This window comes from Podarcis raffonei, chromosome 13 (genome assembly GCF_027172205.1).
Source record: "Podarcis raffonei isolate rPodRaf1 chromosome 13, rPodRaf1.pri, whole genome shotgun sequence".
NCBI classification, from domain to species: Eukaryota; Metazoa; Chordata; class Lepidosauria; order Squamata; family Lacertidae; genus Podarcis; species Podarcis raffonei.
In genome coordinates, this window is record NC_070614.1 from 17,255,004 (window position 1) to 17,326,230 (window position 71,227).

Sequence of the window (71,227 nt, forward strand, 5' to 3'; positions counted from 1 at the left end):
AAAAAATAATGAGCAAGGTTTCGGGTTCTTCTTCATGCTGGGTGCTAAGCAGGGCAAGAAGAAAGAAAAATATGGTGATGTTGAAGTCACAGGCAGGCATGGGCAAACACAGCCCTCCAGATGTTTTGGGACTACAACTCCCATGATCCCTAGCTAACAGGATCGCTGGTCAGGGATGACGGGAATTGTAGTCCCAAAAACATCCAGAGGGCAGAGTTTGCCTATGCCTGCCACAGAGTTGTCACAGTCTTAATAAAGGTAAAGGTAAAGGGACCCCTGACAATTAGGTCCAGTCGTGGCCGACTCTGGGGTTGCGGTGCTCATCTCACTTTATTGGCCGAGGGAGCCGGCGTACAGCTTCTGGGTCATGTGGCCAGCATGACTAAACCACTTCTGGCAAACCAGAGCAGCACACGGAAACGGCGTTTACCTTCCCGCCGGAGCGGTACCTATTTATCTACTTGCACTTTGACGTGCTTTCGAACTGCTAGGTTGGCAGGAGCAGGGACCAAGCAATGGGAGCTCACCCCGTTGTGAGGATTCGAACTGCCAACCTTCTGATCGGCAAGTCCTAGGCTCTGTGGTTTAACCCACAGCGCCACCCGTGTCCCTTCTGCACAGTCTTAATAATGGAGACTAAATATGCAGACTTCATGGCTGACGTCAACCAGATGTCTCTGCCCTTCTCTGCCCTTTAAACATCTAGTCCAAAGAGTTCTGAAGATCTCTACCGCTAGCAAACCCTCCAAGTGTCCTTGTTTTCCAGGGGGCAGTCCCAGATGCACAGAAGCCTTCCCAGTTTCTGATTTGATCCCAGAATGTCCTGCTTTCCCTTAGGATGTCCCTGTTTTCATCGGAGAAATGTCGGAGGGTATGAGGCATACCTGTTTCCCTTACTTGCTTGCAGGAGAAGGCAGCTTTACTGCTTCATCGGTGAAAGGTTTTGTTTTTTGTGTTTTTGTGTTTTGTTTTACCGGCTGCAGGCGACCCTGACAAGTGTGGCTGTGCATGCAAAGTCCCTCCTTCCCCCGATACCCCATGGCCCACATTTGCCGATACCCAAGGCCCACTTTTCGTGAGGCGCAGAGCAAGCCAAACTGGCAACACAGGTCTCCGGAGAAGACCAAAGAGCCTTGAGGACTGAAAGAAACTCCAGTTTGTTTGGTCCTTCTTGTTACCAGCCTGGGGCCCCGGTTCTGCGAAGAGGTTAAGACGCTAACAGCATTATTCTCCTTTCTTTTGACCCGATAAGAAACTCTGAATGTGTGCACTTGCTGCCCACCCCCTGCTGACCCCACCAGCATCACCACACCAATCAAAACACCCAGGTACTCCAAGTAACCCTTTCATAAATAGGGGGAAGTTTCTGTTTCTTGATACTTGTAGCTGGAAAAATCCCTCTCAGTTTTGTTCATTTTGCCTTCTGGGGAAGACACCTTTTTCATTCAAGTTAGTCAAGAATCCAATCTCCTCTGTTCTCAAAAAGTTAAGCTGCTGATGGGAGAGGGCAGACACACCTTGGCCTCCTAACATTCGCCACATGTAAATTGGTACATACGGACACAAATCGGCTCCCCCTCCACCATGATAGAGGAACATGTAAATTTGGGGGTTCTCTGTTTCCCATTTTTTCAATCTTAAATTCAAGCAGTTTCATACGAATTTCTCTTTATACCACTGCATGCAATTTTGACTAATATTCAATTTTTTTATTATTTGCAGAGCAGCTTGGGGCAATAATGCTTTTTAGATGTTACTTTCATGAACAGATGCGTTTTCATGTGCACCTGATTCTGTGCATTTGTGTGCACATTCCTTGGCTGGGGAACCGCATTGGAAACTTTGGCAAACCGCACGTGAAGGACGGTCATGTTTCAAATTACATCTTGTTTTGAAAACGGCGAATGAGGTGGGTTCACCTTTAAACGAGAACGGAATGAAATTACCCTGCCCCCTCGCCAGCCATAGCCATCTGTCCCCAATTCTAACATATTGCTGGATGTTAGAGCTGTAGCATTTTGCAAATTACGTGTATCAACAGATTCTGCAAGAGATTAAAGTGTTCCTATATTAGGATGCAGTTATGGTCACCTTGCTCCTACACAACACAGGAGGAAGGGCAGAAGAGGCTACCACAGAATCATGGAATCGTGGAGCTGGAAAGGGACTCTGAGGGTCATCTAGTCCAACCCCCGGCAATGCAGGAATCCTGCCCACAGCCGTCCCTGGGTGAGCTCAAACCACTAACCTTCTGGTTAACAACCAGATCCACTGACCCACTGCACCACAACAGAGTTGGAAGCATCCTCATAGGGCCTTAAGTGGCCTGATGGGAACATACAGTCATATGTGGTGGGATTGTCCGTTAGTTAATGAATTTTGGAAGCAGATTGGTATAGAAATATCAGGAATTGTGGGTAGGAAGGTGGGAATATTTAAATTAATGGTTCTTATTAGTCTGAGTAGCCCTGAGTTAAAAACAAAAGAGGAATGTAAATCGGTAAAATTGATGGTAACTGCAGCCAGACAGGTTATGGCGAGTAATTGGAAAAATGCAGAAGAGTTAGGGGTGAACCAGTGGACAAAAAAACTGAATAATATTATAATTTTAGAATATCTAACTGCGAAGATACACAGAATGAAAGGGTTTAAAGTCAGTGAGAAAGAGGAGGATTGGTTTGAGAAGATATTGAATTATTTGCGTAGGTTTGAACAATTTGGGGCAATTAAAATGTTAAAAGTTAAATAAACCTTGTGGATGGAGGAGTGTTAACATATATAAAATTGTACATATGGTTGATTTGAAGATATTATTGATTATGTATACCCAATGTACCAGCCGCCTGGAGGGTTTCACTGTTTGTGTTTTGGTTGTTGGTAAAAAATAAAAAATTTAAACATTAAAAATAAAAGTGGGGAAACTCTGGCCCCTCATGCCAAATTTGGCCAGTGAGGCTGTCCCAGGCAAGGCAGGCCCACTCACCAGGCATCCAAACATCAAGCATGGAACTCTCACAAACCGAAACCCGGGTCTAAGCAAAATGGAAACCCCTGCTAGAGCAAAGTTCCCTCCCTGGCGCCTTTCCATTTCAGAAGCAGTTTCAGCACAAAAGCCCTTCCTCCACCAGCAAGGGGCTTGCACTAAATCCTACCAAAACCGAGGGATTAAAGTGAGTTTGGACTTCAAAGCGGCTCAGAGGCAGCAAAATAAAAGGGTCTTCGCTTTCGCAGCTGTTTCAAGGCAAAACCTCTTTGGGACTTCAAAGCACCAAATCCCCTGATGCCACCAGGCGATTAATAGGCAGTGGAAGGGGGGAGCCTCATAAATATCTGGCCTGTGACCCCAAAAAGGTCCCCATCCTTATTGCGGGCCATCCAGTTGAACCTCCTCCTGGACATATAGCTGCCCAGACTTTGCCAAAACACCTCCACCTACCCCCTCTCGTTTCACTGTAAAACTGCTCTTACCAGTTAAGAGCATTTCTCCCAATGGTCATTCAAAATCTGCACTCCTGTAACTTAAGCCCATAAGATCTGGGCCACATTCATGCCAGGATACCCTCCAAGCGTCCCAATTTTCCAGGGACAATCTCGGAATTACACAGCCTCTCCTGCCAGCCTCCTCCCTTGGGAAGGTTGTAACAGCTGCTGGAGAGCAGGCAAGGAGAAGACTGAGAAATGTCCCTATTTTCACCTGAGGAATGTTGGAAGATATGGCCCTACAGTTGTGAGATGTAGTTTGTTCAAGGTGCTTAAGAGTTGTTGGGTGGCGCTGTGGTCTAAACCACAGAGGCTAGGGCTTGCCGGTCGGAAGGTCGGCGGTTCGAATCCCTGCAACAGGGTGAGCTCCCGTTGCTTGGTCCCTGCTCCTGCCAACCTAGCAGTTTGAAAGCACAAAGTGCAAGGAGATAAATAGGTACCGCTCTGGTGGGAAGGTAAACGGCGTTTCCGTGCACTGCTCTGGTTCGCCAGAAGTGGCTTCGTCATGCTGGCCACATGACCTGGAAGCTGTACACCGGCTCCCTCGGCCAGTAAAGCGAGATGAGCGCTGCAACCCCAGAGTCGGCCACGACTGGACCTAATGGTCAGGGATCCCTTTACCTTTGGTCTTTTAAAATGGGGGTGGGGGTTGCTTTTTATATTTAAGCATTTTTGTGTTTTTGTATTGAAAACTAGCCTGACGTCCTTAGAGGAAGAGTGATATAGATATTTTAATAAATATACATAGCGTTGCCATATGTCTGGATTTTGGCAGCCCATGTCTGCAGTGCCGATCTTGCCATTTATCCATAAAAATAGCTCAAAAATAGCTCAAAAAAGGCATTTTATAAAGTGGTTTTGCGCCCCCCAAAAAGAAAAAGCTCAACAACTTTTCTGTCCGGATTTTCACTGTTGGCACTATGGCAACCCTAAACGTACATGACTAAATAAATATGCTTTGATGAAAAAAGATGGCTAGCACCAGCAGACGGAAAGAGTGTTTCTGTTTTCATCTGTGAAGCGGTGGGGACACACAAACACTCGCTCACTGATATAATTAGCAACACAGAACTGGTTTCTTACCTGCAATAGACAACCTTTCCAAACACTCCACTCATGCATTCCCCAACACAGTCACAGTGACTCTTCCAAAACAACAGGCTGACTCTCCCTATGCAAGAAGGTGTGACTCCCTCCGCCCATTCCACGGAAGAAGAAAAATACATTCCACGCGGAACAATCACAAACTCCAGCACACGTTTTATTGGTTTTGCATCATTTAGTTTTTCCTTCTTTTTCGGTTCTCCGAGAACTTTAAAAGGTTCTTGTGTTTTGGAAGAGGAGGGATATTTTCCTTGTCAGGAAAAGGACAGCACACATTGCTAAACAAAGCATAAAGACTGGAAGGATTATTACAGGGGGGGGGGAGCGAGAGAGAGAGCTGGGCAAGGTACTAGCCTCACTTCCTGACTGCGACGGAAAAGCTGTGCAGCCCCCACTCATTTCTGACCTACTGCAAGGAACGCCATGTACCCCTTTGCAATTTTCCTCCCGGAGGATGAGAAGCACACCTTTTCCTTTAAGAAGACTCCCTCCACCCCCAAAAATAAAAACAAAAACCTACCTCTTCCCCTTACCCCAATCCAACCTGTGCTTTGGAACAGGTAGAAATCCAACAGACAGATCACCTAACATTGTTGGGAGAAGCTTCCTGGTTTAATTTATGTTAGCCAGCAATTACAGGCCCAGGAGTTAAGTGCTTGCAGCCTTGCATCTCTGTGCAAGCCAATCTGCAACTCCAGCCCAATAATTCCTCTAGCCAACTGGATCCCCGGACGTGCTAACAAAATTGCCCTTTCACACTCCTTTTCTCCCTCTTTCCCAACTTCACTCATCAAGACAGCCACTCGATAGTTCTTAACCCCATATATCATTCCTACGGCCTTCTGCAGGAAAAAAAGAAAACGAGACGTCCTGCAAATTGCCCCTCCCAATATCCTCCCTTTGGAGGCACCCAGCACCTCGCCCCAAAATGAAGAGGCAGCAAATTTAAGGCAAAAGGCAAAGGAAGTCCTCGGTTAGCCCAAGGAACTCGCTGTGATGCACTAGCAGAAATGGCTTTTCACGAAAGGGATCACGTATAAGCAGAGAAGAGAGGTCTGCTATGCCACAGTGGCTGGAAGCAGAACCGGGTAGTCAGACACATTTATATCACCGACTGCCACATGCCAGGAAACGCACAAGGGTTGGACAGAACCATCATAGCCTGCCTGTAAAGCTAGACACATATACACACACACCCTTCAAAGATCTGGTTGGTCGCTGTTGGAAGACATAGCATGACTCATCTCAAAGGTCTTAACTGGTCGCGCCAGGAGACCTGCCACCATTTGGGCATTGCATCCTTTATTCCACACTGTCCCAGGACAGGCCAAGTCTTTAAAAAGCAAGGGGGAAGCTGGGGACTCCTATTTCCTGGAGAGGGGAGGAGGACGGATCTCGTACTGTCACTCCCAGACTGGCAGTGTAGAAACGGGAGGACGTGCAGTTTCTTCCTCCCCCACAACGCATGCAGCAGCCAGCACAACAGGGTGGGGCAGAGTGCTTCAGGGCAGGCCCCAACGTGGATCCATAGGCGCCAGGGGTCACCTGACTGTGCTCAGCCAGTTCCCAGCTTCGCTCGACTCATGGGGCACGACCAGCAGCAGCTCGCAAGGGCCCTGGGATAGTATTTCCTGCAGGAACACCCTGTGGTGAAGAAGAGGGAAGGAAGAAGAGGTCATGGACAGGAATGTAGAAAACTCTTTGGTCCATCTAGCTCAGTATTGTCTAAACCTGAAGGAGCGTCTCCACCCTCATCACTCAGCCACTGAGGTCCAGCTCCAAGGGCCTTCTGGTGGTTCCCTCACTGTGAGAAGTGAGGTTACAGGGAACCAGGCAGAGGGCCTTCTAGGTGGTGGCACCTGCACTGTGGAACGCCCTCCTATCAGATGTCAAGGAAACAAACAACTGTGATGGAACCTCTACTCACAACCACAGTCCGTTCTGGAGGCCCGTCTGGAAGTCGAAACAGGTTGCTGGGAGAGGCGCTGTTGTGCGCAGGCGACGATTGCCCGCTTCTGCGCATGTGCAAACAGTGATCGATGCTCCTGCGCATGTGCGAACAGCAATTGCCGCTTCTGTGCATGTGTGAACGGCGATCAACACTCCAGCGCATGTGCGAACGGCAGCAAACCCGCCGGTTACTTCCGGGTTTGCCGCGGATGTTGGGCGAAATGGACGCAAGCGGAGGCGGACGTAAGAAGAGGCTTGACTGTACAGTCATACCTCGGGTTGAATGTGCTTTGAGATGAGCGCGTTCGAGTTGCGCTCCACAGCAACCCGGAAGTAACAGAGCGCGTTACTTTCAGGTTTCGCCGCTTACGCAGACGCTCAAAATGATGTCACGCGCATGCGTAGAAGTGCCGAAACGTGACCCGCAGATGCACGGACACGGGTTACGTTTGCTTCTAGATGCGAACGGGGCTCCAGAACGGATCCCGTTCACATCTAGAGGTACCACTGTATTTGATTTCTAAAAGGCACACAACTTAGAAGACCTCTGGAGGCAGCCCTGTTTAGGAAAGTTTTTAATGTTTCTTTTATTGTGTTTTTAATATTCTGTTGGGTGCCACCCAGAGTAGCTGAAGAAAGCCAGCCAGATGGGTGGGGTATAAATAATAAATTATTATTATTATTATTATTATTACTACTACTACTACTACTACTACTACTCTTGACTAGCAGTAGCAATTTGGGGGTTTTGTGCAGGGGGCGATTGCTGTAGACACCAGCAATTGAACCTGGGATATTCTGCACAGAAGGCATGTGGTCAAAGGTCCTTCCCCAAACAGGATCTCGCAGGGTCTCCCAAAGCGAGCTCCAAACACCCATTGACAGAATTCCGGTTGCAGAACCGTCGCAGAACAAAATAGCCGTGGCTGTTTACCAGACTTCACCCTTGCCCTGCTGCCAGCTCACACCAGAAGGTGCTCATTTTGCCTGGCACTAGTAAGACTTCCAAGTGGGGTGTAGCGTTTCAAAAGGAGGAACAAAATTCCAGGAGAATTACTGGGCTGGTCTTTATCAAAGGCAAAAAGGCACTGCAGCGTCTCTGGGGAGTAGCTGGCTTACCGTGGCTTTTGAGGGCAAGAGGTTATATGCTTTGATGCTGTAGCAGCTGTTTAGATTATGGATGACATTCATGTCTCACGCCCCCAGATGACCAGGCCGTGTTCTCCACGTTCCTACCATCTTGTGCCTCTTCACGTGGTTAGCTTGGTTGATCCTGCAATGACCCTTTTGCTCAGTGCACACCCCAATTTTAACACTCTGTTTCATGAATCCGATGAAAGAATGAAAAAAAACATTGCCTGCACGATCTCTGGCTACAAGAAGTCGGTCTGGTTTTCTCAATTTAGTTCCACTTTAATGACTTGCCTTTGCACCATCAGGTTTTCCACGCAACTTACAACCCAAAGTCAGTCACATACATTCTGAAAGTGGAACACACAGCCACAGAGCCAGCAGCGCCACAGCCTAGTGACAGAACACATGCGCTGCTTGCAGAAGGGCCTTTAGGTTCAATTCCCAGAATATCTAGGTAAGTACAGTGGTACCTCGGGTTACATACGCTTCAGGTTACAGACTCTGCTAACCTAGAAATAGTATCTCGGGTTAAGAACTTTGCTTCAGGATGAGAACAGAAATTGTGCTCCAGCGGCGCAGCAGCAGCAGGAGGCCCCATTAGCTAAAGTGGTGCTTCAGGTTAAGAACTGTTTCAGGTTAAGAATGGACCTCTGGAACGAATTAAGTACTTAACCCAGGGTACCACTGTACTGGAAGATATCTCTCTCTGAAATCCTGGAGAGCTGCTGGTGATCAGTGGAGACCAGGAAGGGGGAACCTGTGGCCCTCCAGATTGTTGCTGTACTACAACTCCCATGATCCCAGACAACTGGGTTGATGGGAGTTGAAGTCCCACATTCTGGAGGGTCACGGTGTCCCCATTCCTGGTGTAGACAATACAGTGGTACCTCTGGATAAGCACACCTCTGGTTGCGTATTCTTTGGGTTATGCATGCGGCAAACCCGGAAGTAATTTTCTGGGTTTCACCAGGTGCAGAAGTGCTCTACTGCGCATGTGCATGCTCAGAACAGGCACCTCCGGTTGTGAATTCCTCGGGATCCGACCGGAGATCTGGAACAGATCCCGTGCACAACTGTACTTGGTACATGGACCAAAGCTCTTACTTGGTACAAGGCAACTGCCTGTGATTGTAACAGGCAGGAAACAAACGACCTATCACATTATTATTACCTGTCAAAAGTTCAGCAGAACTAAATTGTTTTTAAGTCGCTGCTGGACTGACATCTTATCCTCTTGAAAAGCCAACGGCTCCCACTACCACTTTTAATATGTATAAAAATCGTGGGTGGCAAATGCCACCTTTAAAGCAATTACCTGCTGCCCGAGAAGAGTAAATGCCTGCTCTGTGACACATCCATGCATCACCTTGTGAAACGAAGCGCTCCAGGGCTACTGCTATTTCCTCATGAGCAACTGGAATCCATATGCTAGCCTGCCCCTTACTCAGAAGCAAGTAACACTGTACTCAGCTGGTGCTCCTCACAAGTAAGGACACAAAAGGACTGCACCCTCAGAACTCTTTAGCAGCCTGAGTTTTAACACAGTGTCTGCAAACTGGGAGGATAGTTGCCAAAAGACTCACTGGAAAGAATATCCCCTAAGCTGGGGCACTACCATGAAGACAATTTATCTCCAGTGACCACCCGTCTATCCTCCCCAAAGGAAGAGGAACCTGGAAAACAGCCTCAGTGAGGACCTCAGGGAAAGGACAAGTTCCTACAGGAGAAGGTGGTTCATCATCATCATGATCACCATCATCATCATATGCTGCCCATCTGACAGAGTTGCTCCAGCCACTCTAGGTGGCACCCAACAAAAAACTTCATTAAAACTTCCAAAAAGCCATTATAAACTTCCCTGAACAGGACTAGATCTGCCTTCAGATGTCTTCTAAAGGTCAGTCAGTTGGGCGTTCCACAGGGTGGGTGCCACTACCAAGAAGGCCCTCTGCCAGGTTCCCTGTAGTTTCACATCTCGCAATGAAAGAACCACCAGAAGGTTCTCAGAGCTGGACCTCAGTGTCCTGGCTGAACGATGGGGGTGGAGCATTCTTCAGATACTCTGGCCATAGGCTATTCTGAGCTGGTTTCAGGCATTGCCTCTCATCAGCGGCAGAAACAGAAGGACCTCTTCTGCAGCATCAGTAGTTGCAAGCAGAAAAATGGGACAACATTCTTTCTTGGATTATGGTCCATCAGGTCCATTTCCCCAGTGTAACTCTGGCTTAACCCATCATGCAAAGGCTATCATCACACAGATACACAAATGGGGACGGGAAGAGACCTGACTGCTTTTCCAGAGCAAGACTTTGCAAAATACCTTGGGGCTGGCTTTAAAATGGCTTTTTGCTCAGGATTCCGGGCACAGTCTTCACCGAGGAAGACGCTTCATTAAATCAGTTCATCTTGCCACCTGCGTGTCTGATGCAAGACTGCATCAAGGTCACAGTGACTGTGCAGAAATCCACTGAGCACATAACCCTCCAGAGTTGGGGGAATATGTTCCCGGGACCCAACCAGCTGACAGAAAATCTACCCTTCTGTATCCAGGCAGTTTTGATTTATTTATTTTTAAAAACTGGTTTTTGACCTGGGTCTAACAGCTCCAATTTGGCTGAAGCACCGTGAACTGCAAAAAGCACGCATGCCTGGAGGAAATCTGCTAGTGAGGTGTGTGACTCTAATGGTTGGTATTAGCGTGAGGCGAGCTGGCTTTGCCATTTTCTATTCTGTACTCCCAGTTCCCAAATACACCATATACTGTTAAGCCTGTATTTTATCGGCAAAGCGTTCTTACGCTTATGTTATACACTCCACTTGCATGAAACCATGCTTACATGGGTCACCGCGTAATTAATAAATTAATTGGTCCTCTCTTGCTCAGGGCTGCTGCTCAGAAATGAGCGGGGAAAGGTGTGCCGGGCAGTGGCCCTCAATATGGGAAGACTCTGGACAGGCTGGGCAGCGACCCCGAGCAACTTCCAGGCAACAGCTGCAGCGGCGTATATGAGTCTCCTTCTCTCTCTCCTCCCCTTTTGAAGTGGGGTGGTTCCCCACTTTATGCAATTTCACTTAAATCCCGAACATAAATCCCGCATAAGCCCAGAACATAAATCCCACATAAGTGTGTGTGGGAGGGAGAACACCTGCAACCTTCTGAATAAAGCACTGCATTTATCCTGGCACAGCTGCTTGAAGTGAACTTGGTTCTGAATCCTGTACCGGCCTGCTTTGTCACACGCTGCCGAGTTCCCTTGTGTAACTCAAAAGGCAGTGAGTGGGCTGTTTGGCTTGTGTCTTTGTGAATCCCAAAGATGTCCAGAGAACAACGTCAGTTTCCTCTGAGCTCAGGAATGGGGGGCTACAGAGGTGGTGGCAGTAACATCTCCCTAATAAATCTCTCTCAAATATATCTCTCATGCTGGCATCTCAGAGTAACAAAACCATAATAGTAATGATAAATTTATTATATAATGTATTATTTATACCTCGTCCATCTGGCTGGGTTTCCCCAGCTACTCTGGGCGGCTCCCAACAGAATATTAAAAGCACGATAAAACATCAAACATTAAAAACTTCCCTAAACAGGGCTGCCTTCAGATGTCTTCTAAAAGTCAGATATAGTCATACCTCGGGTTACAGCCGCTTCAGGTTGTGTTTTTTCGGGTTGTGGACCGCCGAAACCCGGAAGTACTGAAATGGGTTACTTTCGGGTTTTAGCAGTTGTGCATGCACAGAAGCGCAAAATCGCAAGCTGCACATGCACAGATGCGGGTTGCGAACGCTGTGGGTTGTGAGCGTGCATCCCGCACAGATCACGTTCGCAACCCAAGCGTCCACTGTAGTTGTTTATTTCCTTGACATCTGATGGGAGGACATTCCACAGAGCAGACACCACTACCAAGAAACCCTCTGCCTGGTTCCCTGTAACCTCACTTCTCGCAGTGAGGGAACCGCCAGAAGGCCCTTGGAGCTGGACTTCAGTGTCCAGGCAGAACAATGGGGGTGGAGACGCTCCTTTACATGGTGGCAGTGGCGAGATTTTAAAACTACAAAACTTCTTGGAACCCGTGTATCTTCAGGCTCCTCTTCCTGTATATTCCTTCTCCATCTCCACCTTTGCTCTCTCCCACTGCCAAATGACATACCATGAACAGCTACTAGAAGCCAGGCTTTTTTGATAACAGCACCTACCTATGAAGGGATGCAGGTGGCGCTCTGGGTAAAACCTCAGTGCCTAGGACTTGCCGATCAAATGGTCGGCGGTTCGAATCCCCGCGGCGGGGTGAGCTCCCGTCTTTTGGTCCCAGCTCCTGCCCACCTAGCAGTTCGAAAGCACCCCTAAGTGCAAGTAGATAAATAGGTACCGCTTTATAGCGGGAAGGTAAACGGCGTTTCCGTGTGCTGCGCTGGTGCTGGCTCGCCAGAGCAACTTCGTCACGCTGGCCACGTGACCCGGAAGTGTCTGCGGACAGCGCTGGCCCCCAGCCTCTTAAGTGAGATGGGCGCACAACCCTAGAATCGGACACGACTGGCCCGTACGGGCAGGGGTACCTTTACCTTTACCTTTACCTACCTATGGACTCTCCTTCATTGGTGGTTTTTAAGCATAGGTTGGTTGGGCATCTGCCATGGAGGCTTTAGCCAAGTTCCCTGCATTGCAGGGGGTTCGACTACATGACCCTTGGGGTCCCTTTTCAACTCTACATTCTGTGATTCTATGAATAACCTTCCAAGGGAAGCTTGTCAGGACCCAACACTTCATACTCTTCTAGAGGCCTGGCAAAGAGAAGACAAGATAAATAACAAGAGCATCAGAAAACTCAGTTAAAAGACTTCTGGGATAAAGTCTTTTAACTGAGTTTTCTGATGCTCTTGTTATTTAAGCAACGTTTACCTCCAAAACTGATGGTGTTTGGTTTTCCAGTAAGGTTCTAATGTATTTCTTATTTATTGCCGAATAGCCATCTAGCAGGAATGCTATCACAGTGGATTCCTTTAAATCAGCAAAATGAGCTTGGAGGTCTTCTTTCTCCCACTATAAATTCTATTCCACTGCACGATCTGCTTTGGTGTAAGCCAACTCTGATTCGCTTTGGGGCGCGAGGAGGATAAAGGAGGCAGGATATAAAGTATTTAAAAATAAATCACTGGGACTACACAGTAAAGGTAAAGGTAAAGGGACCCCTGACCATTACGTCCAGTCATGACCGACTCTGGGGTTGCGGCGCTCATCTCGCTTTATTGGCCGAGGGAGCCGGCGTACAGCTTCCGGGTCATGTGGCCAGCAGGAGTAAGCCGCTTCTGGCGAACCAGAGCAGCGCACGGAAACGCCGTTTACCTTCCCGCCGGAGCGGTACCTATTTATCTACTTGCACTTTGACGTGCTTTCGAACTGCTAGGTTGGCAGGAACAGGGACCGAGCAACGGGAACTCACCCCGTCGCGGGGATTCGAACCACCGACCTTCTGATCGGCAAGTCCTAGGCTCTGTGGTTTAACCCACAGCGCCACCCGCGTCCCTGGGACTACACAGTAGTCGTCCCCAAACCAGCCACAGGAGAAGTACCTGAGGTCAGATTCACCACCGATTGGAGCCGGACCCTTCAGCTTGGAGTCAAGGTTGTAGTAGGTGCCGTCAAGCTGGCGCACGGCGATCCAGTGGCGACGCCTCACTGGGAGGGACAGGAAGCCCAGACACACGTTGGACGGGACGTTGATGATGAAGCCAAGAACCCCCTCCAGGGAGAGCTGCTCTAGGGGCCTAAGGCACAAAGGGAGATGAGACTTGTCAAAGAGGACAGGATTCTAAAGAGAGACACATATTTCTCAAGTGACTCGTAGAAACTCAACGGTGTTGAGCTGTTAAGAAGCTAAAGCAGGTCTCAACCAGGGTGGATTTGATTTAAATCACTAGTCAGTAAGACTTGATTTAAATCTTTTTTTATTTTATTCTATTTATTATTATTATTCTAGCTCATTCTTGCTATTATAATCTTAATATTTACAACCAAATGGAGGTTTCGTTTTTGGAAAAATAATTTTTCAGAGTAGTTTTTACAGTTATATCAAAAATTACTGATTAGAAATACATAGACCGATAATTACAAAATTATTGTGAGGTTTAATAAGTTAACTGTTTATATTTGGACAACTTTTCTGCCGTACTTTATCAGAAGAAGAAAAATAATCATTTCCTTAATAACAATGTAAACGATTTATTTCACTAAAACAATAACATTATAGCACATGTATCCATGTTTGTTAACTGATGTGGTTAAACAATTTTTTTAAAAAACTTAGACTGAGTTTTAGCACATATGAAAAACTTAAAACATATCCTTATTTCCTGATGAATAGCCTTTGGACTATAATGTAACTTACATAGAAAACTATCTTTAGAAAGATTTTTCCTCCAAAAGCATGTTATTTTAAAAATCAGATTTAAATTTTAAAAATCTGATTTTTTATTTTTTTTAAATCCACCCTGGTCTCAACACAGTCAGTCCTTGGGAAAGGAGGACAGTATCTGGGAGCAAAATAAAAGTCACTTCCACTTTCTCCAAAATTCCAGGTCCAACTTTTTAAAGGGGAGCAATTCACGGTAGGGGGCAACAACAAAAACACCCTATGGCAGGCATGTCCAACTCCCAAGAGACTGCGATCTACTCCCACTATAATAAAACTGGCAGTGATCTACTCATTGGATTGACCAAAGTCGCTGAGATTTTTTGCGGGGAAGACGACTAGGGACACCCCGCGATCGACCGGTAGATTGCGGTTGACCTGTTGGACATGCCTACCCTACGGGGACTGCAATCATATCAAAAGGACAAATGGTGGGAGATTTCAAAGGCTGCCTCTAGTTCCATGAGACTTTGGCCTGCCTTACTCAACATTGCAGTGCAGACCAACTCACCTCGGATGCTCGCAATTCATCTCCATGTGCACAGCGTAACATGGAGAGGTGAAACGGGGACACTTCCTGCCGCCTTGAGCCAGCAAGAGCCCCTCCATGAACTCAGCTGGGACCAGACGCCAGTTGGCTGCCCTCTTTCTCTCCAGACGCTCTCACTGCAGTGGCCACTCCATCCGGTTATTAGAACTGAAGATGCTATGCAACTCTGCTTAGTTCCCTTCCCCCCGCCTCTCCCTTCTCATTCTGTTTTCCTTTCGTATAATAGAATTGCACCTTAGATTGTCAGCCGTGGCCCCCAGCAATTCGGCAGAAAGGCATCCCATAAACATAATAAAGAAAGAAGCTAAAAGAGGAAGGTAGAAGAGGATCTGCCGTAGCAATGGCAAGCCGAGAGATGATGTAAAGGTAAAGGTAAAGGTACCCCTGCCCACACGGGCCAGTCTTGACAGACTCTAGGGTTGTGCGCCCATCTCACTCAAGAGGCCGGGGGCCAGCGCTGTCCGTAGACACTTCCGGGTCATGTGGCCAGCGTGACATCGCTGCTCTGGCGAGCCAGAGCCGCACACGGAAATGCCGTTTACCTTCCCGCTAGTAAGCGGTCCCTATTTATCTACTTGCACCCGGGGGTGCTTTCGAACTGCTAGGTTGGCAGGCGCTGGGACCGAGCAGCGGGAGCGCACCCCGCCGCGGGGATTCGAACCGCCGACCTTTCAATCGGCAAGCCCTAGGCGCTGAGGCTTTTACCCACAGCGCCACCCGTGTCATGAGAGATGATGGGGAGCCTGCAAAGTCACCTGCGCCAGGGGAAGCAGATACACAACACCAGGCAAAGGTTGCTGCTCTCCTCACCTCCGTTTGTCCCACCAGATGGCTTCTAGACCCACACTCTGAAGAGCTGCCATGATGACGTTGACATCATAGTTACCGGTTCCCAGAAAGCTGCGGTGCGGGTTCCACCTGGCATCTGGGGCCAGCCTGTTGGAAGGAAGGAAGGAAGGACTCACTGTAAGAATCAGAGGGCTGGACACCAGTGAAAGAATAAGGCACAGGGAAATTCTTGGGATCAGTGTAGAACCAACCCCAATCCGAGAATTACTGTTTCGAATTATTATTAATGTGTACCCCACCCATCTGACTGGGTCGCCCCAGAGCTCTGGCCGGCTTCCATCAAATATAAAAACATAGTAAAACATTAAAAGCTTCCCTACACAGGGTTGCCTTCAGATGTTTCCTAAATGTTATATACAGTCATACCTCGGGATAAATACGCTTTGGGTTGAGCGCTTTTGGGTTGCACTCCACAGCGACCCGGAAGTAACGGAGCGCGTTACTTCCGGGTTTCACCGCTCTCGCATGCGCAGTCAGTCAAAATGATGTCATGTGCATGCGCAGAAGCGGCAAACGCGACCCGCACACACACGTCTTATTTTCCATTCAGGATGCGAACGGATCCCGTTCGCATCCTGAGGTACCACTGTACAGTGGTACCTCTGGTTAAGTACTTAATTCGTTCCAGAGGTCCGTGCTTAACCTGAAACTGTTCTTAACCTGAAGCACCACTTTAGCTAATGGGGCCTCCCACTGCTGCCGCTGCACGATTTCTGTTCTCATCCTGAAGCAAAGTTCTTAACCTGAAGCACTATTTCTGGGTTAGCGGAGTCTGTAACCTGAAGCGTATGTAACCCGAGGTACCACTGTAATTAAAGGTAAAGGTACCCCTGCCCGTACGGGCCAGTCTTGACAGACTCTAGGCTTGTGTGCCCATCTCACTTAAGAGGCCAGGGGCCAGCGCTGTCCGGAGACACTTCCAGGTCACGTGGCCAGCGTGACAAGCTGCATCTGGCGAGCCAGAGCCGCACACGAAAACACCGTTTACCTTCCCGCTAGTAAGCGGTCCCTATTTATCTACTTGCACCCGGGGGTGCTTTCGAACTGCTAGGTTGGCAGGCGCTGGGACCGAACAACGGGAGCGCACCCCGCCGCGGGGATTCGAACCGCCGACCTTTCAATTGGCAAGCCCTAGGCGCTGAGGCTTTTACCCACAGCGCCACCCGCGTCCCCAGTACCACTGTAATTACTCAACTCCTTAACGTCTGATGGCAGAACGGGACAGATGTCACTACCACAAAGGCCCTCTGCCTGGTTCCCTGTAACTTCACTTATCGCAGTGAGGGAACCGCCAGAAGGCCTTAGAAGCTGAACCTTAGTGTCTGGGTTGAGCGATGGGGGTGGAGATGCTCCTTCAGGTATACAGGGCTGAGGGTATTTAGGGCTTTAACCACATCATGTTGTCTCTCCTCAATACCCACCTTCTGTGGTCAGCACAACCCCTTAGTCCGTATGTATGATTTAACCTAAGTACAGTGGTACCTCGGGTTACATACGCTTCAGGTTACATACGCTTCAGGTTACAGACTCCACTAACCCAGAAATAGTGCTTCAGGTTAAGAACTTTGCTTCAGAATGAGAACAGAAATCGTGCTCTGGTGGTGCGGCGGCAGCAGGAGACCCCATTAGCTAAAGTGGTGTTTCAGGTTAAGAACAGTTTCAGGTTAAGTACGGACCTCCGGAACGAATTAAGTACTTAATCCGAGGTACCACTGTACATCATTACTGAATTGCATTGCAAACTCCCCCAGCCCCATTTCCATCTTCCTCTGTCAAATGCTATATTGTATTCTCCAAGAGATAGTCCTTTCTTTCTTCTATTCTGTAAAAGCACCAACCCAATGATGTTACTATGTAGCTGTTGTTGTTGTTTTTTATCATCCTGCAAATTTACTCATTTATTATCAACCTGCAGATTTTTGCTTCTCCTAAGTTTGTGCCGAATAAAATATGTGCTTTTCACACATCCTGTTCTCTTTCTGCCCGTTTCAAGTTTGTAGAAACTTGTCCCCAGAGACAGTCACCCTCAAAATATATCGAGAATAAAGGATGTGTACTTCTTTCTATTCAACTGCCTCCTCTGCTTTTCCGGAGAAATATTATACCCCAGGGAGGCGTGCTTGCCCCGAACAACGCTGTATAAAAATGAACAATCAATCAACAGATCTATACGGCAAAAGAAGCAGTATTTCAGATGCTGACTTCACACCTGTTCCATCCGCTGGAGTGGCTGCTGAGTGCAAGATATATATCTGCACTGTGCTAATTAAAGTACCACGATGACCAGTGGATTTAAGTGACTAAAGGAAACAGCATCTCCCGCAAAACACCTTGGGAGTTGCCCAGTCCATCCATCAACTGTCAAGGACACAGGTGGACCATCCCTTCAGTGACAGAAATGCAGAATTAGTGCCCTGCCCTAGTGCAGTGCTCCTGAATTTAAAGGCACACGAGAAGAGACTGGCAGGTCCACGCCAAGCGGAAGGGGTGATGCGCCACCATGTGCCAATGCAGAACTGTGTTTTAAAGATGATTCACTGAAAGCTAGTTAAGCACAAGTTATGCCAAACCTCACACGCAGTGTTCAAAATTAGCCAGGGCTTTCGACCGCTTTTGACTCGGAGAAGATGCCTGGGAGCCAGGATGATGCCTGACATTTCCACCATCTGGAGGCGCATGCCTGGGGATCATTGGAGCTGGACTGTTTCTTTCACCCACTAATGCCTCATCCCGTAGAATTCCATTAGTTGTATTTTATCCGCACAATCGGAATGAATTTCTGGAACCAAAATGCTTTTTCTGGGTAGCCTAGGCAGGAGCAGTTACCATCAAGAAAGAGGTTAGAATCAGCCTATATATATATGGACGCGGGTGGCGCTGTGGGTTAAACCACAGAGCCTAGGACTTGCTGATCAGAAGGTCAGCGGTTCGAATCCCCGCGATGGGGTGAGCTTCCATTGCTCGGTCCCTGCTCCTGCCAACCTAGCAGTCCGAAAGCACGTCAAAGTACAAGTAGATAAATAGGTACCGCTCCGGCGGGAAGGTAAACAGCGTTTCCGTGTGCTGCTCTGGTTCGCCAGAAGCGGCTTAGTCATGCTGGCCACATGACCTGGAAGCTGTATGCCGGCTCCCTCGGCCAATAAAGCGAGATGAGCGTCACAACCCCAGTCGGTCATGACTGGACCTAATGGTCAGGGGTCCCTTTACCTTATGTGTGTGTGTGTGTGTGTGTGTGTGTGGACTGTCCCTGCATCAAGGTACTTTTCTTCTTTAAGTTCTCAAAGCTCTTAACCTAGCTCAAGGTTGTCATCTGATCTAGCAGATCTATAACTGAGAATCAATCACAGTCAGTCCATCATTTGAAAAATAAGACTTTAGAGACGTCCTGCCCCAAAATGGCAATGAAACATTTCATTATGGCAACTGTAACTTTGGTTTAAAGAGCTGTTTGGCGCCTAGCTTATACAGTGGTTAAGAACTTAATTCGTTCCAGAGGTCTGTTCTTAACCTGAGGTCCCACTTTAGCTAATGGGGCCTCCCGCTGCCGCTGCACTGCTGCCGCATGATTTCTGTTCTCATCCTGAAGCAAAGTTCTTAACCTGAGGTACTATTTCTGGGTTTGTGGAGTCTGTAACCTGAAGCATCTGTAACCTGAAGCATCTGTAACTTGAAGCATCTGTAACTTGAAGCGTCTATAACCCGAGGTACCACTGTATATCTGAGTTTCCTACACTGCTCATATGCATATCATGGTACTGTGGGGGCTGTCTATGGGGGTTCTCCAGCAGTCAGCTTGGAGGTTTTAGTCCTCAAGGCTGCCAGATTTGGGGGGCACAGCAGGAAATATGAAGGAGATACAGCCTTCGCTTTTCTCTCCCTCCCCCCTCCTTGAAAAAACAATTGACTGCCGGGGAATTTTAAAAGGCGACTGTAATAAGCCATTTACAGAGCTGAAAGGCTGTTAGGGCATTGATAAAAGGATCCTGCATGCAGAGAAAAGTCTCCTCTGGGAATCTTGAAAGCAGATACAGAGGTATTAGCGAGAGGCGAAAGCACAAGACGTTCCAGCCACTCACTTCTTGCAGATCTCATCCGCCGCCTCTTGCGTGAATATTCGTTCCTGCAGGACGTTGTTGAGGGCATGGACGGCACACAGCTCCAGCCGCTGCCGCTCATGGTAAACCCCAGGAGCTTCGTTTCGTCCGGACCCGGACATCACATCTACGCAGGTCCAGGAGGTTCTTCCTGCAAGAGATCAGCCCTGGAAAGGAAGTCCAATGATGAAACCACAGAAGACAGAGAAGGCAGGCAAATCAATGCAATTGCATTAGTGAGCTACTGCCTGGCTGGTAGTTTCACATCAACTATGTGTTCCTTGGCCTTTCTCACATTGGCCCCTTTCCTCTTTGCCCATTCTGTCTCATCATTTCCCTTACCCTCTCAAGCGGCTTCCTTTAGTCTTCTCGGCTACCCCTTTGCTTACTCTTAACCTCTTTTAAGTTGCCCTAGGCCTAACACCTTCTCAAGTCACCTGCCTTCTCTTCTACTCATCTCCAAAGGCATTCCTACCTGCCACGTCCCCTCTCTTGCATCACAGCAGCTCAGCCAATGGCAGCCAGGGACTCTCCTGCCTGCTCCCACCCGACTCCAGCATCAGGGAAGTCCCAACCAATCACTGCTGAGACTTTGACCATCATCAACAACACCACAGAAGCCACAAGTGCATAACGACAAATGTAAACTTCCATGGCAGAAAGGCAGTATCTGAATGCAACAAATAACGTGGCCCCACAAAAATGAATACTCCTAAAGTCTAAGAGATGGAAGAGAAAGAATCAAAACGCATATTACTAAACCACACAGAAATCAAATATTTTAGCCACTAGAGTAGTAAAAAAAAAAGAGTGCTTAAAGAAATCACCACCAAGATATTTATTGGTGAAATTTATTATTGGTGTATTTTTATACCGCCTCTCAACGCAGCAGTCACAGGACAGCGTACAACTAAATAACATACAACAAAATATAATACTTGACACAATCGTTACGATCAAAATTCACATAAAATTCACACAACTAATGTAGCTGCAGCATTAAAACTGATTTCACTGAAAGCATTTTGAACCATTAGGTCTAAAAACAGTCATTCCTCCACAATATACTGTACAGCAGAACCCTGTCTACTCTGATGTAAGTCGTATTGAATTCAATAATCCTGGGTAAGTAGTGTTAGGATTGAAGACTAAAGGCACTTAACATTTAAAGATCAAAACCATTTTCCCCATTTCACCCTGCTTTACTTTGTTTTAACAGGAACAGAAGAGCTCTACTGCAATTTGCTAAAACTATAATTGTCCAAACCAGTCCTCACTAGCTAAGTTCCCCAGGCAAGCAAGGTAATGTCCTCAAAGCAGTGCCAATTCATGTCACAACTGTACTGGCTTTTTAAAAAGGTCCCCTAAAATATAGTAGCTACCAGTATACATACTAAGAAGAAAGACACAGCGCTGCTGCATTCAAACTGAGAAAGCAGATCCACAGAAACTAAGGAACCCCCAAGTTACTCCTGCCTTTTAATTCCAGTGATCCTACTCTGAGTGAAGACTAGCATGGGGCAGGGAGGTATACTGGTTCATTTTGTTGTGTATTTTGTGTTTCCACCCTGTATTTTTATGTTGTAAACCGCCCTGAAATCTACAAACGAAGGACGGCATCCAAATGTAGTAAATAAATAGGAAGCTGAGATAATCCGAACCTGTTTTAGCATTTTAACTTTCGTTACGTTTCAAAGCGCCTGGATTTTATCGCCTGATCTTCTTGCAAAGCACTTTGAGGGCTGCTGTTTTTCTTTGAAAGCAAGCAGTGTATAGATTTTTAGCTAACTAAACGAATAAAACAAACAAACAACATCGAACCGCCTGGACAGGAGAGTTACCGGTAATTCCCCATGCCCAGAGTGTGTTTCCAAAAGCAATTATAAACGTATTATTAAAAAGTCTAGAGGCCTACAGGCCAGCTGGCAGCTCATAGTCTTCTATTTCACCAGGAAATTTTTCCTAATCCCAATCATATATTATTTTTATATATATTTTTTAAAAAAAACCAGAGAGAGAGCTTACAGCTCACAGTCCTTTCCTTTTCGCTAGAAAACTTTCCCTAATCGCAATATAATAGGCTGCTGCACTGGGGGGAGCTGCTGATCCTTCCCTAGCAGGCTGGCAGCACTCTGTACATGCTCTAAAGCGCAGTTGTTTTAGTTAATGGTTAAGCCCCCAGTCTTAAAAGAAGCCCTCCCCTGTTGTTGTTGTGTTGTTGTTGTTGTTAAATCCCCTTCCCCAGCCAGCTTAATAGCCTGGCCAACAATACCCACACTTCCCAGGAGGAGAAAAATAACAATAATAATAACAATAAAAGCATCTTACCCTCGCGAAGCTGGGACTCCAGCAACTAAAACTCCGCGCCGTGCCCATCCCCGGGAGCCGCTTCCTTTCAAGGCCAGGCTGACAGTGCAAAGGGCGTGGGCGGAGAACTACCATTCCCAGCGAGCACCGGGCGAGGGCGGCGGGACTTCAGCTCCCGGCATGCCTCGCGGCGCCGGCCGGAAGGAACGCGGCGAAACCGCGCTCCCCCCCCTCCCAGATCTGCGCCGGTGACGTGGAGTCGTGTGGGCGGAGACGAATTGCAGGCGCGGTGCGCGCAGAAGCCACAAAGCGCGCTATGGCAACGGGGTGGCAATGCAGTTGAATGGCCAGTAAGGCCAAGCAAATGTGAAAATAAAAATAAAATTAATGATAATAATATAGTCTAGGAGAATGAAGAGAGTCAAAGCCCGGGCAGGGCGGTCAGGGGCAGAAGGGCAGGGCTCCTGCGTCGTCCGCTACGAGCAACTTTGAATTTACCTTGCAAATTCCTCATTTGGAAATAGCTTGCGCAGGTGCATGTCTGTAGAGACAGTGGTTAATGCAAACCGTCAGATGCGCTGTTGGATCATAGCTGTCAACTTTTCCCTTTTCTTGCAAGGAATCCTATTCGGAATAAGCGAATTTCCCTTTAAAAAAGGAAAACGTTGACAGCTATGTGCTGGATCAGTGCTTAATGGTTATTGTGTCTGTTTAAAAACCAATAAAACGGGGCGGGGGGGCGCGGCGCGGGTTGAAATAATTTTTATTTGATTTAATACGACCATATACATCCACATTTAAAGATTCCTCAGCCAGTGCCGGATTTACGTATAAGATAAACAAGCTATAGCTTAGGGCCCCACTCTCTTGGGGGCCCCCCAAAAAATTATGAGTCTTTGTAAATTGTGTTTCTAAAGGAACTTTTGTTATTGCCAAATGCCAGTGTGTTTGCATTATTAAGTTATGAATAAAATATTTTAAGTTAGAGCTTAATAATTATTTCACTACTAATATACTTCTTACAGTGGTACCTTGGGTTACAGACGCTTCAGGTTACAGACTCCGCTAACCCAGAAATAGTACCTCAGGTTAAGAACTTTGCTTCAGGATGAGAACAGAAATCGTGCTCTGGCAGCGCGGCGGCAGTGGGAAGCCCCATTAACTAAAGTGGTACCTCAGGTTAAGAACAGTTTCAGGTTAAGAACAGACCTCCAGAACGAATTAAGTTCTTAACCAGAGGTACCACTGTAGTTGTATTTCAGTTCAACAATTACTTTGATAAAATACATATTTTGTTATGTGCAAATGACTTTAGATACCTATAGCATATATTCAACACAAAAAACAGTGACAATTTGTTGTTGACAAAGGACAGCTGGACATATAAAGGGTCCATTACCTTCAGAAGCTTAGGGCCTCATCAAACCTAAATCCGGCCCTGCCTCTGACAGTAACAATTAGGAACAGAACAAGCCAAAAGTTCACTAAGGAATGGGAGTGCTATAAAAACTTATCTAGAAAAACATTGTTCTCAAATAAAACCTTTATTATGCTTTGATTAATTTCTGCAAAAGACAAAAACAGTTGTTATAACCAAACAAGCTAATACCAAGAAATGGAAAACATCTAAAGAAGGCAATTAAGGAAAAGGAAAAATTGACTCAAATTCATGTGGTGGAAGCGAACCCAAAAGATTAGAACAGGGATGTCAAACTCAAATTGATTGGGGGCCGCATCAGCAGTTTGGTCACCCTCAAAGGGCCGGTTGTATCTGTAGGACTATGTAAAGGACATGCAAAGTGGAGGTTTCCTGTGTAGAACGGCCGGCGCCGCTAGTTCTCTGGCTTGTAGGCTGCTGTGCATGCGCTGAAGAGGCGGCTTTCTTGTGTCAATAATAAAAAAAAGTGAGAATAAAAGGTGAAGGCTGGGGGCCGGCGGTGGCTACACGGGCCACATGACGAGGTCTGGCGGGCCGGATTCGGCCCGCGGGCCTTGTGTTTAACACCCGTGGATTAGAATATTTAAGGTTTGATAATTAAATATAATAAGTATGGGGAACGGGTGGTGGGAAAGATATTTAGTGGCTATGCAATTTTTTCTTTTATCTCTTTTCTTATGTAGCTGTTTATTCCTAGGTGTAGCTTGAATTAAGGATGGAAAATGTATATGGATGTATGCAAAACAGAACTTAATAAAAAATAAATAAAGATTACTCTGGACTTCCCACCTTCCCCACTGTGGGTCCTATTATTAACCTTTTCTACTGCATATTTTTTTCAATAGACCATATTTAATAGAACTCCATTATCTCCACAGTACTAGCTACATTACAAGTGTTCTTGCAATCCCACTAGTGTTTTCATCTGCTGACACTGGTCTCCAAGATAAAGGTGATTGTCAATAGCAGTTTTGGAGCATCTCCTGCTTAAATTCCCTTTTCTATGCAGCTGTTTGTATATTAAGAGCCCTTGTCCTTCTTCTGCCCATCTGCCCAGCCTAATAACACGTTCCTGGAACGGAATCTTCATTTGTGCAATTTCCAGCCCACTAGCAGAAATCTCAGGGGCGCGGGTGGTGCTGTGGGTTAAACCACAGAGCCTAGGACTTACCGATCAGGTTGGTGTTTCGAATCCCCGCGACGGGGTGAGCTCCCATTGTTCAGTCCCTGCTCCTGCCAACCTAGCAGTTCGAAAGCACGTCAAAGTGCAAGTAGATAAATAGGCACCGCTCTGGTGGGAAGCTAAACGGCGTTTCCGTGCACTGCTCTGGTTTGCCAGAAGCGGCTTAGTCATGCTGGCCACATGACCCGGAAGCTGTACGCTGGTTCCATCGGCCAATAAAGCAAGATGAGCGCCGCAACCCCAGAGTTGGTCACGACTGGACCTAATGGTCAGGGGTCCCTTTACCTTTAGCAGAAATCTCATGCTTTTCAAGAGCTCTGACAGAAGTTCCACAGGTACAGCTCATGTTACCGCTGCACCTTTGTTAGCAGAAGCTGACTGTTGGTGGGCACCTGTCTGGAAAGGCGGCAACACTTAAAACTTTCATAGAGCTCTGAAAGGCCAAAATTGAGGCACGTCTTCCTAACATCTGAGATTACTGCCAGCTATATGGTGTGGATTTAGCAAGAAGGAACTAGCAGGCACGCTTCTTACTTTCCTCAGTCATTGCTTCCTGGCTGTGCACTGCAGTGTCCGACATAAATTTGCAAACAGTCGCCAACAAAACATAAAGGGAGTTCCATAAATTCCCATGGACTTCTCTCCTTTGTGGGTCCTTACATTGATTTTTTTCCCTCCAGCATCTTCTCTGTTAATCAAATTCTTCATTCTAGGCAACTGCAATTTGTTTAATTTTTAACACATTAGCATAGCATGTAACATACATACGTATTATCAGAATAATAATATGTCTTACAGCAGGGGCAGCCAACACGGTGTCTCCGGATTTTTGGACTACAACTCCCATCATTCCTAACTATTCACCATGTTGTCTGTGGCTGATAAGAGCTGGAGTCCACAACATCTAAAATACCCCATTTTGGCTAACCCTGCCTTACAGATCCACTGTCGCAGAGCTAGTGTACCCCCCCAAACAATGTTTGAAGATCTCCAGTATCTCCACCACTCTGAGCAGGTTCATTCTCAAGATTCAGCTAGACGGGACAGAGCTCTCTAGCTTGGTACAAGGCAGATTCCTACATTCCTACAAAACCTATCCTCCTGTAATTTAAGTCTATTTGATCTAGTTCTGCTTTTGTCTTTGTGACAGTTCTCCAGGTGTGTGTTCTAATGACCACTCAAGATGACCATCCCATTTTTCCTCGGCCATTTGTAGACACAGAGCCCCACCACCCGCTGTGTATTCAGCCAAGCGCTCCTCAAAATGCACTCTTAACAATGGCATTCTAAAGGCCCATTCTGAAATTTAGTGTACCCCAATGTGGCCATTGAAATATATTGATTGCCCCTCACTTGGTGCTCTCCCAGCCCGGTGAGGGGCAGCCAATATATTTCAACGGCCATTCTCAGTCATTCATTTTAGTGTCTCATCCTTCAAATGTAGTACAGTGGTTACAGGTTCAGGTTACATACGCTTCAGGTTACAGACTCTGCTAACCCAGAAATAGTGCTTCAGGTTAAGAACTTTGCTTCAGGATGAGAACAGAAATCGTGCTCCGGCGGCGCGGCAGCAGCAGGAGGCCCCATTAGCTAAAGCGGTGCTTCAGGTTAAGAACAGTTTCAAGTTAAGAACAGACCTCCTGAACGAATTAAGTACTTAACCCGAGGTACCACTGTATTTCATCCTCCTACAAATGTGAGGCAGTCTTAACTGATGAATCAGGTTACATCCCATATTAATAGTTTTTATTAATAATTCTTTAAGTGGGATAAGAAGGGAGAAGCCAGTGTACTTTGTAGCTAGACTTGCTCAAAAGGAGGCTTCCGGTCAGCGCCAGCTATCTTCCCTTTCCCATCTGCCATAACACTCTCATGTACAGTCCAAGGTCAATCTCACGCCTGGTAGATTTGTTTTGAAGAGGAATTTTCCACAGCTTGGTTACTTAGTGGCTTAGTTGTTATTGCAACATAGTCTCCTCTAGGGGGACACACTTCCAACTTCACTTTGCAACTTTTAAAACAAATATAGTCCTTATATGTCCCCAATACCCTTAAAAGCCACAAATTCAGTGTCCTTAAAAGTTACTTTTTAGTCAAAAGCAGTTCCAGAAACACTGTATCTTTCACAGAGTTGTATCAGAAATCTTTACCTTTAACGTGCTGGCAATTCTTTCCAGTTAGGCTTTCCCTATCATAGGCAGTCCGTTCCCAGATTTCAGAGGCAGCAGATGTAACTTTACTTCCCTCCTTCCTTGCAGGTAAATACTTCTCAAATTTCTCCCCTCTGCTCCTGCAAGCAGGGGGGGGATCGCTTGTTTGGTGCTGGATTTTAAACCTTTAAAAAGACGTCTTTCAAAGTTACAGCTTTATAGTCTCTTTGCTTTGATCTGTTTACAAGCCGGAAAGGTAGACTTCCTGTTTTTACCTTTCCCGTTTTGGTGCCAATTTTTTTTTTAAAAAAAATTTCCTCCAATTAATTCAGTTAATCCTACTCACGAGTAGTTGCTTTAGAGTCCAATTGCCCAGGAAGAAATCAGCGCTCTCCGACTATGGCCATGCGGCTTCACTCCACGGAAGCGGTAGACGACTCTCAGCTCCGCGCCGCTCACCCCCGTTCCGTTCCGCAGCCTTTAAAAAGGCTCCTTCGCAGTCGGGGGGGCGCAAATGGAGCCCGCCGAGTCTCCAAGTTCACAGGCTTCACTGCCTGTGATTTCTTCGGGTCCCCGCTTCGCCGGAGCGGCAAGACCCTGTCCCGTGGAGCCGATTCCCTCCGGAGCTCAGAGGGAATCCGCCATTTGTCGCTGGCGCTGACCGGAAGCCTCCTTTTGAGCAAGTCTAGCTGCAAAGTACACTGGCTTCTCCCTTCTTATCCCACTTAAAGAATCAGGCAACAACTTGCAAAGCAAGTTTAAAAATAAAATTTACTTACCGTACTTTATAATAATGCATTGGTTCACAGCAAAGGCAGCGGTAAAAACTATGCAGACAAAATACTTATATTTATAGTATAACCAACTTCAGGCACCTGCCTGAGATGAAACGAGCAGAGGCATATATGTATCCAACACTGGTCAACGGAAGAGAGAGAAGAACAGGAAGTACTCTATGTTCCTTTCTCTCCAGGAGAGGAGTAAGAAATAACATCACACAGAGCCCTCTCTCCCAATTGTATTTCTGTGGGCTGAGTCTCTATCAGCAATACAGCTCTGTGGTGTTAGCCTCTTTTCATGCTAAGTAGCAAGAATATGCATTTGTAGGGTCTGGCTGTTAATCTCCCACAGAACTTTCATAGACATCTAGATGTTGTTGTTCTAGGTTAAATCATATCCTATGCTTTAGACATCTGACTTTGTAATCTTATGCTGTCTTTTCATTGTATATCTTGGGATTTCTGTTAAAAAGGGGTTGTTATTTTTTATAACCCCCCCAAAAAAAACTATTAAAAAGAACGAGGATCCTCAACAGTCCATGTTTTTTGTGACACTGAAGTAATAGTATTATTTATTTAACCGCAGTTCTATCCCACTATTTTTCAATCATGGAACCCAAGGCAGCATAAGATTCCATGATCCTGTAAGTGTGGTTACCTGCTAGTGACCCATCCAGCCACTGATCAAACCCAGACCCGTGTATCTTCAACAAGATGGTCTCATGTGCCTTCAGATGATACCCTGGACCCTGCCAATAAACTAACAGCGTGAGCCTAGTTAGTAAGTGCCATTGAATTCAGTGGGCCTTATTCCTCTGTAAGCCTGTTTAGAATTGTAATGCAAGTCTTCCTAAGTTCTGTGGTAGCCTCTAATCAATAATAAACAGTGCCAAGTAAAAAAAGAGAGAGAAATTGAAGTATTAATGAGTATTTTTTTTTTAAGGGAAGGGGAAAGAGGGGGGAAACGATCCAGGTTAAGAGGCTTCTTTACTCATATATTCTTATAATTAGATATTTAGTATAACGGTTGAGGAAGGCCAGTCAGATTATCTCCCCTGGTCTTTCCCCACATCTCTTCCATTTTCTCTAATTGACAATAATATGTGTTCCGTCTGCTCCTCAATCACCGGGGGATATTTTAACTCGCCAGTGTTGCAGCAATATTGCCGTGAGTGGCACTTGGAAGAGCCCTTCCCTGTTCCTCTAAAACACCCTTGAATCATATGAAAGACTCTTGAGGGCATCTCTCTAATAGGCCAAATGGGACTTGCTCCTAAGTAAGTGTACACAGGACTGCAGAATTCAGATTGCTTGTGGACGGCGGGTGCGAGACAAGAAGGCTGCTGGAAATGGAAGAAGGCAGAGACAGATGGATGTTTATAGATTTGATGGATTAAAGGCATGCAGCGGGGTTTGAAGCTGGTATTTCTCTTTTCTTTCCTGGCCTTCTCAGCTCCCTGCAACCGAACCTCTGGCACCCACGGAGCTCGTCTGTGAATCCTCTAGAGAACAGATGCAATAAAGCTCAGCAGAGATAGACTCGGCCTCCGTGGCCCTGGCACACTGTGGAAAGGAAAAGAAAAGTCAGAGCCCAAAGAACTGCCAAACCCCATCGCCCAACAGGGCCACTGAAGACATCACGATAGACAACACAAGATGAACCGGGCAATTCTATACACTTCTACCCTGAAGTAAGTCCTATTGTGTTCAATGGAGTTTGCTTCCAGGTGAGTGAATGGAGTTCGCTGTTCCCATGCTCAGTCTTCTATGGGCTGCTTTTGAGGGTGAATTCCCCCCCCCTTAGGGCTTTCCCCCACTAAAAATGATGATGATGGGTGCTGCAAATCCTGGGGTTCCCCCAAGCCTGCATATACCTCCCTTTTTTGTGCACAGAGGGTTCTGCTTTGGCTACATAAGCTTCACAACATGGAGAATGAGTTTGCTATTCGTATATAACAGGGGTGGGGAACGTTTTCCAGCCATGCAGAAGTCATCTGTTTCTAAACACAAAGCCCTCCAATCCAGGCAAGGAAGGGGTGTCATCACAGTTGAAGAAGACATTCTAGAGCAGCCTTTCTCAACCTGTGTGTCCCCAGATGTTGCTGAACTACAACTCCCATCACCCCTACCTAGCAAGGCCAGAGCTCAGGGATGATTGGATTTGTAGTTCAACAACATCTGGGGACCCACAGGTTGAGAACCGCTGTTCTAGAGGTTGTGGAGCAGGGACAATGCAAGCTGTGGCCAGGGGAGGAGGTGTGGGCTGGGACAGCACCAAGTGAGGTGTGCAGACAAGCATTTGGCCTCCAAGGTCCCAGGATCCCCACCCCGGGACATAGAATACCACCTGCATACTTTTCCTTAGATCTCTGCAACGGAAAGAGCCGGAAACTGGCTCTGTACGATGCTACAGCAATGGATTGAGGATGCAGTTGGCATTAAGAGCAGACGCTCCAAGTGTTATGTACTGAAGTTCTCACCCTGGGCCAGCAGGGGGATACTGTAGATAGTTTTCACTCAGGTCCACATCAGTTATTTTAGGCGGGAAACCCTGGGTTGTTCTTGCTACAATGTTGATAGCTGGCTGCCTATAAAAGCAGGCCGGCTGAGCTGTTTGCTGTTCACTTTTCTGTTCCAGCTTACAAAATACAGTGGTGCCTCGCAAGACGAAATTAATTTGTTCCGCAAGTTTTTTTCTTCTTGCAAGTTTTTCGTCTTGCGAAGCACGGTTTCCCATAGGAATGCATTGAAAATCAATTAATGCGTTCCTATGGAGACCACCTTCAGACCAGGTCCGGGGACAGTCTGTCCCCGGACCTCTTCTGAAGGCTGGCGGGGGGAGAAGGACTTTTCTCCCCACCGCCAGCCTTCAGAACAGCCTTCTGAAGGCTGGCGGTGGGAAGAAAAGCCCTTCTCCCGCCGCCAGCCTTCAGAAGAGTTCCCGCAGGGCTGCCTAGGCTGCGGATAGCAGCCTGCTGCCCGGCGGGAGGGGCGCTCTGAAGCAGAGCGCCCCTCGCGCAGGGCAGACATCTGCAGCTTGGAGAGCCCTGCAGGAATTCCCCGCAGGGCTCTCCAAGCTGCGGATAGTGGACCTCCCACCGCAAGCCTTCAGGACAGGTCTGGGAACAGAGGAGAAGGCGCGCTGCGCTTCCTGTCCCCGGAGATTTCCCTATGGGCTTTCGTCTTGCGAAGCAAGCCCATAGGGAAATTCATCTTGCGAAGCCGCTAAAAATCGGAAAACCCTTTCGTCTTGTGGGTTTTTCGTTTAGCGAGGCATTCGTCTTGCGGGGCACCACTGTAAAGAGCTGCTTTGGAGAAATCGCTGTGTCGTCTGCCATGTCTACCCACTATTCAACACCAAGTGTCCCTATTTTCCAGGGACAGTCCTGGATTTACAGATGCCATCCCGGTTTCTGATTTGATCCCACAATGTCCTGCTTTTCCTTAGGACTTTCCTATTTGCACCAGAGAAATGTTGGAGGGTATGGAGTTATGCAACGCCCGAGCCACCCAAAGAGAAGTTGTTTTAAATGTTTAGTGTTTTATTAGGTTTTTATGTATGTTGGAAACCACCCAGCATGGCTGGGGCAACACAGTCAGATGGGCGGGGTATTATTCTTATTCTTGAATATGACTTCCCTATTTTCATTGGAGAAATGTTGGGGGGTATGCAATAGTGTAAATAGTAAATAGTAAAATTAGTATTATTATTATTGATTAAAGTAAAGGTGAAGGGACCCCTGACCATTAAGTCCAATCGTGGCCGACTCTCAGGTTGCGGCGCTCATCTCACTTTATTGGCCGAGGGAGCCAGTGTACAGCTTCCGGGTCATGTGGCCAGCAGGACTAAGCCGCTTCTGGCGAACCAGAGCAGCGCACGGAAACACCGTTTACCTTCCCGCTGGAGCGGTACCTATTTATCTACTTGCACTTTGACGTGCTTTCGAACTGCTAGGTTTGCAGGAGCTGGGACCGAGCAACAGGAGCTCACCCCGTTGCGGGGATTCGAACCGCCGACCTTCTAATCGGTAAGTCCTAGGCTCTGTGGTTTAACCCACAGTGCCACCTGCGTCCCTTTTATTATTGATTAAGATATCCCTATTTTCATCGGAGAAGTGTTGGAGGGTAGAAGGATGCAGTTAGCATTAAGAGTCATGATCAGAGCAAAACGTTGCACCATCATATTGGAGAATTAGGAAGTGGGGAGGTTGCTGTCGCACTCAGATCTCGCTTGCAAGCTTCCCGTTGACGCTTGACTCCCCTCTCCGAAAAGAGGATGCTGGACTAGGGGGTTTCATCCTCACCTAACAGGCTGCTCCAGAAAGCGGCAAAAGTGGCTGCCCCTGTGACAGCCCCACGGGCAGCTGGGTTCTTGCGCTTTGTGCTGATGGAGAAGCCGCCTTGTCCAGTGGCCTCAATCTCCACCACGTGGTAATCAGGGAGGCTGTGGTGGGGAAGAGCAGTCAGTTAGACTGGAGCTTTAAAGTAGGATGGTGGCAGGCGCCATCAGTTTGCCAACATTCCCACCCACCCACCCGGCAGGCAGACACCAGGGACTCACTTGGGGTCAGCTATAAGACAGCCTTTCACGCCGTCAAAGCCCAGGCTGGGTGCGGCTATGCAGGCTGCTGCCATGGTGTTGACGTTGTTGGGAGCCAAGGGACACAATCTCCGCACAGGGCCCTCATAGAGGACCACGCGTTCCTGCTGGGCACCTTTCGCAAGCTCCCCCAGGTGCCCACTCAGTCGGAAGCTGCTGGGGTGTTTCACCATTGTAACAGTCAGTGCCTAGAAGATGGAAGGATAAGAGTCAGAGAATTTGCCTTCCAGCCACTTATAACAGAGGTTTTCAAGGGGTGTGGTGTGACAGAAGAGGATGGCAAGTGTGACAGGAAGATTTAAGGAACCTTCACAGAAACAGTTAAACATTTCAGTGTAGATAATAATAATAATAATACATTGGTACCTCGGGTTAAGTACTTAATTAGTTCCAGAGGTCCGTTCTTAACCTGAAGCACCACTTTAGCTAATGGGGCCTCCCGCTGCAGCTGTGCCACCGGAGCACAATTTCTGTTCTCATCCTAAAGCAAAGTTCTTAACCCGAGGTACTATTTCTGGGTTAGCGGAGTCTGTAACCTGAAGCGTATGTAACCTGAAGCGTATGTGTCGGAGCTGCCCTAGGTCCCAGCTCACAAAGGACCAACGCTGCTTCGTTGTTAAGTATAAAAGTCTTTATTGAAGTTCAGTTTCACTTCCACAGCCGCAGCGCGCAGCCCTACGTCTCAAACTCTAGACCGCCGAAGCTCCATCTGAATCTCCTCCCCCCTGACACCAGTTTAAGATTCTAGCCTTGCTCCACCTCTTCCTTTGTTCTTTCCTCCTCTGGGTCCACCTGTCCGTCGGGGTCTCGCCCTTCCTAGACTCTTCTGACGCTGAGTCCCCTGAATCTTCCCCCTCCCTCCGGCGGGCTTTAGGACCTGGTTCCCAATCCGGGTTTCCTGCTGTCCCACGCTCTTGTACATTTGAACTTGGCGCGCGCGCCCAGCCTGCCACCTTCCTTCTGACCGTTACACTTCTGTCATTGCTCCCCCCTTCGGGGAGGCTAGCTGGAACTGACCTCCCCTCCATTTCCCCACTTTCCGATGGAGGCGTGGTCAGCCCTGACTCATCTTCTCTCCCCGCTGGAGGAGACGCTGGTCCTGACACATGTGACTCTTCCCCCCCACTACGCTCTGGTGGGGAAGCTGGTCCTGATCCCCCGCTGCTGCTTTGGGAGTCCCCGCTGGCCCCTTGCTTCTGGTGCGTCCCCCCTGGGATCCCCCTTGCCCTCACCATCGGCGCCCCCTTCTGGGAATCTTCTGATTCGCTGGAGAAGCTCATGGAATCTCTCGGGTCACTGTCATACTCCCCTACGCTGCCCTCGGATTCCTCCCCTTCGCTCTCCATTTCCTCTCTCCCCTGTGCTTCTGCTCCTGAGCCCCTGACAGTATGTAACCCGAGGTACCACTGTGGTAGTAGTAGTAGTAGTAGTAGTAGTAATAATAATAATAATAATAATAATAATAATAATAATAATAATAATAATAATATGCAGCCCATCTGACTTGGTTGCCCAAGCCACTCTGGGCAGCTTCCAACAAAATATTAAAAGCACAATAAAACATCACCCATTAAATAAAAAAAAATCCTTCCAGTAACACCTTAGAGACCAACTAAGTTTGTTATTGGTATGAGCTTTCGTGTGCATGCACACTTCTTCAGATACCTGGAAGGATTTTTTTTATTTTGTTTCAACTACAGCAGACCAACACGGCTATCTACAGTATCACCCCTTAAAAACTTCCCTGAACAGGGCTGCCTTCAGAGGTCTTCTAAAAGTCAAATTGTTGCTTATTTATTTGCTAAATTCTGGATTAGCAATATTTCATAATAGGGCATGATTTAAGAGTATGTGATGCAGTTGGGCATCACCACCTAGTTCTGTCATGGAATAAAGCCAGGATTACAATGTAAACAAAAAACGTATGTTTTTACACTGCTTGAAGACCTTTTTTGATGAAGTGGTTTATAAATCTGCAATCAATCAAATCAATTCTGGTAGTCAATATACTGCCACACACTCCTTCCTCTTTCCAGTCTTCCCATTTACCTACCCGCACTGCCAATGCGATGCCCCCCTCTGGGATCTTACCTGAAGTAACCCTCTGTCATCCAACCTCTGGATGTCTTGTCCACCCCATAGAGCCCCACTGGGGATATAGAGGGTGTGCCCGGCCTCTCTTGAAGCTTTGCGTAATTTAAGCTCGGTGTCCAAATCTGCCAAGGCCGTTGGGGATCCTACCTAGGAGAATGTAGAAACATTTATTTTGCAGCTGCTGGTGTTGGGAAGCTAGAGGAAGAATGCTGATTTGGGTGGAGACTGGCTACTCCTCCCCATTTATTTAATGGCAAATAATTTATTTTGTTGGATACAGACAGGATGTGGGAGAGATTAGCATCTGACCAGAGCAGTGGGGTTGGAAGTTCATTTTCAGTGGGATAAGCAGGGGGGGGGTGGGCCTGTTAGGATTCTTTTCCCGTGTTGCAGTCATGGGATTGTTTATACCACATGACAGTGTATGTTTTCATTCCAACGTGGAAGTGACGGAGACAGGATGTTTGTATTACTGTGTTTCCGTGCTGTAGGACGTTTGTCCTTTGTCCTTTCTCTTTGCTGTCTGATGCTGAAGAGGAAGTAGTTGGGTTATGATGTTCCAAGTGTATATATGTAAATAAACATAGTTCAGCTAAATTGCTGCGCTACTGAATCTGAACGCTGACTAACTATACTCTGCTGATCCTAAAGTGTGCTGATGTCCCTTAGGTATCAGTCGCTGTGATGTTCGGGCTGGAGAAAGCTTTTGAATCTCCCGAACGAACGACCAGGAGGGAGAGAACATGCCAGTCGGGCATGTGTCTCTGCCTGACTCCTACTTGTGTGTAGGACCTCCTGACAGGGGCAAGGCTTTTAAGAAGGGGAGGTCTTAGGAGGAGAGAGGCGGGAACAGAGATATTTCTGTGGCATAACCAAAGTCTGGAAGACACCACATCAGCCACCCCCAGTGTAGTTAGTACTGAGCAAGGGGGAATCAGTGAGTGCCCTGATTAAACATCAGGCAGCTTCCTAGGTGTGGAAAGAAAATGTAAAGCAGGAAGGGGAGCCCTCAGGACCTCGGATCTGGTCCATTTGCCACCTGTTGAGATTCAGCACCCAAGCGATGGACAACCATGCAAAGCGTACTAGTCGAAATCACTCTCCACCCTCTCTTTTGAAGAGGCAAGGAAGCACCACCTGCGACAGTTGTGTGGTTCGATTCCTGCCTCCCATTTCACAGGCATCTCCCAAAGGCAACAGAACCATCAACACCATCTATTGAGCCAAAAGTTAATTTGGGGGGGGGTTGTTTATTTTTAAGTGATTTGGAGCAGCTGCAGAACTGTTTGGGGCTGTTGTTTTTTATTGTGCAGGCTTTAACCACAAGAGCATATAGGAAGACAAAAGAAAAATCTATTTGCACAACACGGTCAAGGCTGAGATGAGAAACTTTGCCGGCAGAAGCGGAGAAAGACAGATGCTAGATTTGTGAGGTTTGAATCATGGGCGAGGGGTGGAGGGAGGCTGAATGAAAAGGAACACGCATGTTTCCTTAATAGGACAAGCCCAAATTGTCTCTGTTTATTGCAGGCCTTCTGTCCGGACACCAGAAATCGTCTGGAGTGTTCGGAGCTTCTTGTGTTTTGTCTGGTCCCTATAAATAAAACTGTGTGGTGTTTAAATGCTCCTGTGGTTATTTTTGTAAATTTCTGAGCTCTAGACCAGAACTATGCTGTTAGCAGAACAAAACAAAGCTTTACAAAATAAATAGGTGAGAGAAATCTCTCTCTCTCTCTCTCTCTCTCTCTCTCTCTCTCACACACACACACACACACACACACACACACACACACACAATGCCAATGGCTGGTCACAGTAAAACTGGTTCACAACGACACTATTGCACAGTGCAGAACCATTGACAAATGTAAAGAAAGGGCAAAATCTGCAGGACAGTTTATGTTATACAAACAGCATCAGAACAGCCTCACTTACAATTTGCCAGCCCAGAACATTAAAAAATAAACGAAAATGAAGCCAGCTGCCAACACATGGCTAGGTTCATTTGCTTCCAGGTGACTTGGATATTGACAAGCTGGAAAGTGTGCAGGGGAAGGTGGCCGACATGATAAAGGGTCTGGAATCCTGATGAGGAATGGTTGAGGGAGTTGGGTATGTTCAGCCTGAAGAAGAGAAGATTGAGAAGTGACATGGTAGCCACCTTCCAATATCTGAAGGGCTGTCACATGGAAGATGGAGGAAGCTTGTTTTCTGCTACTCCGGAAGGGAGGACTCAAACCAATGCATGAAAATGAGAAGAAAGGAGAACCCGAGAAAACTTTAGGGAGAGCATTCTGAACAGGCCACCTCGGAAGATGGCGGACTCTCCTCCTTTGGAAGTTTTGAGACAGGTTAGATGGCATTTGTTATAGCAGGCTTCCTCAACCTCAGCCCTCCAGATGTTTTGAGACTACAATTCCCATCATCCCTGACCACTGGTCCTGCTAGCTAGGGATCATGGGAGTTGTAGGCCAAAAACATCGGGAGGGCCGAGTTTGAGGAAGCCTGCGTTAGAGATTCTTTAGCTGTGATTCCTCCATTGCAGAGGGTTGGACTAGATGGCCCTTAGAGGTCCCTTCCAGCTGTACAAGTCCGTGATTCTATGATTGAGGCAAGAAGCACTTCTCTGGATGCAGGTGGCCCCTGGGGCGGGGGAAAGTTATGGAACACTCCCCCCAGACTGACTCACCTGGCAACTGCAGTAACACCTTTTCTGTGTCAAGTGAAGACCCTTTTTTATTCTCCTAGCTCTTTCAATACTACCTGTATCATGCAATTTAGATCTTTTGATGCTGGGTTTTAGGCTATGTCATATGGATTTTATGCTGATTTTGTTGATGGAGGAGATATTTGTTTGATACTGGGTTTTGCTTTATTTGGATTCTATTTTCTATTCTACCTTTGGGGGGGACATGTTTTGTATATCACCTAGGGGATTCTGTTGATGGGAAGAATAAAAATGTGTTTGGGGCAGGGTAGAAGTGGGGGGGGGGAATGATTCTCATTGAACCAAGCCAAGGTCAGAAAGGCGATCTAACTAACCACACCTTGAAGAGGATGTCCTGGTGACAGATGCCTCTTTCTGAAGGCACCTGCAGCCCTTACCATGAAATCTGCAGCTTTCAGAAAGGACTCCCCGTGATCTTGGACAATGCAGGGATGGGCCACTTCAATGATGACGTCAGCCCGCCTTTGGAGAGAGGAGAGAGGCATGGTAAGATGGCTGGATTTGTAATTGTGCCAAGGACACTCTGGATGAGGGTCCAAGCCAAACCTTAGTGGCAAGTGTGGGGAATGGCAATCTGGTCCCCCACCATAGCTGTCAACTTACAGATTTGAAAATAAGGGACCAGCAGACTCGAAAATAAGGGATCAGCAGCCAAAATAAGGGATTTTCAGAACACAGGTATGTTCAACTTCTGAGCCCCTCCGAGCCAAAGGCAGAAAGCCCAGCCAGCAGCCAAACGAAGCCTCAAGCGGTGGTTCCCACAGCACAGCAACCCAGCAAAGGGGATGCAGCAAGGAAAACCACTTTCACCTCTCTGCTGGGAAGCGCTGAGCAAAGGCGAGTCCCCAGGCAATGCGGCCGATTTGATTGGCACAAAGCATGCAAGCTCCACCCCCCAGTCCTTCTTAGACTCCTTATTGGGTGAGCAACGCAGCCAAGCAACACATTTGGAGCCTCCCTCCTCCCTGACCAGCAGGGAGGGAGGGAGAGGAGCTGCTTCCTTTGAAACCCGCGAAATTTAAGGGACATCATCAATAAGAGACAGCAGCGGGACACGGCACTGGGATAAGGGACTTTCCCGCCAAATAAGGGACGGTTGACAGCTATGTCCCGCACCCTGAAGTCCCCCATCTTTGGACAACTCTGATTTGCAGCGGCTCTCCAGACTTTTCCTAGCCCTACCTGGAGAAGCTGGGGATTGAACCCAACTTGCCTGCGCACTGTCTTGCCAGGGTGGTGCATGCCCAGGTTATCTCCCGCTTGCACTACTGCAATGCGCTCTAACTTTGAAGGTGACTCGGAAACTATAACTAATCCAGAATGTGGCAGCGAGACTGGTGACTGGGAGCGGCTTCCGAGACCATATAACACTGGTCCTGAAAGACCTACATTGGCTTCCAGCACGTTTCCAAGCACAATTCAAAATGTTGGTGCTGACCTTTAAAGCCCTAAAAGGCCTCGGGCCTGTAAGCCTGAAAGAGTGTCTCCACCCCATCACTCAGCCCGCACACTGAGGTCCAGCTCCGAGGGCCTTCTGGCAGTTCCCTCACTGCAAAAAGTGAAGTTACAGGGAACCAGGCAGAGGGCCTTCTCGGTAGTGGCACCCACCCCGTGGAACACCCTCCAATCAGATATCAGGAGATAAGTAACTATACAACCTTTAGAAGATATCTGAAGGCAGCCCTGTATAAGGAAGTTTTTTTAATGTTAAATGTTTAATTTTTTATATATGTTGGAAACCACCCAGATTAGGTTGCTGGGGCAACCTAGTCAGATGGGTGGGGTACGAACAACAACAACAACAACAAAACCTTTGGCATGCAAAGTATCTGCTCTGTCAATGAGCTTTGGCAACATTGTGAATGGTCAGTGCAATCCTAGCACTGCTTACTTGGATGTAGGGATGGAGGAGAAATGAGACTCAGTTCACATTTTAGGGTAAACCTACATAATTCACACTTTCCAAAATGATATATGAACTGAAACACATCCTTTGAAATTCACATGCCTCTGAATTTTGCAACACAGTTCTCCAGGTAAGTAATGTGTATGAAAATATGAAAATAACATATAAAAATATATTAGGGGATGTTTCATTGCAAAAATGTATATATTATGCAAAAAATTATATTGTCTATTAGAAGAAATTGCACTAAAATGCTGGTGAATTTTCATGAGGACTTAAAACATATACAGTCATATCTTGGAAGTCAAATGGAATCCGATCCGGAAGTCTGTTGGACTTCCAAAGCATTTGACTTCCATATTGTGGCTTCTGATTGGCTGCAGGAAGTTCTTGCAGCCGATCAGAAGCCCGGCCAGATGTTCGGCTTTCAAAAGAAAGATTGAAAGCAGTCACTTCCGGGTTTCGATCATTTGGGAGCCAAAACGTCCGAGTTCCAAGGCGTTTGGCAACCAAGGTACGGCTGTATATATATCACAGGCTGATGCAGAAAGCTGGGGAAACCAAAATTTAAGACTGCAAAAAGTGAAATGGACAGATAAATTCCCCCTTACTTGGATGCGAGTGCCAGTGAGATCGATGAGACTTACTCCCAGGTAGGTGTACAGGGGATTGCAGGCTGAGTGTTTATCTCAAAGTATTGTGGCATGGGAGTAGCCAAGATTTGTGTATGGGGGGGCAGGCCTTTCGTTAGGGGGACAGAACCTCAGCTATGTATTTTTATCTAGGGAGGGGCAGCTGTCCCTCCCTTCCTCCTCCTTGGCTACACACATGGTTCATGGTGGTTCATTTTCTTTATCCTCGCCATTACACACACACGTGTGAAAGCAGCCAGGTCCTGGCTGGGCTTGCTTGCTCACCACTCCAAGAAGTCCGTCAGGTTCCCCAGCTGCAGCTCCTCTGGCACTGTCCCCACCAGCTTCCTGGCGTCCCGGTTCCAAACAAAGGCCAGCTCCAGCCCATGTCGGAGTCTGTCATCTTGTAGCCGTTTTACCAGGTACTGGCCTGGAGACAGAAAGTGGAACAGAAAAGTATCACAGATCCAGGAACTTGGCTCTGTGTCTCAAACACCTGCTGCCCTGTCAAATCTGTTTCTTGCAGAGGCACGAATGCCCGTCTACTAATTCCTGGCACCATTTCCCAGGATTTCTCAAACTCTGACACAGACTAACATCACAACACACAGAGAGAAATGGTTTCTCTGAAGATGCAGAGCTCATTTTTGTCCTTTGGGTGGCATCTTTTCGAGTTCCCAGTGAAGGAATCACAGTTTCATGCCCTGTTTTGTGAGTGCCAAGGAAGATCTGTCTGGCCACAGTGGGAAAACAGGAAGATATTATTCTGATCCTGCAAAGCAATTATTTTCTTCTTAAAGAAGTAATACATTCAGAAGTGGTACCTCGGGATGCGAATGGGATCCGTTCCGGAGCCCCATTTGCATCCTGAATAGAACGTAAGACATGAAGGCGCGTCTGCGCGGGTCGTGTTTTGCCGCTTCCGCGCATGACGTCATTTTGAGCGTCTGCGCATGCGCGTGTGGCGAAACCCGGAAGTAACATGCTCCATTACTTCTGGGTTGCCGCAGAGCGCAACCCGAAAGCGCTCAACCTGAAGCACATTCAACCCGAGGTATGACTGTTAAGGTAAAGGACCCCTGGATGGTTAAGTCTAGTCAAAGGCGACTATGGGGTTGCAGCGCCCATCTCGTTTTCAGGCCAAGGGAGCTGGCATTTGTCCACAGACAGTTTTCCAGGTCATGTGGCCAGCGTGACTAAACCGCTTCTGACACAACAGAACACCATGATGGAAACCAGAGCGTACAGAAACTCCGTTTACCTTCCCGCCACAGCAGTACCTGTTTATCTACTTGCACTGGTGTCTGCTAGGTTGGCAGGAGCTGGGACTGAGCAACAGGAGCTCACCCCATTGCAGGGATTCAAACCGCCGACCTTCCGATTGACAAGCCCAAGAGGCTCAGTGGTTTAGACCACAGCGCCACCCATGTCTCTGTACATTTAGAAGTAGAGAACTTCCCCACTAGCTTTCACGTGCAGCACAATCCATGGCAGGGCCACACAGACAGACAAATAATTTAGCAGGAATGAGGAACTTGCGCCCTTCCCAATGTTGTCGGACTCCCATCAGCCCCAGCCAGGATAGTCAATGGTCAGGGATGGGTGGAAAGATCCATCAGGTCTCTCAGTTTCTCAGCCACTCTGGCCCACAAACTCACTAGTGCAGAGGACTCTTATCACCAAGTTTGTGGGCCAGACCTCCAAATGTCACACAAACATAGTAATATAACAAGTATTCTGAGAATCATCAGGTCTTTTCCAAATCAGGACAGGGTAAATTGTTTTATGAAACACATTGTGTGTGTGTTTTAAATTTTATTTTGAAATAAAAGACATAATAGAGGACTGGACAGTGGGAAAAGGTACTCAACAAAGGGAGAAAACACATTGCCTAGGAAAGCCATCTTAAGAATCAGATGGACAGAGGAGGGAAATGGTCAAGAAACATCACCTACCTAGATGCCCATAGCCCACAATTCCAACCCGTCTTCTCCTTTGGTCCCCAGACATTCTGCCTGTCCTGGTTTAAGAAAACAACAGAAATGCGATATTGTTCACTGCAGAGAAGCATGGATCAGGGACTGAAAGGGTTTGAATGCCTACCCATATTTATGCCACAGAACTAACAGTGAAATCCTATACGTGTCTTCTAGAAATTTGAGGCCCCCTAGAGTTTAGTGGTATTTACTTGAAGGTACGTAAGTGTACACAGCAGAGCAATTTCTGGCCCTCCAGTCATTGCTGGATCCCAACACCCATCAGGCCCCATCAGCATTCCCAATGGTCAGGGACGATGGGAGTTGTAGTCCAGCAATATTTGAGGGCCATCATTGGTATGCAGAATTGCACCCCAAATTCACCACTGGGCAAAACACTCCCTGCTTCATCTTCATTTGGATTCCCAAGGCGAAAAATATTAATTGTAGCAATAATATTTGCATAAAGCAAATATGAAAACCCATTGTAAATTTTAAAGTGGATTGCATGTTTGTACAGGTTAAGCATCCGCCTGCAGTGCTCTCTGTGTGCGCCCGTATAAAAAGATGTACAAAGAGAGAAAGAGCTCCTGTGCTGTTTGACACTTCAAAGGGAGCAGCTATTTGAATTTAAGAGCCGATTCTTCACCTTCACGCCCACTAGATTTCTCATTACTCATTTAATTGATCAGCCGCAGCTGGATCTGTGTGAATGGATTCCGCTGAAAAGCATTTATGTTTTGAGATGGTATGATAGCGCCTGCAAGACATCAGTTGATGTTGCTTCATCACGTGATAGGCATGCATGTGAAGGAGCCCTGTGAAAATATGCCTGTCTTTTCTTCCCTGTTCATCCTTTGAATTGTACATCCCTGTTTCTTCTCTTTTACATTTTGTTCCACTTCTGCCATCATTGACACCTGTCTGCCCCTACATCAAGGGTGAGGAACCTATGGTTTGGCATAGAGCAGATTTTTTATTCAGTTTGAATTTTATATATATATATATATATATATATATATATATATATATATATATATATGAAAATATATTTAATATTTAATAAATTTAATAAATTGCAAAATTGCAAATATATTTAATATTTAATAAATTTAATAAATTGCAAAATTGCATATATATATATATATATATATATATATATATATATATATATTTGCAATTTTATACATTTCAATAATTTTACAATAATTTTAACATTTCTAAACTCGACTTCCTTCCCCCTCTTTCTGTGGTTCCTTAAATTTATTTTTTATATTTCCTGCATATTCCAAATTAACTTAAACATTTATTCATCTACTTTAAATGTATACTCTTATAAAACTGCAGGTTATTACATTAATTCTGCCAGTTTTCTTATCTGTTCACAGTTTGTTTGTAAATATCCAATAAACCATTTCCATTCTTTTATAAGAAGTTTGTTATCATGAGTTCTTATTTTTCTGGTTAGTTTTGCCATTTCTGCGTATTCCATAAGTTTTTGTATCCATTCTTCTTTCATTGGGACTTCTCCTTCTTTCCATTAAAAGGTCTTCTTTGCATTTAAAACTGAATCTATCGCACTTTCCAAAACAATATGAGAACCGAAACGCCGCCATCTTTCGAAATTTGCATTTATCTGAATGTTGCGATGCATTTCTCTAACTGTCCAAGGTTTACAAAAATGTATATACTCAGGGGAAACGTGCATTTAAAATGAATGCATTCGTTAAAACAACATACAGAAACTCATTATATCACGGGAAATTGCTTGCAAAAATTAGTCAAAACTGCGTGCAAACTTGTGTTCATCAGAAGAAATCCGTACTAAAATGTTGAAGAATTTTCGTGGGTATTTAAAAACAAAATCCGCCACTTGCTGCAGAAATGTGAAGATTGGAAATGTGAGCGAGATTGACTAATCCTTCCATCCTTACCCATCTGCCATCCATATGTTGTCAGAGATGATGGGTGTTGTAGTCTAGGAATGTCTGTACAGTGGTACCTCAGGTTAAGTACTTAATTCGTCCCAGAGGTCCATTCTTAACCTGAAACTGTTCTTAACCTGAAGCACCACTTTAACTAATAGGGCCTCCTGCTGCCGCCGCGCTGCCGGAACACAATTTCTGTTCTTATCCTGAAGCAAAGTTCTTAACCTGAAGCACAATTTCTGGGTTAGCAGAGTCTGTAACCTGAAGCATATGCAACCTGAAGTGTATGTAACCCAAGGTACCACTATATTAGCTACCACTCCTCTCTCTTTATTTCTTTGTCTTATCCTTCCAGTTAGTTAATAACTCACCATCCGAAACAGACTTTATATCTCACCTTCCACCAGCCCCATACCTATAGGCCCCCAAACCCCTCCGCTTTTTGAACTGACTCACCTGAGTCGGTTGCACTGATTCTCTGGCACTCAGGCAACTGCAGGATCCCAGCACAAAACAGAGGACTTATTTGTATTGGTGCCCTTTGGTCAATTAATCCCTGGAGGATGTTAATTATTAGCCTGGGGCCTGCAATTCCCCAGAGAATGGGTTGTTGGCAGGCAGGCATTAGTTAGAAGACAGCTAGTGAAATTCCCTCGTAAACTCTGCCGTTGCTTCTTGGCTATATAGCATCAAATAATGACTTGGATATGTGAATGCGTCGTCACAGATTAATTGCCACAGGTAGCATTTTTATGTTGTCATTACACGCTCCTTGCACTTCCAAGTACTGCAATGTTCCAGGGGCATCACTTTAGGGCTGGCAGTGCAATCTTATTCATGTCTGCTCGGAAGAAGTCCCACTGAGATCAGTCGGACTTACTCCCAGCTATGTATGTGTAGGATTTCAGCTTTGTGTTTTGTTAGGGGCTTTATAAAAATTATATTTGTAAAAGAGGAGCAGCTTCTTGTGTATTCTCTAAAGACAGGGGGAGAAGTACCGCTCATTTCACATTTTTTTAAAAAATAATTTTTATTGACTGGCCAATCACATCAAATTAAATCACATCACATAAATTCCAAATTACAAAGCCAAATTTTTAAATTTTGTTGGGGGAACCCATACTTCAAGATCCACAGGGGGATTCAAATCATCTTCTTATTACTGCGTTAATGTCCAAATCAGTCCCAATCAGTCCAGACAAAGTTCATAATTCTATCCAGTCTTATCTTGGTGTTTCCACTTCATTTCTTGTTCATATAATTTCTCTTTTTCCTTTACGATCTCTTCTGTTAGTCTCCTTAAGCCGATAGCAAGTATAATAATCCTGTGTGGATTTCCTGTTCCTCCACTAAGTCCAGATGGTTTCCATATATCTCCTTCGTAGATAGCATCGCTCTTTCCATCATAAATTTGGCATTTGTCGCTCTTAAGTCCCACCGAGGAGTTGATCCACGATATGTAAACAACTCTATTTCTCTCTTTCTCCTCCCAGACCCAAGAGCTCCAACAATGCCTCCCAAAATGGCGACGGCATTTTTAACTGCGTCATTCCAAAACTCTTAGCTTTCCAGCTTCATCTTGAAACATTGCTTTGGTTCGAAAGTTTATCTCCACACAGCCTTAAATCCACAGCTTAAGTCCTTAGTTTCTGACTCATTAGGGGAGGGGATTCTTGTTAAATCACATAAGAAAAAGGAAGGCAGGTTTTTTTCCCCCTCCCCCCAGTCATTTGTCGTACCGTATCTTGACGAAGGGATGCGGGTGGCGCTGTGGGTAAAACCTCAGCGCCTAGGACTTGCCGATCGCATGGTCGGCGGTTCGAATCCCCGCGGCAGGGTGCGCTCCCGTCGTTCGGTCCCAGCGCCTGCCAACCTAGCAGTTCGAAAGCACCCCCGGGTGAAAGTAGATAAATAGGGACCGCTTACCAGCGGGAAGGTAAACGGCGTTCCGTGTGGTGCGCTGGCTCGCCAGATGCAGCTTGTCACGCTGGCCACGTGACCCGGAAGTGTCTGCGGACAGCGCTGGCTCCCGGCCTATAAAGTGAGATGAGCGCACAACCCTAGAGTCTGTCAAGACTGGCCCGTATGGGCAGGGGTACCTTTACCTTTACCTTTTTATCTTGACGTATCTTCTCATATTTTATTCTTGTCTTGTTATCAGAGATCTCTTCTGTCAGCAGTCTTTACTCCCCTTTTTCCTTGAAGCATGTGCAATTTATCTTGTCCAAATTGTTTCTTTTGAAGATGCTTGCAACTAGCGGCGCGAATCAGGGACGGCGTCCAGGAGTGCCGGAATCCCACAGGAGGGCTTTGTGCCTAGTGTCCCCACCCCCACAAATTCGGGGGTGGTATAGGGCACAGCAGGCAAGGCAGTCCCCCCCACCATCCTGGGGGGGGGGTAAGGAGGATAATTACCCTCATCATAGCCTCCAAATTACCTCGTGTGGGTCGGAGAGATGTTATTGTCAGCCATCTTCCGATGCGCCACCTAGTGGCCCCCTCCGCTCATTTCACATTTTAATGCAAACCTATTCAATTAGCAAAGGGACGCGGGTGGCGCTGTGGGTTAAACCAAAGAGCCTAGGACCTGTCGATCAGAAGGTCGGCGGTTCAAATCCCCGTGATGGGGTGAGCTCCCATTGCTCGGTCCCTGCTCCTGCCAACCCAGCAGTTCAAAAGCATGTCAAAGTGCAAGTAGATAAATAGGTACCACTCCAGCGGGAAGATCAACGGCGTTTCCGTGCGCTGCTCTGGTTCGCCAGAAGTGGCTTAGTCATGCTGGCCACATGACCCGGAAGCTGTACGCCGGCTCCCTCGGCCAATAAAGTGAGATGAGCGCGCAACCCCAGACTCGGCCACGACTGCACCTAATGGTCAGGGGTCCGATTAACCTACTCAATTGGCAGTTCCGCAAAAAAAATACATGAACCAAAACCGAGCTATTCTTCTAAATCTGCACTTCTCGGACCCGGCAACAAGTACACAAATGAATATATATCAGGGGAAAGTTTGCATTTAAAAAAAAATAGGGAGCATAGCATATAAAAATGTGATATATTAAGATAAATTGCTTGCTAAGCTGTTTATTTGGAGAAACATGCACCAAAGCACTGGTGAGTTCTCATGAGGATTTTTATTTTCTGCAAAGTGATGTGGACATGGGGCAAGCCGAACTGAAGACTGAAAAAAATAAGAAACAGCGGAACTGAAATTGACAGGTCTATCCATCCCTAGCATTTGCTCACATCCACAAACACGCTTCCAGTTTCAGCTGAGGGACAAACCAGATGCAATGTTGATTGTGTCGTTTGAGGTTCCCGTAGTGTTTTGGGCCGTGCTTGGAATGACTGCTAGTTCAGATGAATAATGTTTCTGTTGCCTATTTTGCCTCTCTGTCCTGGTATAAGCCTTGGCCTGCTTCCCCTTCATTTATCCCTCTTCCTCCTACACTTGCAAACTTGCGTTTTTGCTTGTTCATCCCCCGCCCAAACGCTCGACAAATGCTGAATTTGCACATTTGCCCCGGTGAACTCACAGACAACCGATAAATTGGCTGCAGCTCACAGAAAAAGTTTGCTCCGAAAGTGGGATGGGATCAAGCCAACTGAACTTCTGAGAAAAGGAATGAGTGGATGAATTAACAGGGAATCCAGAACCCTATTCAGGTGTCCTTGCCCAAACCTGCATAGGAAGAAGCACATGCCAGCTCTCCCTTCAACTCCACTATGCATGTCTGTCCCTATTCCACCATTGCCACATTGAGCAGGAATGTACCGTATTTTTCGCTCTATAAGATGCACCAGACCCTAAGGCGCACCTAGATTTTGGAGGAGGAAAACAAGAAAAAAAATATTCTGAATCCCAGAAGCCAGAACAGCAAGAGGGATCTGGCTTCTGGGATAGCCTCTGGCTGTTCTGGCTTCCAGGATAGCTGTGCCAAGCCTCTTCAGGGCAGCGAGATGAAGGCTCCCCCTGCCCGAAGAGGCTGCGCGTGGCTAAGGCAGAAGCCAGGACAGCAAGCAGGATCGCTGCGCAGCGATCCCGATTAATGCCCTGGCTTATGGAATAGCGCGCGCAGCCTCCCCTGGGCAGGGGGATGAAGGCTCCCCCTGCCCAGAAGAGGCTGCGCGCTGCTAAGGTAGAAGCCAGGAGAGGCGCTTCGCTGAAGGGGCACTGCTCAGTTCTCCCTCTCTGCGCAGCGCCCCTTCAGCGAAGCGGGAGCAAGAACACAAGGAGCCCCTTCTGTTTCTCCTCCTGCTTCGCAGGACAGGCGTGTCGCTGAAGGGGCACTGTGCAGTTCTCCCTCTCTGCGCAGCGCCCCTTCAGCAAAGTGGGAGGAGGAACAGAAGGAGCCCCTGCTGCTCTTCCTCCCGCTTCGTAGGACAGGTGCGTCGCTGAAGGGGCGCTTCGCAGTTCTCCCTCTCTGCGCAGCGTCCTTCGCTCCATAAGATGCACTCACATTTCCCCTTACTTTTTAGGAGGAAAAAAGTGTGTCTTATGTAGCAAAAAATACGGTATTTAACTGTTCAGCTGAATACATTTAGGAGCCTCCATGCAATATCAAGGTTCCCAAGCGCAGGCTAGATTATTCCTGTGTCCGTAGAATCACAGAATCGTAGAGTTGGATGAGACATCAGTGGTCATCTAGTCCAACCCCCTGCAATGCAGGAATCTCAGCTAAAGCATCCATGACAGATGGCCACACAACCTCTGCTGAAAAACCTCCAAGGTGAGGGAATGTTCAGGGATGCTGGAGAGGATATATTGTTTGATTATAGCCTTTCCAACTTGTGTTAACAAGTTCACAATTTAGCAGAGTAACATTCCCCTTTTAAAACACACAGTGGATGCGTTTGCTCAGGTTCGCTAAAGCCTCTAATTCTTCTGATATTTTCCCCTTATTCCCTCATAAAAGATAACAGACACAGTCTTCTATAAAAGTATAAAAAGAGTTTACTTACATTCTGTTTACAATCGGATCCCAGAAGGCAGACTTAGCTTAGAAAAGTAACATACACCTGGAAACTATCCCATAAAGAGACAGTCCCTTTGTTCTCTCATGGCTGGAGGCCAAGAGAGCATCTTTGGCCAAGCAGATGTTGCTTCTTCGAGGAAAGTAGTCATAGAGAGAGAGATGGCTGCCCTGCCCTGTGCTTTTGTCGTTACCTGCACAGGTGAGGCCACGCCCACCTCTAGACACACGTAGAGGAAGTCTGTCCCAGCCCAGAAGGAAACAGGAAGTTTACCTGCTGGCTGGACAAACATTCCTCCCCATGTGTAAACATGTTCACTCTAGGAACATTGTACTTGACTGCTCTTGTGTTTCACATCCCACACAAGGAAGGAGAGTCCGCAGCCTCCCTAGGGAGACTGTTCCACTGTTGAACAGCTCTTACCATCAGAAGGTTCTTCCTGATGTTTAGTTGTAATCTGCTTTCTTGTAACATGAAGCCATGGGTTCGAGTCCCACCCTCTAGAGCAGGAGAAAACAAGCTGGTTCCCTCTTCCATGTTACAGCCTTTAAGGTATTTGAAGGTGGCTATCGGATCTCTTCTCAGTCTCCTCTTTTCCAGGCTAAACATACCAAAATCCCTCAACCGCTCCTCATACGGCATGGTTTCCAGACCCTTGATCATCTTGGTTGCCCTCCTCTGCACATGTTCCAGCTTGTCAACATCCTTCTTGAACTGTGGCCTCCAGAGACGTTCCTGCTCCATGTGGGAAGCTCAGAAATGCAGGTGGTCCCCAAAGGGACACTGGGGGCAGGGCTAGCATGTGTGGCCTGCTCTTCCGTACGTGGCACCAGGCAGTGTGGAGTAGTGGTTACAGTGTTGGACTGGAAGAGCAGATTTCAAATCCCAGTGTGGCCATGATGCCCACTGGGTGATCTTGAGCCAGTCCCTGTCTCTCAGCCTAGCCTACCTCTCAGGGCAGCATGAAGTAGAGAGAGGCAGGAGAGAACCATGTTTGCCACCTTGGGGTCGCTGGGGGAAAGGCGGGCTAGAAACACCAATAAATAATGCTTGCAAAGTGCTTACATTTCATAGGTGTAATGGTGGCACCTGAACACAGGGTGATGCCAAAGGTTTGCGATGCTGGCATGAAATCGTTGCCGTTCTCTTCTCCTCCAGCTACAAGGGACCAGGGGAAGTCTATGCCATTTGAAACGGAGGACCCAACCACAGCTGATGTTACTTTTCCTCCTAGAATAATCCGAAGTGGGCTAATAATAATTGGGATCACAGAAGATGGGGGGTTAACCCTTTCCTCTTCTGCTGCACTCCTGGGAAAATTTTGTTCAGTTATTTGCAATGGGATGGGAAGGAGGGGCGGAATCCCCTGTTGCTGCCAATTGGGGTTTTTCTGTCCAATACGCATGCTGGCTTCAGAGCACAGGATTCCCCCCACAAATACAGCAGAAGAGGAACAGGGAAGCAATTCCTTCGCACGCAGAAGATCCCAGGTTTGATCCTCAGCGTCTCTGGGTAGGACTGAGTCGGTCCCTGATCTGAAACCCTAGAGAGCAGCTGTCAGTCAAGCATCAAAGGGCTGGTCCCCTTTGCTTTTTTGTACATCTGACATTGAGTGGCATTGCTCCGCCTCTCCTCCTCCAACCCTAAACCCTCAAAGTGCCCCTATTTTCCAAGGATTTATGGAAGCTGTTCTGATTTGATCCCGGAATGTCCCACTTTTCCTTAGGATGTCCCTATTTTCACCAGAGAAATGTTGGCAGGTATGGAGTTAGGTGACCACCCTGAGCCAAGGAGATAAGTAACTACACAACCTTTAGAAGACATCTGAAGGCACTCCTGTATAGTGGAGGTTTTTATGTTTAAGTTTTTATGTTTTTATATATGTTGGAAACCCAGAATGGCTGGGGCAACCCAGTCAAATGGGCAGGGAATAATAATAATAATAATAATAATAATAATAATAATAATAATGGGATAGGGCATCCCTATTTTCATTGGAAAAATAATTGCAGAGTATTCACTTGGGTCCTGCTTGTGGTCTTCCCATAGGTATCTGGCTGGCCATTGGATGGGGTATAAATAATAAAATCATCATCATAATCATTCTTATAAGACAAAAAAGTATAGGGGCCCCTGACCATTAGGTCCAGTCATGACCGACTCTGGGGTTGTGACGCTCATCTCGCTTTATTGGCCGAGGGAGCTGGCGTACAGCTTCCGGGTCATGTGGCCAGTATGACTAAGCTGCTTCTAGCGAACCAGAGCAGCACACGGAAACACCGTTTACCTTCCCGCCGGAGCGGTACCTATTTATCTACTTGCACTTTGTGCTTTCGAACTGCTACGTTGGCAGGAGCAGGGACCGAGCAACGGGAGATTACCCCGTTGCGAGGATTCGAACCACCGACCTTCTGATCGGCAAGTCCTAGGCTCTGTGGTTTAACACACAGTGCCACCCGCGTCCCTCCAATAATAGGATAGGGCATCCCTATTTTCATTGGAGAAATATTGCAGAGTATTCACTTGGGTCCTGCTTGCGGTCTTCCCATAGGTATCTGGCTGGCCATTGGATGGGGTATAAATAATAAAATCATCATCATTCTTATAGGATAGGACGTCCCTATGTTCATCAGAGAAATGTTGGAGGATATGCTTATGCACCATCACTGAAGAAGAAGAAGAAGAAGAAGAAGAAGAAGAAGAAGAAGAGGAGGAGGAGGAGGAGGAGGAGGAGGAGGAGTTTGGATTTGATATCCCACTTTATCACTACCCAAAGGAGTCTCAAAGCGGCTAACAATCTCCTTTCCCTTCCTCCCCCACAACAAACACTCTGTGAGGTGAGTGGGGCTGAGAGACTTCAGAGAAGTGTGACTAGCCCAAGGTCACCCAGCAGCTGCATGTGGAGGAGTGGAGACGCGAACCCGGTTCCCCAGATTACGGATCTACCGCTCTTAACCACTGACAAGTATCCACTCACTCGCTCACGCAGGCTGCAACCTTAGACACCAGGGCTAGGGAGCTTGTGACTCTCTAAGGGCTGTTGTACTCCAACATGGGATGCAGGTGGCAGTGTGGTCTAAACCACTGACCCTCTTGGGCTTGCCGACTGGAAAGTTGATGGTTCAAATCCCTGCGACAGGGTGAGCTCCGTTGCTCTGTCCCAGCTCCTGCCAACCTAGCAATTCAAAAGCACACCAGCACAAGTAGATAAATAGATACCGCTGCAGCAGGAAGGCAAATGGCGTTTCCGCGTGCTCTGGTTTCCGTCACAGTGTCCCGTTGTGCCTGAAGTGGCTTAGTCATGCTGGTCTCATGACCCAGAAAGCTGTTTGTAGAAAAACACCGGCTCCCTCAGCCTGAAAGCGAGATGAGCGCCACAATGCCATAATCACCTTTGACTGGATTTAACTGCTCAGGGGTCCTTTACCTTTTACCTTTACCTTTTGTACTCCAACTCCCATTGGCCCCAACCAACTTAGCCAATGGCCAGGGATGATGAGAGTTGTAGTCCAGTGTCTTTTGCCAAGTCACAGATCCCCCTCAAATCCTATATGCACTGACCTAGGAGTACCGTATGTCCCATGCAATACAGTCTGGCTTCCCTCTAAGCAGGCCCTCTCTGAGATCCACAGAGGCCAAAGATCAACTTCTAGCTTTTGAGGCCCTTAGCCATGGCAAAAATTAAAAATTTGCTACTCGAGCAAACAAAATAAAGGCACCAGAAAGAGAGAGCAAGTGGTTTGCTTATATAATCAGCTTGGAAGACATGTTCATCACAGTCTAATCTTGTGCCCTCAGAACAGATAAGTTTTTATTAATATTTATGAAGGTTTTAAATGCTCTTGTAGGACAAAATCTATATCGGTTCACAAAGGAATGATGTGTTTCGCCAAATCACACAGCTCCCTTGCTGAAATTTGCAGCTCCAAGCTGAAAAAACAAGTTGTGAAGCTTATCAATTTTGGGGCTGCCTTTGAGCTTGAGGGCTCTGGGGACGAGGGGCCCTCCAGAGGCCCCCTCTGATCGGCCCTGCTTCTGATAAGAGAGATTCACAGGATTGGGCTAGCGGTTCCTTAACTGCAACAGACCCAGAGGAAGGAGCAAGACTCTGAACAACGGTGCTCGCAAAGCAGACGAGAAGATTTTTTAACAAGGCAACCCCAAGAGACATAAAAAAACCCTAAGGATAATGAGGAGCATTGAATTGCCAGGGACAGGTATCTGAAAAATAGGCCCACTGGGATCTATAAAGCTGTGTCTGAACCACATTAAAGGTACAGGGTGCTTCCCATTCCGTGCCAGAGTAGTGCCTGCATCAGCTGTTCAGCCCTGTATCATACTTCTTAAAGCAAGGTCCCCAATCCAATTCCTGGCATCTATGTTTAGGGCCGGGTAAGGGACCCCCTGCCTCAAACCCCCAGAACCACAGTACGATGCAGATCTCCTGCTTCAAAATGCCAGGGGGTGTACGGGGAGACACCAAACCTGGGACTTTTTTGCATGCAAGGCATGCACTCGGCTGCTGAGCTATAATCCTCTCTTAAGTGCTCCTGTCAGCACTTCCCTTGAAAAAGCATGGATCCCATGGCCAGACTAGACTTGGCGTTAAAATGCATATTTGCATTTCATGAACACGTTCTAAAAAAAATATTGTAAAGGATGTTAGCTGTGGGGAGTGGGCAGAGAAGGGGGGTAGTCTTTAGGATCAGTGTTGCATATCCTCCAATATTTATCCAATAATAATAATAATAATAATAATAATAATAATAATAATACCCCAGTCATCTGACTGGGTTGCCCCAGCCACTCTGGGCCGCTTCCAACATATATAAAAACATAATAAAACGTTAAACATTACAAAACTTATACAGGGCTGCCTTCAGATGTCTTCTGAAGGTTGTCTACTTACTTATGTCCTTGGCTCGGGGGTCACATAACTCCATAAAAGGTAAAGGGACCCCTGACCATTAGGTCCAGTCGTGACTGACTCTGGGGTTGTGGCGCTCATCTCGCTTTATTGGCTGAGGGAGCCAGTGTACGGCTTCCGGGTCATGTGGCCAGCATGACTAAGCCACTTCTGGCGAACCAGAGCAGCACACGGAAACACCGTTTACCTTCCCACCAGAGTGGTACCTATTTATCTACTTGCACTTTGAGGTGCTTTCGAACTGCTAGGTTGGCAGGAGCAGGGACCGAGCAACGGGAGCTCACCCCATGGCGGGGATTCGAACCGCCAACCTTCTGATCGGCAAGTCCTAGGCTCTGTGGTTTAACCCACAGCGCCACCCACGTCCCTACATAACTCCATACCTGCCAGCATTTCTCTAATGAAAATAGGGATGCCCTAAGGAAAAGCGAGACATTCTGGGATCAAATCAGAAATCAGGACGTCTTCTGTAAATATGCGACTGTCCCTGGGAAATACGTAGGGACACTTAGAAGGTCTGCAGCCACTGAGGCTTATTTTGGAGTGGTTGATAACGCATTTTAAGCACAGTTGTGTTTTACAAGCACATCTTGATCCAGAAAACTGTGAAGCTCTTGGCTTTGAAAAAGGCCCAGGACAGGCCGTAGTGGCATAAAACATTGTTCAGCCTTCACCAGCTTCGTGCATTCCAGATGTGGTTGGGCCACAGCTCCCATTGGCTGAAATCCAGCATGGCCAATGGTCAGGGATGATGGGAGAGAGAGGAGGCATTGGTCCTTGCTATGAGAACCGGGGTATTATAAACATGTTCCTGTTTGCAGCCTGGGCAAGCAAGTGGGTGGATGGATGTGGCTCCCAGTGCATTTCCAAGTATAATTCAAAGTGTTGGTGCTGACCTTTAAAGCCCTAAATGGCCTCAGCCCAGTATACCTGAAGGAGCATCTCCACCCCCATCATTCAGCCCGGATACTGAGGTCCAGTTCCAAGGGCCTTCTGGCAGTTTCCTCACTGCGAGAATGAGGCTACAGGGAACCAGGCAGAGGGCCTTCTCAGTGGTGGCGCCCGCCCTGTGGAACGCCCTCCCATCAGATGTCAAAGAAATAAACAACTATCTGACTTTTAGAAGACATCCAAAGGCAGCCCTGTTTGGGGAAGTTTTTAATGTTTGATGTTTGATTCTGTTTTTAGTCCTCTGTTGGGAGCTGCCCAGAGTGGCTGGGGAAACCCAGCCAGATTGGCGAGGTATAAATATTATTATTAATAATAATAATAATCTGCAAAGTGTTTGCAGGTGCCTGAACTGGTTTTGTTGTCTTCTGCAGCAATGCATCTGGGACTTGCTTCCTCCTAGCTTGTCCTGCCCGCCCTTGACCCTTCCGCCACCAGGGGGAGCTCTAGCCTCCCTTCTTGCTCCCAGCCCATGCCCACCATAACTGTCTCCAGATGTTGCCCAGTATTCCCACAGCACTGCTGGAGGGGAGGCCAGAGGACAAGCAGGTGCTGCTCAGAGAGCCAGCCTCCCTTGCCCTGGCTGCGGGCTCCTCAAAGATGCTAATTGTCTTTTCCTGGCCTCATGAAACCATGATCTCATCAGCTTAAACAGGCAGAAAACAACAAACAGATGGAGTTTTCTGGAGGTGCTGCTGTGCTTACCAGAGCAGTCACTTTGCTCCAAATGTTCAAAATGCAGGTTTGGAAGGGGCAGCAAAAGGCTGCTGAATGATTTTAACTTCCTCAGGTTAAGTACTTAATTCGTTCCTGAGGTCCGTTCTTAACCTGAAACTGTTCTTAAGCTGAAGCACCACTTTAGCTAATGGGGCCTCCTGCTGCCGCCGCGCCGCCGGAGCACGATTTCTGTTCTCATCCTGAAGCAAAGTTCTTAACCTGGATAATAATAATAATTTATTATTTATCCCCCGCCCATCTGGCTGGGTCTCCCCAGCCACTCTGGGCGGCTTCCAATAAAATATTAAAATACTATAATACATCAAACATTAGAAGCTTCCCTAAACAGGGCTGCCTTCAGATGTCTTCTAAAAATCTGGTAGTTGTTGTTCTCTGTGACATCTGGTGGGAGGGCGTTCCACAGAGAAGGTGCCACCACTGAGAAGGCCCTCCGCCTGGTTCCCTGCAACTTGGCCTCTCGCAGTGAGGGAACCGCCAGAAGGCCCTCGGTGCTGGACCTTAGTATCCGGGTAGAACGATGGGGGTGGAGACGCTCCTTCAGATATATTGGACCATGGCCGTTTAGGGCTTTAAAGGTCAGCACCAACACTTTGAATTGTGCTCGGAAACATACTGGGAGCCAATGTAGGTCTTTCAAGATCGGTGTTATGTGGTCTCTGCGGCCGCTCCCAGTCACCAGTCTTGCTGCCGCGTTCTGGATTAGTTGTAGTTTCCGGGTCACCTTCAAAGGTAGCCTCACGTAGAGCACATTGCAGTTGTCCAAGCAGGAGATAACCAGAGCATGTACCACTCTGGCAAGACAGTCTACGGTCAGGTAGGGTCTCAGCCTGCACACCAGGTGGAGCTGGTAAACAGCTGCCCTGGACACATATTTGACCTGTGCCTCCATGGACAGCTGTGAGTCCAAAATGACTCCCAGGCTGCGCACCTGGTCCTTCAGGGGCACAGTTACCCCATTCAGGACCAGGAAATCCTCCACACCTGCCCGCCTCCTGTCCCCCCAAAACAGTACTTCTGTCTTGTCAGAATTCAACCTCAATCTGTTAGCTGCCATCCAACCTCCAACCGCCTCCAGGCACTCATACAGGACCTTCACCGCCTTCACTGGTGAAGCACTATTTCTGGGTTAGCGGAGTCTGTAACCCGAAGCGTATGTAACCTGAAGCGTATGTAACCAGAGGTACCACTGTATAGACACAGGCTTAAAAGCTATAGGCAGCAAAGTAATACTGGCATGATTGCACCTTTAGTGAATATGACATGTGCACGAATAGGGAACTCCTTGTCCCAAAAGGTTCTTCTCATCACCATCCCGCTCTAATAGAGGGTTTTTTTGTGCCTGATGATGACTACTTTATTTCACTGTGCATGTGGACCTGAGTGACTCCTCCTGTTACTTTTGCTGCCACCTCTGTTTCCCATTAATTCAACATTTTCTTCAGCCTTTTAAAACTGATTTTGCAGACCCTCCAAGTGTCCCTGTTTCCAAAGGACAGTCCCGGATTTACAGAAGCCCTCTTGGTTTCTGATTTAATCCCAGAATGTCCCGCTTTTCCTTAGGTCATCTCTATTTTCATCAGAGAAATGTTGGAGTGTATGAAGTTATCTGACCCTCCGAGCCAAGGAGATAACTAACTAGACAACCTTTAGAAGACATTGAAGGCAGCCCTGTATAAGGAAGGTTTTTAAAAAATGTTTAATGCTCTATTATGTTTTATATATGTTGGAAGCAGCCCAGAGTGGCTGGGGCAACCCAGTCAGACAGGCTGGGTAGAAATAATAAAATTATGACATAGGGTGTCCCTATTTTCATTGGAGAAATGTTGGAGGGTATGGTTACTGCTAGAAATCCTAGAGGCCCAAAGGTGGGAGATATTGATGTTTAAAGAAATTTTAAAAAGAACCCAAACCTTTGGGGGGTTTTGTTTTTGTTTCAGATAAAACCTTCAAAGGTTTCTAGCCCTCATGGCTATGGAAAAAAACCTGTAGTTTCTCCTCTTACTGTTTCACTGGAGACATTAACTGTAAGGCTGAGGGAGAGAGGGACTGGTCTGAGGTTGTGCCTGAGCAAGAATTGGAACTTTGGTGTCCTACATTGTTTGACGCTTTCTTCAGTAAACCACAGTAAAAAGATAAAGGGACCCTGACCATTAGGTCCAGTCGTGGCCAACTCTGGGGTTGCGGCGCTCATCTCGCTTTACTGGGTGAGGGAGCCGACATACAGCTTCCGGGTCATGTGGCCAGCATGACTAAGCCACTTCTGGCGAACCAGAGCAGCACACGGAAACACTGTTTACCTTCCAGTCGGAGCGGTACCTATTTATCTACTTGCACTTTGAGGTGCTTTCGAACTGCTAGGTTGGCAGGGGCAAGGACTGAGCAACGGGAGCTCACCCTGTCACGGGGATTCGAACCGCCGACCTTCTGATCGGCATGTCCTAGGCTCTGTGGTTTAACCCACAGCGCCACCGCAGTAGCTCCCTGTTGATGAAAAATGGAGAGCCTCGTCCTAAAGTTCTGCCTAAGGCAGTGGTGGGCAATGAGATCGCAGAAGGGCTCAAAGAGTCATCAGGAAAGCATCACGTGATGAGCTCTGCAGTCTGGTTGACTCTTTCACTGGGACTCAGCTACATTAGTAAAGAAAAAGCATTTTATATGCATTATAACACTGTGACACCAGACGTCGCTGTGGAGTCCTGTCTTTCGCCAACATGTTTTCCCATAATGAAGCTTACAACGCGTTTTCCTGAAATGCTTTTGGGATGCGTCTAGATCCAGCCCTGGTTGCAATTGGGTTAGTTCTTTGGTGATCACTCATAGCCAAGTAAGATTGTCTTCCATAAACACAGTTTTAACAGTGAGTCCGAAAGTGACTGTGGAAGCCAATTCTGGATTCACACATCTTTCCACAGTGGGGACACAGGTTTCCTGGCGGGAGTTGGTCACTGTGAGGGTTTGCCAAGCGTGCCTTCCTCTTAGCACATTTCTGCCTTGTGTCCTGAGTTCGAGTGTCTTCAAAGCCCATGATGCCTCTGGTAAAGGCTGTTCTCCATTTGGAGCACTCACAGGCTAGTGTTTCCCAATTGTTGGTATTTATACTGCATTTTTTAAAATTTGCCTTAAGACAGTAAATCTCCTTGATGGGTCCCCATCTCTAGAAAGGCAGCGGGGTTTTCTCTGCAAATCCTTCACACTCAGCTTTCCCAGCCCTCAGTCTCCTTATTTCCTGACAGCACGCAACCCTTTGTAATTCACCTGTGTATATTTCCTTTGGAGGAAGAATGCGTTTCACTTCCTTTGCACCAACTGCACTGTTTAACAACATTCCGGGACTGACCTTCCCTCTTGCCAGTTGAGATGCTCTGAAGCTTTTCCAGAGCATTCCTGCATCGCAGCTGCTGGGGCTCATGAATGTGTCCGTTTCTGTCTCCTGGGCTAATTCCAAACTACCAGTAGGTGTTTACTCTGGAACTGACAGATTTTTCTCCGCTCACTTTTCTTCCATGGCAATTCCATGTTGCTATCTTCATCCATTCGTTGTGTTCCTAAGTATATCTGCTTCTTTGGGGAGTTCCCCAAATGTGACTTTTTTTGTGTTGTTCTGGGAAGAACAAAGCAGCAGCACATTATCAGCAGATCTACATCATCTTAGTGCTGCTCTTCTCAGTTTTCGAGGAGGTTTCGTTGGTAGCCACATTTCAGGCCCTGTTGCTACACCTCTGCATTTTGGTGCACCTTGGCTTTTACTTTCCATTCTAGCAGTGTGCTATTTCCCTTCCTATTTTCTACCTCTCAAAACAAAAACAATTTTTTTCCAACTGTGCACCGAAATTCCTTTTCCACCTATATTTTAAATAAATCATTTTTTTAAAAAATTGTGCAATCATGCTGAATTGCGTGATTGCAGGTTAGTTTAATTCATTTGCAAAACAGCAGACTGTTGGGGAACGTACGATCCCATCCCTTGGCAAATTGCTTCCTGCCTTTTGCAAAGAAATGAGCCAAACCTATGATCATCCACAAATCCGTACTATTGTGAAGATATTTTAACGATTTAAAAATAAGTAAATAAATAAAAAGAAAGAAAGAAATGCAGGCAACACCCATTTTAGCACTGTTTTATTTTAATTTTTTAAAAAAATGATTTTAAAAGATAAGCGTGCCATTTTTATCAGCATGCTTAGGTACATTGCCCTTCTCCGATCACATGGATCTGCTATACTCACTGGTGTGGTTGAAACAGTGGGATGCTTGCACACACCCAAAGAGCCCTACCCACCAATTTGTGGAAAAGTAAAGGTAAAGGGACCCCTGACTATTAGGTCCAGTCATGATCGTCTCTGGGGTTGTGGCGCTCATCTCACTTTATTGGCCGAGGGAGCCGGCGTACAACTTCCGGGTCATGTGGCCAGCGTGACTAAGCTGCTTCTGGCGAACCTGAGCAGTGCATGGAAACGCCGTTTACCTTTCCGCTGGAGCGGTACCTATTTATCTACTTGCACTTTGACGTGCTTTCGAACTGCTAGGTTGGCAGGAGCAGGGACCGAGCAATGGGAGCTCACCCCGTTGCGGGGATTTGAACCACCAACCTTCTGACTGGCAAGTCCTAGGCTCTGTGGTTTAACCCACAGCGCCAACTGCGTCCCAGTCAATTTGTGGAAAGCCAGTTGCAATTTTGCACGTAACTTACAACGCAGAGCATGGTTAGGGGTGCCCCTGGTTTGGAAGCTCCTCCGGTTGCTAATGTAGTACAGTGGTACCTCAGGTTACAAACCCTTCGGGTTACAGACACTTCAGGTTACAGACTACGCTAACCCGGAAGTAGTACCTCGGGTTAAGAACTTTACCTCAGGATGAGAACAGAAATCGTGCGCCCGCGGCGCAGCAGCAGCGGGAGGCCCCGTTAGCTAAAGTGGTGCCTCAGGTTAAGAACGGTTTCAGGTTAAGAACGGACCTCTGGAATGAATTAAGTACGTAACCAGAGGTACCACTGTCAGGGGCGTAGGAAGTGGGGGGTGGAGGGGGCGGTCCACCCCGGGTGCCACTCTGGGGGGGTGACAAGATGGCCCCTGCCTGCCCCCAGCTGTAGAGCAGCCGAGGGCGCGCGCAGTCCGTATGGTATGCCGCACAGGCGCACTCCGTACGGATTGCCCTGCCCTGGGTGCCAGAGAGGGTTCCTCCGCCGCTGACCACTGTACGCTGCTGCTAGAGTCCTTTATCCTGTGTATACTAATGGAAAACTTGTTCTCCCAGTGTGGATCCTTATGTAGCCAAAACAGCACCACCCACACACAAGAAGGAGGCTGCAAAAGTTCAAAAGCTAGTTAAGGTGAGGATGAGAAAGGGGACGGCCTAATCCATCGGTAGGCAAACTAAGGCCTGGAGGCCGGATCCGGCCCAATCGCCTTCTAAATCTGGCCTGTGGACAGTCCGGGAATCAGCGTGTTTTTACATGAGTAGAATGGGCGCTTTTATTTAAAATGCATCTCTGGGTTATTTATGGGGCATAGGAATTCGTTCATATTTTTTCCCTTCAAAATATAGTCCGCCGTCCGCCCCCAAGGTCTGAGGGACAGTGGCTGGCCCCCTGCTGAAAACGTTTTCTGACCCCTGGTCAGTGGGCAAGGAAGGCTGACTATGCAGGATGTAGAATGACAGAAAACTGCATGTGTGCAATGGAGTACACTGGAAAGGGCGCTGGAACCCTAAATAGGATCACTTCACCCAGTATCCTTTTGTTGCTGCTTCTGCACAAGTCCGCAAGTGTGCATGTATATTTGTATATGCACACACATTTATCTGTTCCAGTGACCAACGAAACAATCTCTATTCATTGTATAGGCCAGGTGTTTATATTCTGCCTCTCTTATTGCCCCACCTCCCTCCTCCAAAGGCGTCCTGGGCTTTGAAGACACTCAAACTCAGGACAAAAGGGAGAAACGCGCTAAGAGGAAGGCACGCTTGGCAAACCCTCAGCATGATCAACTCCCGCCGGGAGGAAGGACTTGTGGATCCAGAATTGGCCTCCACAGTCACTTACGGACTCACTGTTAAAACCGTGTTTATGGAAGACAATCTTATTCGGCTATGAGCAATCGCCAAAGAGAACACTCTTTGTAATGTATTCCTAAGTTTATCCTTTTTTGCAGCTGTTACTCTGTCTCTGCGCTGACAGGAGGTTGTTTTCGCAGCTTGGTGTCATCTCTGCATCTCTTCTCCCCTTTTGCTTTCTCCATCCTTGGAGAATACGAGAGAGCCTCTGTCTCGTTTGGTCATGGTGGTTTCCCAGCTGTTTCGTCTGAGCAGCAGGCTCATTCACAGAGAGCCACCTTGGCCAAGCAGATGGTGTCATGGCCTCCAATCTGCGTGTCTTTCTTCGGTTCAAAATCCCTGCTCAGCTGTGGAACTTGCTGGACAGTCTTGCACGAACCGCTCAGCCTTCCTTCCACCATTTTTGTTCAGGACAGACAAAGAATTTGTAGACTATGCCCACCCAGGGTAGCAACCCTGAGATTCTTTTCATAATGACTTATCCCAGGAGACTCAGAGTTTCCCATCATCTGTTCAGCTAACTTCAACAGCTGAGGCTGCACACACACCAATTCATTTAAAGCGCATTTCTGCACCCACTAAAAAAAAAAATATTGTTATGGGTTTACCTCTGTGAAGGGTACACTAGACTTGCCAGAATCTTTGGAGTGGTAGTGGATGTGTTTTATAGATTTGGAGGGACACCCCGCCCCCCAAAAAATAAAACCTAGAAATTGGTAAATGGGAGTATTTTGATTAATTGGGATGTAGATGAAAGTACAAGTTGCAGAACGTTGCCAGACAAGGAATCCCTGGGCTGGCTTATGCAAACCCGCAAATCTGTTAACATGGCAAAAGAGGTTGATGGGCCATCCGAGAGGAATCCTTTGGCCACATTTATACCATGCATATAAAGCAGATTAAACCACCTGACTTCCCCCAAAGAAACATGGGAACTGTAGTTTGATAATGGTGCTGGGGATTGTAGCTCTGTGAGGGGTAAACTACTGTTCCCATGAATTTGGTTTTTTTGTGGGGGGAGTCCAATGCTTTCAATGTATGGTGTGGATGTGACCTATCTTTACACACAACGGTGCAGTTAACTGCTCAGAGCAGGATGAAACTACAGTATCCCTAAAAGGTAAAGGTAAAGAACCCCTCACAGTTAAGTCCAGTCGCAAATGACTCTGGGGTTGCAGCGCTCATCTCGCTTTACTGGCAGACAGTTTTTCTGGGTCATGTAGCCAGCATGACTAAGCCGCTTCTGGTGAAACCAGAGTAGTGCACGGAAATGCCGTTTACCTTCCCACTGGAGCGGTACCTATTTATCTACTTGCACTGGCATGCTTTCGAACTGCTATGTTGGCAGGAGCTTGGACTGAGCAACGGGAGCTCACCCTGTCATGGGGATTCAAACCACCGACCTTCCGATCGGCAAGCCCAACAGGCTCAGTGGTTTAGACCACAGAGCCACCCGCGTCCCTACAGTATCCCTACAGTTTAATAATTTTAGACACTGGATTTAATGGTGTTATGGAACATCCTCTTTCGATGGCAATGTGCATTACTTCATTTCAAATTTCCAATCTTAAATTCTGCTCATCACACTTCTGCAGCAAATTCTTTTTTTAAAAAAAAATATCCTTGTGAAAATTCATATTTTAATGCAAATTCTTCAAATAAACTCATTTTTTCACTAGCATATTTGCAAGCAGTTTCCCCTGATTTAATGCTATTATGTATGTTTTCACCAATATTTCATCGAATCTTAGAGTTGGAAGGGATCTCGAGGGTCATTGAGTCCAACCTCCTGCAAGGCAGGAATCTCAAAATGTTGTCGCCCGTCCAGTTTGAAACCATACCACACCCTGTTTAGCTTTTCAAATGCATATTCATTCCTATGCACAATTTTCCCCAATATATGCATTTTTGTAGACATTGTTCAGTTGGAGAAGTGCCTCACAAACGTTGGGATACGTGCAAATTCTGAAGGATAGCTGCGTTTCAGTTTGCATATTGTTCGGGGACAGGCAGATTTGGTAGGTTCCCCCTCTGAAAGTGAACTGAATCAAATTCTTCCCCCATCCCTAGCTGGGCTTCTGCCTTGAAAGTTCTGCCCTGACAGCATCACCACCACCCTGGCCTCTCATCTTATACGGCTACATATGCCCTCTTCCCCACCTGCACCTTCAAACCTTCCCATGCCTCAAGCCCCACAAAGATGTATTTGAAAACATGGCGTTGTTAGCCATACATGCAGCCACGCACCCAAACTCATTGCCACACACATTGCCCTACACTCACACTCTAGGACATCACGCTCACATTGACAAATGCACGCACTAATCAAAGCACATGTGCAGATGGTCTTTTATTTATTCATTTAAATTTGTATGCTGTCCTGTTCTAGGCCCTTATGCCGAGTGAGAGCATGTTGTTAAAAAAGAGTATTTTTTTAAAGTGTGCATTGCAGTGCTAAGCATGTTCACTCGTAAATCTTCAAATGTTTGCCATTCTTGGATTTTATTTTTTGAATTTCGAGCATTTCAGAAAGTCCCACGAAAACAAACGTGTCCTCAAGGAGTTCAATGTTCTCGTTTCCTACTAATGTTACATTCAGACAACCTTCACCATTTATCCTGATGGGTTTTTGGGGAAGGGGTGTGTCCAAAGACTACAGGGAATTTATGTGACATTGGCTGTTTACTGAGCATACATTCTGATTTGTTTGAGATTGTGGTGTAATGGTTAAGAGCGGTGGACTCGTAATCTGGTGAACCGGGTTCGATTCCCCTCCCCTCCACATGCAGCTGCTGGGTGACCTTGGGCCAGGCACACTTCTCTGAAGTCTCTCAGCCTCACTCACCTCACAGAGTGTTTGTTGTGGGGGAGGAAGGGAAAGGAGAATGTTAGCTGCTTTGAGACTCCTTAGGGTAGTGATAAAGCAGGATATCAAATCCAAATCCAAACTCTATATGACATTGCCTCCAGCAATAGTTATCCCACACCACCTGCTGCCCTTCCCTGCCACTTTCCTTTCAGCAAAAAGCCAATTTCCAAGCGGTTGCTGTATGTGCGGAAGTTCTTCGTTGTGCAGGAGTGCCAAATCCAATTTCGCTGCACAACCTGAACTCGCCGGCATTTGCTTGAATCCCACCTGTGCAAAGCAGTGACAGCCTGGAAGGGTCCTAAGCGTGCTTGAAGACTGCGGCAGCCTATGAAACGTGACACCATAAACTGGCCTGCAGGAAAAATAATAACAAAGCCTTTAAATGTCTCAATCCCTTAATTAATATTTATTGCGTGCAGTCAGCATGAATAACTGCCAGCAGCCAGGCACTCTCATATACAACTGTAATTTAATCTTCAAGGTGCAGAAACACACATCTTCCTTAATGCGCACAACCCCCCCCCCAAAAGCAGATAACATTAAAAAAAATTCCCCTATGTGAATCTCAGCCTACATTGCATGTGCTGTTTTCTGCACATGCAAAGGTGCTTCTCTACAGCCCCTTTCAGTCGCAATTCTCCAAGACGCACCTCTCCTGAAACGTTGGGGAGGATATCTAGAATACACAGCCCCCCTCGTGCACAAGGAAAGAAAAACACTATACATATGCCTATGACTTCACTCTACTCATATGTGCAGGGGCACCCAGAAATACCAGCAAGTCATACGTGCTCATGCAAATCAGAGATCTGCACATGCATATCTATGTGCAACATGCACAGCTATGCCCACAAACCCAGAAAGGATCCCTGCGGGCGTGCCCATGGAAACGCGTTCACGGGCAAGCAATTGTGGCCACACACTTGCAGGCAGCGGCTATTCTTTCTACGGAGAAAAAGAGTGGCACACACAGGGCATCCAATCCACAGGAGTCCCACCCTGCTGGTGCTGTGGGGCCTCCCGATCTATCCCTTGTCACTTTCCCTTGGTGCATCTGTCCATCTTAAGCACCCGAGCATGACAACTGTTTTCTCCACTCTGTTCCCTTCTCTCTCTCTCTCTCTGTCTCTCTCTCTCTCTCTCTCTCTCTTTCAGACAGCCCATCCCCTTCCTGATGCTTGCCTCCCTACACTAAGGTTGCCATGCCAGCCAGTTGCCATGGTCACGCTGGCAGGCAATGAAAAGCACAGCTCCGCAGCGGAGTGACGCGACGGGGTGGAGGGAGGGGGAGAGTCGAATCGGGAGATGCAGTGATCTGCAAAGATTTGCAGGGCTGGTTCTGCCCTCTCTCCCTCCCAGAGCATGTCAGTGTGGCATATGCCTACCACTCGCCCCTGGGGGGGAAAAGGTTCTGCATGGTAGTGAGTCTATAGGAGCATCAAGCTTTCATGACCAAGGGCACCCATGGTGTCCACGTAGCAAGATGATGCTCGGGTGGAGGAGCGGAGCGCTGTCCCCTGCTGCATGATTGACGAGCCCCTGCCGAGGAAGGAGGACCAGGAAGGGGCTGCCAAGTGGGGACGCCGTTCGTCCGAGACCAGGCTTCCTTCTGCCTGGTTATGTGCCTACTTGCATCCCTCTAGCAACCTCTAGCAAGTCATCTGGTTTGCTTCTACAGTGGTACCTTGGTTTACGAACTTTATCCGTTCCGGAAGTCCGTTCTTAAACCAAAGCGTTCTTAAACCAGGGTGTGCTTTCCCATAGCAGCGGGGGACTCCATTTACAAATGGAACACACTCAACATGTTCTGCTTCCAAGGCAAAGTTCACAAACCAAAACACCTACTTCCAGGTTTGCAGCGTTCTTCATCCGAGTTGTTCATAAACTAAGCTGTTCTTAAACCAAGGTACCACTGTACAGTGGTACCTCGGGTTACATACGCTTCTGGTTACAGACGCATCAGGTTACAGACTTTGCTAACCCAGAAATATTACCTCGGGTTAAGAACTTTGCTTCAGGATGAGAACAGAAATCGTGCTCCGGCGGCATGGTGGCAGCGGGAGGCCCCATTAGCTAAAGTGGTGCTTCAGGTTAAGAACAGTTTCAGTTAAGAATGGACCTCCGGAACGAATTAAGTACTTAACCCAAGGTACCACCACTGTATATGCAAGGAATTCATTTCGGGGCACAGCAAGCTGGAAGGTGTGAAGCCTGTTGCCTCACTCATCTTTTGCTACCCCCTGTATCCTAGCGCGAGGCAGCCCAGTGTGGTCCTGAAAGCTGGACATGGGAGCAAAGGCACTCTCCTCAGCTGCAACTGGCTTGAGAGGATGCTTCCTCTGACAGTGAGGACAGGACATAGCCATCACGGCCAGGAGCTGTTGGTGGAGTTGTCCTCCGTGTATTTGTTAAATTAATTACTGATGAAATGATCAAGTAATCAAACATACCAGGTCTTCAATAATATGGCCTCAGTCCAGTATACCAGAAGGAACATCTCCACCCCCACCGTTCTGCCCAGACACTGAGGTCCAGTGCCAGGGGCCTTCTGGTGGTTCCCTCACTGTGAGAGGTGAGGTTACGGGGAACCAGGCAGAGGGCCTTCTCGGTAGTGGCGCCCGCCTAATGGAACACCCTCCCATCCGATGTCAAGGAAATAAACAACTATCTGACTTTTAGAAGACACCTGAAGGCAGCCCTGTTTAGGGAAGTTTTTGATGTTGTTGCTTTTTTATTAATATTCTGTTGGGAGGCGCCCAGAGTGGCTGGGGAAGCCCAGCCAGATGGGCGGGGTATAAATATTATCATCATCATCATCATCATCATCATCATCAATGGAGTTCCAAAAGCGGGGGGGGGGGATCCTTACACATAGCACCCTTAATCCAATCCATACGTCAGGAAAATTCCCGACATGTCCTGGTTTGGGGGTGTAAAAATGGAATCACAATTTGGGTGGTTTCCAATTTTGGGGTCTTTACTTTTTGAAAAATGTCAACTCTATATATACAATGTCAGCTATGATGCAGGTAAAGAGTCAGCTGGGCTGAAAGGGGGATTGTGGGGCACCTGTAAAGCCCTGTACGGAGCCCTATCCGCAGCCCCACTCCGCAAGCCTGTCAATCAGCCGATCCGCGAGGCTTGCAGAGTGCCGTGCATGGAGAGCTGCACTTCGATTACACATGGTTGTATGCAGGATTCATTTATCTTGCAGGGCTGCTGTCCTCCAGTGATTTAAACAGTAGAAGGATAGCTGTTCTTTTGCTTCAAGATACCACAGAACAAATGCAATTGCCTTACAATAATTTTTAACAGCTCAAAGTATACTCCGGCCAACTGCCGAGTCCGAAATGACCTATGTTTGTGCTTTCAGGTCCACGCATGCTAGTAACAAGGTACATCTCCCCAGCCACTCAAGAGAGTTGGACCGCAATCCTGTACTAGGCTACCTGGGAATAAGATCCATTTGACTCAGTGCCCCCTTACATCTCAGTAGACAAGTTAACTTGCACTGCCACCTTCCTTGGGGAGGGGTTTGAATACTAAAAAATGGCAACACTGATGAAATCTTAGCCATGCTCTTCCAAAGATGGAGGACCAGACGTAATTGGGACATTATAAGGCCATTACACAAACCAGAAAACAGCGACTGACCCAGGTAACCAGGGAGAGTTGATGTATAATGTACATTATTTGTGTGCACTGTGGATTTCAAGCAACTTTCCCACTTTCTCTTCCTCTCTCTTTCAGTTTAACAAATAAATAATATCCCTTTCCGATGTACAAAACTTGTATATTGGAAAATACCGTTCCAGTGCACAAAGTGTTTTTCTACTTGCACAGCAGGATTTAAAAGCCGTACATTTTGTCAATTGTCTCTGCAAATGTGTGTGTGTGTGTGTAAATACCCTCTGCTCCCCCACCCTACTTGCCACTCTCTTCTTTTCGGTTTGGGCCCCTGCCCTTTAAGTAGCCCCCACCTCAGTTTGACATGCCCAGCCCCTTCCACGAGGCCACCCTGAAACTGTAGAGTTTTGCGCATCTTACCACCCTGAGTGTCAGAGTCAAATTACTAGCTGCTGCTTTTTAATTACCGGGGAAGAGAAATAAGAAGCTGCTTCTTTCTGGGAGCATGACCAACACAACCCACAAGCTGTCTGTTTGTAGCGATGGATCTGAGCTTCAGAAGGCTGGTCCTTCTCATGCCAAGGAGAACCACCAACCTTTCAGCCACCACCCTCATTCCAGAGCTGAGAGGCAGCTTTTAAAACACAGCGAACTCCTTCCTTCAAGGGCTGGCAATACCATTAGAAGGAGGGAGGCGGCCATCTCAGGCAGCAGATGTTGAGGCCGAGGAGCAGCAGCAAAGTGCTGGAGGGGAGAGCCATGTGCGCCAACTGACTTGCTATTTGCCCCTAAGCTAGCCTGCTACCTGCAGTTGTGGTGTACGATGCCATCACCTCACCAGTGTCGAAGTAGGCTTTGACCGCCTCTCCGGCAGGTTTCTCAACGTGGGAAGCAGAGGTGGGGTAATGGGAGCCATCTTGTCCTTTGTCTTCACGTGGCAGAATGCCTTGAGCCAGCCCTGCCCTGCTAGGGATGGTGGGAACATTTGATTTTGGTTGCATTTGAAGGAGAAACCACTTCTCAAGCCAATCCACGAACCAAAACTTTAGCCAATCTTTCGAATCTGCACTTCCCCGAATCTTGCAATGCAGTCCTCCACCCACACAGTGTGTACAACAATGCATATATTAGCGGAGGGCATGCATCAAGAGGCCTATATTTTTGAAAATAGAGCTGGACCATAAAGAAGGCTGATAGTCGAAGAATTGGTGCTTTTGAATTATGGTCTGGAGGAGACTCTTGAGAGTCCCATGGACTGCAAGAAAATCAAACCTATCCATTCTTAAGGAAATCAGCCCTGAGTGCTCACTGGAAGGACAGATCGTGAAGCTGAGGCTCCAATACTTTGGCCACCTCATGAGAAGAGAAGACTCCCTGGAAAAGACCCTGATGTTGGGAAAGATGGAGGGCACAAGGAGAAGGGGACGACAGAAGACGAGATGGTTGGACAGTGTTCTCAAAGCTACCAGCATGAGTTTGACCAAACTGCAGGAGGCAGTGGAAGACAGGAGTGCCTGGCGTGCTCTGGTCCATGGGGTCACGAAGAGTCGGACACGACTAAATGACTAAACAACAACAACAACAACAACAACAACAACAACATGCATTACAGTTCAGCAAGTTGCTTAGAAGGCCTGGGGCTGGTTGACTTGGAGGGCTCAACTGAGCAGGGTGTGTGGCTCCTGCAGACCTGCCCTCCAAATACCTCCCTGTCTCACTCTGCCTAATGGTAGGGCCGGTCCTGGTACTTCCAGACCACATCAGATCCCATAGGATAGTAGTCACATTAGATTCCTGAGAGCCAAAGTACACGTTGCAATAAACGAGCATTCATATTTAAAAAGTGTGCTCAAACTGGTTCACTTTCCTTTCAAAGAAAAAGCAACCTTGTCTCACAAGGCTGAAATGTGTGGGGCCTGTAACCACTTCCCGCCACAACCTGCCCCAAATGTGCTGCTCGCTGCACCTTTTTGAGCCTGTCTCCGGCCCCCATGAATTTAATGGCGTGCTCATCGTTGCAGTTAACTGCCTACGAATCGTTTTCAATTATCAGCGAACGGTTCCATCAGGCGGAAGAGAAGAGGGAGATTTCTCTGCTTTGCAGGAAGAGAAATACATCAGGGCTTTTCAAAAATTGCGACAGAATTTAAATGGCAGAGGGAGAGACACACTTAACATACGGCTCATGTAGGAGTGACCTCCATGCTTACCTTCTCCATAATTAAGGCCCCATCTGCACAATGCATTTAAAGCAGCATCATGCCACTTTGAACTGTCATGGCTTCCCCCAAAGAATCGTGGGAATTGTCATTTGTTAAGGGTGCTGAGAGTTGTTTAGAAGCCCAACCCCCATTCCCCTCACAGAGCTACAATTCCCACAGTGGTTTACCAATCAATCGCTCTTCCCAGGGAATTATGGGAATTGTACTGTAGCTCCGTGAAGGAAATGGGGTGTCTTCCTACAATGTTCAGCAATCTTAACAAATGGCAGCTCCCAATATTCTTCGGGGAGAGCTTTAAATGCATAGCAAAGATGGGGCTTGCTGTCCATGCTGCAGTGATTCTGCCATCCACCTGCTTTCTGGCAAGATTTGTTTCTCCTCAGCTTATTCCGTGGCACAACCCTCCATCACTAATATGACCACTTACACATTGCCAACAAAGATCAAACACATCCCGCCAAGAGAGGACATTGATTTACATAAAATCTGCATGGACTAATTTGTAGAGCTTGATGAAAATTTAGAAGTAATATGCTCTCATCTAAACAGAAATACAATACATCGCACAATAGCAGGGATATGCTGTAACCAGAAGACTTAAGTCTGTCCAGGTATTCACTGTTACTAGGGAGTACCATAGGGAGTAAGGCCCCTTTTTGCTCTCCCTTCTTGTATATTTTTGAATATTTAAAGCAGACTTGTGAGGGGGAAACACCACCTCACATGGAGCTGGGGTCACGAAGGGTTTTTAGGCCAGTGTGAGCCCATTTGGGATTTTCAGAAGGTACTTGTTTGCAAAATGGCTGCTGTGGTGTAAACACAAAATGGCTGCTGTGGGGGCTTGTAGGAGAGGCCGAGCCAGTGCAAAAAAGGAACTGGGAAGGAAAAGCAAACCTTGGTTGTGTATACAACAGCTGTTCAAAGCACACACCCCTCAAAGAAACCTGGGAGTTTACCCCTCACAGAGCTACAATTCCCATTCATAAACCATTTCCAGTATTCTTGGGCTGGGAGGGGGGCAATGTGTTTTAAATGTATGGTGCATATGCAACCATTATCTCAAGCATTGTGGATGCTTTAGGAGATATTTGTTGAAGCCTTCTGTGGGTGCCATAGGAAGACTGGTGGGCAGAGGACTCCCCCCCTGACAGCCTTGCGAAGGCAGGACCGTCTTCTGTGAAAACAGGGCATGCGGCCACCCTGCCGGCCAGCAAGCCTTGTTTCTGCTCTCTCAGACGAAGACATTTATATTCACTGCTCTCTTGCGCACTTTCCCCCTCCACGGAGGGAGCAGCCATTGCCCCAGGCTATGCAAGCCCCATCCAACGGTGGGGTCACTTCCTTTGCCCCCTTGCATTGCCCACAGAACACCACAGCGGCATAAATGGGGGGGGGTGGATAGCAAGCCACAGGGAGTATCCAAAATGATGGAACGCCTGACTGGCAACAAGGAATGCAAAGCAAGCCGGCAGGAACTCCAGTACCACAAGGAACAGGGGGAATTCTCTTTTCTTGAAGTGGTGATTGTAGTTTGTGCAAGGGAGGGGGAAATTCCACGTAGGGAAAATAAATAGATCGTGTTC

At 47.2% G+C, this 71,227-nt stretch overlaps 2 protein-coding genes across 5 annotated transcripts; both read right to left on the bottom strand.

The window, feature by feature from the left end:
- Window positions 1-4,720: 4,720 nt before the first annotated feature.
- JOSD2 (Josephin domain containing 2) lies at window positions 4,721-22,022 on the bottom strand. Its single transcript, XM_053361326.1, has 5 exons — window positions 21,897-22,022; window positions 19,551-19,735; window positions 15,436-15,561; window positions 13,237-13,431; window positions 4,721-6,228 (listed from the first exon to the last, which is right to left on the bottom strand). Exons 2-5 carry the CDS (start codon window positions 19,688-19,690, stop codon window positions 6,126-6,128), a joined length of 564 nt encoding a protein of 187 aa, XP_053217301.1. The 5' UTR covers window positions 19,691-19,735; window positions 21,897-22,022; the 3' UTR covers window positions 4,721-6,125.
- Window positions 22,023-28,775: 6,753 nt separating this feature from the next.
- On the bottom strand, window positions 28,776-48,459 carry ASPDH (aspartate dehydrogenase domain containing). 4 transcript variants are annotated; one of them, XM_053361323.1, is made up of 8 exons: window positions 48,251-48,459; window positions 41,341-41,405; window positions 39,671-39,815; window positions 37,225-37,309; window positions 34,117-34,266; window positions 31,987-32,213; window positions 31,730-31,869; window positions 28,776-28,988 (listed from the first exon to the last, which is right to left on the bottom strand). In XM_053361323.1, coding segments are annotated over exons 1-8 (852 nt in total). In that variant the 5' UTR covers window positions 48,253-48,459; the 3' UTR covers window positions 28,776-28,950. The 4 variants fall into 4 exon arrangements, with proteins under 4 accessions (XP_053217298.1, XP_053217299.1, XP_053217297.1 ...); XM_053361324.1 differs by lacking the exon at window positions 48,251-48,459 and adding an exon at window positions 43,746-43,816; XM_053361322.1 differs by lacking the exon at window positions 48,251-48,459 and adding an exon at window positions 43,296-43,354.
- Window positions 48,460-71,227: the final 22,768 nt, after the last annotated feature.

Bases quoted from the DNA above. Each gene is read 5' to 3' on its own strand.
- JOSD2 (XM_053361326.1), bottom strand. From the start codon at position 19,690: ATGTCCGGGTCCGGACGAAACGAAGCTCCTGGGGTTTACCATGAGCGG. The intron at 13,432-15,435 runs GTGAGGAGAGCA...TTTGTGCCTTAG, and splicing joins ATCTGGTGGGACAAACGGAG to GCCCCTAGAGCAGCTCTCCC. The intron at 6,229-13,236 runs GTACTTCTCCTG...TCTTCACCACAG, and splicing joins GGTGGTGAATCTGACCTCAG to GGTGTTCCTGCAGGAAATAC.
- ASPDH (XM_053361322.1), bottom strand. The intron at 39,816-41,340 runs GTAGGTGATGTT...TTCTGTCTCCAG, and splicing joins TGTGGGCTATGGGCATCTAG to GCCAGTACCTGGTAAAACGG. The intron at 37,310-39,670 runs GTGAGCAAGCAA...CTCTCTCCAAAG, and splicing joins CTGACGGACTTCTTGGAGTG to GCGGGCTGACGTCATCATTG.